The sequence below is a fragment of the Phascolarctos cinereus genome, unplaced genomic scaffold (genome assembly GCF_003287225.1).
Source record: "Phascolarctos cinereus isolate Bilbo 61053 unplaced genomic scaffold, phaCin_HiC Scaffold_2;HRSCAF=192, whole genome shotgun sequence".
Taxonomy (NCBI): Eukaryota; Metazoa; Chordata; class Mammalia; order Diprotodontia; family Phascolarctidae; genus Phascolarctos; species Phascolarctos cinereus.
Window position 1 is genome coordinate 188346237 of NW_027555625.1, and position 72089 is coordinate 188418325.

The 72089-nt window shown below is 35.8% G+C and overlaps 1 pseudogene; it reads left to right on the top strand.

Moving 5' to 3' along the window:
- The first annotated feature begins 12174 nt into the window (after positions 1–12174).
- Positions 12175–56858, top strand: LOC110193818 (GDP-mannose 4,6 dehydratase pseudogene; annotated as a pseudogene).
- The last annotated feature ends 15231 nt before the right edge of the window (positions 56859–72089 follow it).

The following is a 72089-nucleotide window of genomic DNA, read 5'->3' on the forward strand; positions in this document are numbered from 1 at the left end:
AGGTGTTAGCACATTATGACCCAATCTCAGCACCGAGTAAGATGCCAGACCCCTACAGCCTTCAGCAGTGCCACCTCACACACACACACCATCCCTTCATCATAGCACCAGACACAAGGGCCTCAAGAGGCCTCAAGGCAACATCAGTGCAATACCAGGTAAACATCCAGGGTCTGCAGCTACTGCCATAAGAAGCTTGAGACAATACCCTTTCCACCCCATGAGCAGAGCGCAAATTTAAAGGAAAGGACAAAGGCCAAAAAGAAAAAAAAAGATAAGCAAAACAACAACAATGGAAAAAAAGAATCTGACCATAAAAAGTTATTATGGTAAGAGGAAAGAACAAGACACATACTCAGAAGAGGACAAAAATATCAAAACACCTATGGCAAAACCTCAAAGAAAAACAGTAAGTGATCCTAAGCCCAGAAAGAAGTCATGGAAGAGGTCAAAAAGGAGCTTAAAACTCTTATAAGAAAAGTAGAAGAAAAAAATAGGAAAAGAAATGAAAATGAGGTAAGATAATTATGAAAAGGAAGTTAAAAACTTGGAAAATTGCCTTAAAAGTGGAATTGGCAAAATGGAAACAGAAATACAAAAATCCACTGAAGAAAATAACTCCTTAAAGACTACAATTGGCTGAATGGAAAAGAAAATGTTAAAAGGTAATTGAGGAAAACAATAACTTAAAAGTTGGAATTGGGCAAGTGGAAGCTAAGGACTCTATGAGATATCAAGAATTCAATTAAGCAAATTCCAAACAATGAAAAAACAGAAGGAAAAGTAAAATATTTCATAGGAAAAATCAATTAACCCATAAAATAGATCCAAGGGAGACAATATCAGAAGTGTTAGACTCCACGAAAACTATAATCAAAAGGCGTATCTGGACAGCGTCTTTCAAGAAATTATCAAGGGAAACTCCCCTGATATCCTGGAACCAACGGGCAAAATAGGCATAGAAAAAATTCACTAATCACCTCAGGAAAGATATCCCAAAATAAAAACTCCAAAGAACATTGCAGCAAAATTTCAGAACTCCCAGGCCAAGGAAAGAAATACTGCAAGTGGCTAGAAAGAAACAATTCACATATCAGAGAGCCATAATCACAATTACGCAGGACTTGGTAGCTGAAACATTAAAGGATCGGAGGTCATGGGATATGATATTTCAGAAGGCAAAAAAGCCATTATTACAACCAAGAATCACTTACTCAGCAAAATTAACCGTAATGATTCAAGGGAAAACTACTCATTCAGTGAAATAAAATGATTTCAAGCTTTCATAAGGAGAAGACCAGAACTAAACCAAAACTTTGACCTCCAATGTCAAGACCCAAGAAAAATATAAACAGGTAAAAAGAAAAAAGAAAACATGAGGGATTCAATAGAGCTAAACTATTTACATCCATACACAGGAAGATGATACTTGCAATTCTTAAAAACTGTATCACTAATACTACAGCTAGAAAGAATACACAGAGATGGTATGGGTATAAGGTGAATTGGAGAGAAATACATTAAAAAAATTAAGGAATGAGAAAGAGGAGCATAATGAATGCAGAAGGAAGGGAAAGGTAGATTGGGGGTAAATTACTTCACATAAAGAGGCATGAAAGCCTATTACAGTAGAGGGGAAGATGGAAGGGTGGGCAATGGGCATCACTTGAACCTCATCCTCATCAGTATTAGCTCAAAGAGGGAATCATATACATAATCAATTGAAAATAGAAATCTATCTTACTTGACAGGGAAGCAGGAGGGGAGGAGATCAAATAAAGAGGAGAGGGTGGAGACTGAAAGAAGGGAGGGCAGATCAGGGGAGGTGGTAGACAGAAAGAAAACAATGGTGAGGAAGGAAAGGGTAAAAAGAAAAAGAGGAAGAATAGGATGGAGGGAAATACACAGGCAGTAATTATAACTGTGACTGTAAATAGGATGAACTCTCCAATAAGCCACAAAGGGATAGCAAAGTGGATCAAAACCCAGAATCTATGATATGTTGCTTACAAGAAATACATTTGAAGAGAGACCCACACAGAGTGATGTACATAAGCTAGAATAAAATCTATTATGCTTTAACTGAAGTTAAAAAAAAAGCAGGGGTAGTAATTCTTGTCTCAAAGTAAGAGCAAAAATAGACTTAATTAAAAAAGATAAGGAATGAAATTACATCTTGTTAAAAGACATAGACAGGGACAGCTAGGTGGATAGAGCACTCGCCCTGAAGTCAGGAGGGCCTGAGTTCAAATCTGGCCTCAGACCAAACACTTGACACTTACCAGCTGTGTGACCCTGGGCAAGTCAGTTAGCCCCAATTGCCTAATAAAATAAATAAAATAAAAGGCATAGACAATGAAGCAATATAAATACTAAACATATATGCACCAAGTGGTATAGATTCCCAATTCTTAAAGAAGTTAAAGTGATTTACAGGAAGGAATAGCAGCAAAACTATACTAATGGGGGACCTCCACTGTCACCTCTCAGAACTCAATAAATCCAACCAAAAAAAAAACTGAGGAGATAAAGAGAACATTAGAATAATTAGATATGACAGACCTTTGACATGATTTAGACATGAGCAAATTAGAAGACCAAGGAATAGCCCATGTCAGATATCTAAGGAAGGAAAGAATTCATGACCAAACAAGAGATATAGAGCATTACAAAGTATAAAATAGGTAATTTTGATTATATTAAATTAAAAAGTTTTTGTGCAAACAAAACCATTGCAACCAAGATTAGAAGGAAAGCAGAAATATGGGAAACAATCTTTACAGCAAGTGTCTCTGATAAAGGCCTCATTTCTTAAATATATGAGAACTGAGTTAAATTTACAAGAATACAAGCCATTCCCCAATTGACAAATTATCAAAGGATATGAAGAACCAGTTTTTAGATGAAGAAATCAAAGCTATCTATAGGCATATGAAGTGCTCTAAATCACTTTTGATGAGAGATATGCAAATCAAAACAACTCTGAGGTACCGTCCCACATCTATCAGATTGGCTAACATGACAAAAAGGGAAAATGATAAATGTTAGAGAGGACTTGAGAATATTCATGGCTGTGAAGTTGTGAACTGTTTCAGCCACTCTGGACAACAATTTGGAACTATGCCCAAAGGGCAACCAAACTGTGCACTCCCTTTTCTCCAGCAATACCACAAGTAGGTCTATATCCCAAAGAGATAATAAAAAGGGGAAAGGACCTACATGCCCAAAAATATTTATGGCAGCCTTTTTCATAGTGGCAAAATATTGGAAATTAAGGGGAATGTCTATTAATTGGAGTATAGCTGAACAATCGATGATATATGACTATAATGGAACACTATTGTACAATAAGAAATGATGAACAGGCAAATTTCAGGAAAAAAAAGCTAGAGAGACTTGTATGAACTGATGCAAAGTGAAATAAACATAACTAGGAAAACATTGTACAAAGTCTCAAGAACAGTGTATGATGACCAACTATGAATGTCTCTGTTCTTCTCAGCAACACAATGATGCAAGACAAATGACTCACAAAGGAAAATGCTATCCACATCCAGATAAAGAACTGATGAACTCTGAATACAGATCAAAGTATATTTGTTCACCTACTTTATTTTTTCTCATTTTTATTATATATCTATGTATATATATACACATATACATATATATATACATAAATACGTATATCTATCTGTATATATGTATATATATATACATAAATACGTATATCTGTATATATATGTGTGTGTGTGTGTATATATATATATACGTATATATATATATGTATATATATATATATATATATATATATATATATATATATAGTGGCTAGGCAATGTAGTTAAGTGACTTGCCCAGGGTCACACAGCTAGTAAGTGTTATGTGTCTGAGGCCAGATTTGAACTCAGGTCCTCCTGAATCCAGGGCCGGTGCTCTATCCACTGCGCCACCTAGCTGCTGCTTTTCTCATGTTTTGTTTTGTTTTTTTACCTTTTGATCTATTTCTTCTTTCATAACTGTGAATAAAATACAAATATTTTTTACATGATAGCACATGTATAAACTATATTAAGCTGTCTATCATTTTCAGAAGAGGAGAGATGAGGGAAGGAGGGAAAAAAATTGGAGCTCAAAATCTTGCAAAAATGAATGTTTAAGTTTTTCTTGACGTTCACTGGAAAAAATAAAACACTATTAAAGAATAAAAATAAATAAGCAAATAAATACAGTATATAATCGAAAAAATAAATAAAAACTCTGACTCTTTCTTGTATTGGTGTCGGAGAACTAATATGTATCTTACAAAGAATTCTATTAAAGTGTGTAACTTTCCACTAGGTATATTTCAGGACCATCACTTCTGGTATGTTCAAATCCATTTATATAATTTAAGAATGGGAGAAAGCCTATATACAGTACTATTTCTGGTTCCTTCAAAGTTATGGTTACAAATTATAAGCTAGACATGTTCAACAATTAAGATTTAAATGCTTCTGGACTGGTTGATTCATTATCTTAAATTTCTATATTCATTCCATATTGAAATTTCCTATTAAAATCCAAATAAAAAAATTTGAGGGAGCAGGTAGTAAGAGCGAATGTCTGAAAGCCAAAAAACCTAAATTTACACATAAGATTCATTGATTTAGAAGAGGGACAGATCCTTTATACACACACACACACACACACACACACACACACACACATATATATATATACATATATTCATATATATACATATACATACATACACATATTCATTCATTCATTTCTTTCTTTCTTTCTTTATTTTTCTATTTATTTATTTATTTATCTGTTTTTAGTTTTTGAAGTTTATTTCCACAAGATTTTGAGTTCCAAATTTTTACCCCATATCGCCCTTCCCCCACCCCAACATGGCATGCATTCTGAATATCCCTTCCCCTAATCTATGCTCCCTTCTCTTCTCTTATCTCCTTTCCCTTCTATTTTCCTGTAGTGCAGGATAGATTTCTGTACCCTATTTCCTGTATTTCTCAGTTACATGTGAAGACATTTTTTTAAACATGTGTTTCTAAAACTTTGGGTTCTAAATTTTCTCCTTTCCTCACTCCCCAACCACCTTCATTGAAAAGGCAAGCAATTCAATAGAGGTTATACATGCGCAGTTATGCAAAACACTTCCATAGTAGACACTTTGTGAAAAACTAACTCTATTTCCCTTAATCCTACCTGACCCCCCATTTATTGTATTCTTTCTTTTCACTCTGTCCTGTCCCTCCTCAGAAGTTTTTTCTTCTAATTACCCCATTTCCCAATCTGCAGTCTTCTCTATCATTCCCTTGCTCCCTTCTCCCCTTACCCCCCTATTTTTCTGTAGGGTAAGATAGATTTTCATACCCAATTGAATGTGTATGTTATTCCCTCCTTAAGCCAAATCCTATGAGAAAAAGATTCACTCATTCCTTCTCACCATCCCCTGTTTCCCCCCAGTGTAAGAGCCTTTCCTTTTCTGTTTTATGTGAGATAATTTACCCTGTTCTACCTCTCCCTTCCTCCTTCTCCTAGTATAATCTTCTTTAACCCCTTAATAGTATTCTCCAGATATGATCCCTTCATCTTCAACTCACGTTGTGCCCTCTATCTATCCATCTATCTATCTATCTATCTATAGATCTACCTATCTACACACATATAATTTTCACCTCCAACTACCCTAATACTGACAAGGGTCTCATGAGTTATATATATCATCTTTCTATGCAGGAATGTAAACAGTTAAACCTTAATAAGTCTCTTAATAATTTCTCTTTCCTGTTTGCCTCTTCATGTTCCACGTGAGTCTTGTATTGGAAAGTCAAATTTTATATTCAGCTCTGGTCTTTTCATCAAGAATGCTTGAAAGTCCTCTATTTCACTGAATTACCATTTTTCCCCTGAAGGATTATACTCAGTTTTGCTGGGTCAGTGATTCTTGGTTGTAATACTATCTTGTTTGCCCTCTGAAATATTTTATTCCATGCTCTGCAGCCCCTTCATGTAGAAGCTGCTAAATCTTGTGTTATCCTGATTGTGTTTCCACAATACTTGAATTGTTTCTTTTTTTTTTTCTGGCTGCTTGTAATATTTTCTCCTTGACCTGGGAATTCTGGAATTTGGCTTTAATATGCCTAGGAATATTCCTTTGGAGATCTCTTACAGGAGGAGATCTGTGGATTCTTTCAATTTCTATTTTGCCCTCTGGTTCTAATATATCAGGGCAGTTTTGCTTGATAATTTCTTGAAAGATGATGTCTAGGCTCTTTTTCTGATCATGGCTTTCAGATAGCCCAATAATTTTAAAATTCTCTCTCCTGGATCTATTTTCCAGGTCAGTTGTTTTTCCAATGAGATATTTCACATTGTTTTCTGATTTTTCATTCTTTTGGATTTGTTTTACAGTGTCCTGATTTTTATAAAGTCACTAGCTTCCAATTGCTCTATTCTAATTTTTAAGGAAGTATTTTCTTCAGTAAGCTTTTGGACTTCCTTTTCCATTTGGACAATTTTGCTTTTTAGGGAATTCTTCTCTTCATTGCCATTTTGGACCTCTTTTGCCATTTGGATTAGGCTACTTTTTAAGGTGTTTTTTTCTTCAGTATATTTTTTGGATCTCCTTTAGAGAGCTGTTGACTTGTTTTTCACGATTTTCTTGCATCACTCTCATTTCTCTTCCCAGTTTTTCCTCTACTTTTCTTACTTGCTTCTCAAAATCCCTTTTGAGCTCTTCCACAGGCTGGGACTGATTCCTATTTTTCTTGGAGGCTTTGGATGTAAAAGCTTTGACTTTGTTGTCTTCTGGTTGTGTGTTTTGATCTTCTTTGTCACCAAAGTAAGATAATATAGTCTGAGTCCTTTTGCAAAGTTTGCTCATGATCTCAGCCAATTAAGTGAGTTTTAAACTCTTTGTTAAGGTAAGAGTCTTCTTCCAATGTGGAGAATGCACTGTTAGAAGCTTTGGGGGTTTGTACAGCTGTTTTCAGAGATACTTCTAGGGACTTCTAGATTTTCAGTTCCTCCAAGGTGGTATGATAAGGGGCAAAGTGTTACTCCTTTCCTGGCCTGTTCTCAGGTCTATGAGGGACCAGAAGCAGTCTTTTCTGTCTTGGAACTGTGAGGAGGATTTTCTCATCACCACCACTACAAGCTCCACCACACCAGCACTCCTCCTTGCCCCAGATTTGCCTCCCAGAACTGTGAGCCAGATCCAAGCACAGGCAAATCAAGAGATCCCTGCCTCAGCACTGGCAAAGAGATCTCTGCAATCCCCCTCTGATCAGCCACTCAGTTCCCCCTCAGCCCATAGGCCAGACACTCAGGAAGCAGCCACTGCCTCAGGGCTGCACTTGGGACTTGCGTGTGGGATATATCTTCTCTCTCTCACCACAGAAACAGACTTTTCCCACTGATTTTCTTAGTTGAATTTGGTGTTCCTGGGTTGAGAAGTCTGAAAACTGCCATAGCTGCCTGCAATTCATTCCTCTGAGAACTGCTCCAGGTTCACTGTGGCCCATGTGCCCAAGCCAAACTGCTTTCACTTGGCCATCTTGGCTCTGCCCCCAAAGAGGGACAGATCTTAAGGAAGCAGCCAGTGGCTCAGTGGGTAGAACACTGGGACTGGAGTCAGGAAGCTCAAATCAAGTCCAGCCTCAGACACTTCTAGCTGTGTTACCTTGGGCAAGTCACTTAACCTTTGGTTGTCTGACAAAATGGATACATTGGCTCCACTGGAGATGGAAATGGCAAACCACTCCAGTATCTTTGCCATGAAAACTCCAAATGGGGTCACTAAGGATCAGACAGGACTGAACAACAACACCAATGGATCTTAAAGGACTGGAGCCTTTAAGCGACCTTCTCATATTCTCATAAGTAGTATGTAGCAAAAGTGGGATTCAGACTCAAGTCCTCTCTCTCTACATTCATGGTGCTTTCCATTCAACTTTATAGAGCAACATATGTAGATACTGAAGCAATAGTGTTTTGTAGCAGAGCACACACTGACTTCAAAGCCAGAAGACATGACTTGAATCCTCTTCCCACTGTTCAATCACCATTTAACCTTAGGTGACAACTCAGTCTCTGGTTCCTAATTTTTAAAATGAAGATATTGTACTGCCTGATCTCTAAAGTTCCTTGTATGACTAAAATTGATTCTTGGATTCTTTAAATAATTAGTTTTAGGGCAGAAATACAAAAAAAAAAATCACAATTCTCTGTTTTCCCCAGTTCAGGGTTAGAGTTGGAAATCTTTAACAGGGTTCTCTATATGGTATTAGAGATGATTTAAAGCTTACAAACTGGAAACCAGGAAGGTTGGCATTTTTACATGGATGAAAAGTGAAGTCACTTATCTAGAGTTATGATAAGTTTCTAAGTTGTATCCCCTTTCACAAAACTGAATAATGATAATAATTCCTTCCAACTTTTGTAGACTTCAAGGTTTGCAAAGTAGTTTCCATGCAGCAATCTTGGAAGATAGAGAATGAAATTAGTATGATCCTTATTTTACAGAAGAGGACATTGAAGTGCTAAAAAAAATGACTTGGTCCTGGCCAAAATGAAAAACTATCTGAGACTAGATTAGAATTCATGTCTCCTGAGTCGCAAGTCCATCATGCTATTAACTTTGTAACAAGCCCTCTCAGTAAAAGATGAAATAGATTTAAACAGAACCTAAATGATTGAATAGAAGAAATAAGAATGACTTCTGGTTTTTGAAGATCCTATGGAAGGCCCATAGAAACAGGATGAATTCTCATTGGCCTGGAAAAACTCAGGAATATGACCTCAGGGGTAGCCAGGTTCTAGCTGGTGCAAAGATCATGAAATTATCCTTTCCCTCCCTCTGTCCCCCAATTTGAATTACACTAATTTACAACCTAGTATAAGGGATAGTTTGTTAGATGATTGTCTTTAAAAACTAATCAACAAAAAAAGACTGAGAAGGAAAAAAATTGAATAAATATTAATGACCCAAAAGTATTATTTCAGCTTAAGTTTTAGTAGCTTGAAACTGCCATTAAAACTATTAAAGCTTAAAAGTACATTAAGACCTTTGGGAAACTATGGCATGTGTGGTGTGAATGAATGAAAATATCACTAGCCAATGAAGTAGTAACATCAAATATTTATATAGTCTTTGAGATTTGTAATTTTTTTACATTCAATTATCCTTATAAATCTATGAGGTAGATACTACAGGATTAATATTCTCATTTTATAATTGGAAAAGTTAACTACTTGCCTGTGTTTATAAAATTAGTGTTAGAGTCATGATTCAAATCCAGGTCTACTGATTCTAAGTATTTCACATAAAACTGAGAGTTTGTAATTTTATAATAAAGTCTTATAAACTTTGTTCCATTAGTAGACATTTTTAATGACAAAACTTTATTCATTGTAGCAACTAAAGAAGTTGAGAAAAATAAGGACCTTTAGACTTAGAATTGGGAAATTTCATTTAGAATTATATAATCGGGCAGTTTGATGTCCTTTATTGCTCTGCATATTTCATCCCTTATTTGTGAGAAATCTATAAAGATTTGAATTTGTGGGTTTTTTTGATCCAGCAATAAATATTCACTGTTGCATACTTATCTCTAGATAAGGTCATTTGGACAGAATGTTCTATTAAAAATATCTTGACAAAGGCCATTTGTGACACCTGCAACTAACAGAAATGTATTCTTAATGAATTAACTGTCTGAATGACCTTATCTCAAGGAGGACGCATTTTTGTGAATATTTATCAATTTACTCAAACAATACAATAAACTTCAAAGGGAAATGTGGCATGATCTAGAAGTTTTTTTTTTTTATATAATCAGTATGAGTATATAAGCATTAGTAAAGCCTTAGAACTCTAGTTAAGTAGGCTGCTGGAGATTTGGCTTGAACAGAAGGAGAAAATGAGCCTCTTACAACTTATATCAATGATAGATTGTAAGGCAGAAATTCCAAGGAAATAGAGGATAAAAAAGGATTTGGACATTTGACAGGAGAAATCAATTTGGAACTGGATGATCAGTTGTCAGGGGGACAGACAAGGCGAGGAAGCATAAATTGTTGACAAACTAGATACAGACAGGCTCTGTTAGTTTGCCCAAAAGGTAGAAAGTATGTGACAATGATGGGAATAGAGATAGGACACGTGTCACTAAGTTTGTGGAAACACTAAAAATTTTGAAGTGAGTCATGTTTCATCATTGAATGATGATAGAGCTCAACTATCAAGACAAGACTTGTTCTTATTCTTGTTTTGTTTTGTTTTTGTTTGTTTTTGGTTAAGAAAAGTCATGAAAAGGAATTATTTAGTGAATTTCTCTTTGGAATAAATAGACATCAATGCTTCCTAATTTCCTATAAAACAAACATTCTGAAGGAACAAGAATATTACCTTTGGCCGTAGACCCACAGAGGTATGCTCTAATTGGTACATTTGGTTTGAAATATTGCAGAATATTATGCTTCTACCTATTTCATGTTTGAATAAATTCTAGCAAACATACACTCCAAAGCAAATTGAGATTGATATATTTGTCCAAGTGATACCTTCCTCCTTGTTTAGCAGACATTTTCATGGTTGTTGTGGGGAGGGGTGGTTTCTACAAGTAAATTTTTCCTGGCTACTAAGCATAGGGATAATCAAAGCAGTTAGGAACCCTGGCAAAACCTCTATGTTGAGTCATAATTAGCCAAAATTACATACATAGTCCAATAAGCTGGGGATGAAAAAAGGGTCTGCACTATCACAGAAAACATTCTACTAGGTAGAGAGAGGTAACAGTAGCTCCATGGGAAGGGGGTGATGAAGTGAAAGGATTGAAACCATGTGGAGGAGGTATAGTTTGGAAAGGATTTTTATAGGAAGGGAGACTGCCCCTTTCATGTTTGTATCCTCAGATAAATTCCCTTTTACCCTCTGCTGGAATCAGAGCAGGTAACCAGTGTTAGTACATGTTTAAACTTAAGTCCTTTTTTAATCTCAGCAAATAGAGTTGCTTATGCTTCTTCAATAATTGTGTCAAAATCTTCAGCATTCTTCCTAATTTGTTTGGCTATCAAAGCATCCCAACAAGGGAGAAGTAGAAAAACAGGTAAATGAATAGCCTATCTTGCATAATGATAAGGAGCATAGAATTGAAAAGAATAACTCACATTTCCACAGAATTTAAAGATTTACAAAGTGCTTTGTCCACAATGTCCCTGTGATCCAGGAATCACAGGTATTTTAATTCCCATTTTATAGATGTGGAAATTCAGGAACTAAGAAGTTAAGTGATTTGACTTATATCATATAAATATACCATTTTATAACATAATAGAATAATAGGGAGAAGCTTTGTCTGCAAAGTTAGCCTACTTTGAATTAAATTGAATATTGTGGGAGCTTTTGTATCTCATCCAAATGAGGTGCTGGCTACTTAGAGATTAATAAAAGACCACAGAATGGCTAAGATTCAAATTTGGAATTTCAGATAGTTTCTAAATGTCTGCTATATGAAGTGCTCTATAGAAAAAATGTATATTCATTTTCCTCTCTGGTGTTTACTTAAGTGAACTTTCCAGAAAGCAACCACCATACTTTAGCAAGCCATTTTTTTTAGTTGCCCAAAGAAACAATTTGTTTCCTTTTCCAGTTTTTTTTCATGCATTTGATACCCCTTCTCAGTTTGTTCATCCTTCTCTTCTTTATCAGTATCATCAGCCTAGAGGCTCTGAGTTCCAAGGGGAATTAGGTCTCTAACCATTTCTAACAATTCCTGTTGGTTAAAATATTTTTTAAATGTTTATTTATTTGTTTACTTATTTATTTATTTGGTCATTCAGCCATTTATTTATTATTTATTTATTCATTCATTCATTTGTTTGTTTGCTTATTTATTTATTTAAGGTATTAAGGAAAACCTAGTATCTTCTCTGAATTAAATTTCCATTATCATCTGATTTTTCTTTTTCCTTCTTTGTTTTTTTCCATTTTTATTGTCAGTCTCTCTGAGCCCTTAAGTTTCTAGGCTTATTTGTGATGAATTTTTGATCTCTTTTTTATTTATCATTAGAACCTAGAGAAGCTGAATACCCAAGCTTGGAGAGGCCTCGACAAGGCCCTTGAAAGATAGACAGTCATTTCACAAGGCCTTTTATTCAGATACCATGGCCTTTTGTCCTCCAGCAGAAAAAGGAGACTTTGCCAAAGTCCCAGGTCAAAGAGAGGAAACAGAGAATCTGACATATTGCAGCCAAACTGAAATTGCTTTCAAGGTTAGTAATGAATACATGTCTTTGCCACAGGCAAGTAAATTAGGCATACAAGATGGTCATTGGGGGTGTAGAAGACAGGATATAAGTAACTAGTGGTAATATGCTGGCATTTCAATGACCTGCATTTCCAAATTTTTTAGAATTGTATTGTTCTGTGATCCAATGCTATTCAGCATAATCAAGAAAATAGCGGTGTTTAAAAAATTAATTTGGACATTAGGATTCAGTAATATAGTCTATATGAAATATATTAATTCTATAAATATGACTACTGAGCACTCAGGTGCTCCTCAAAGGTTCTATATTATCACAAGTTTCATTGTCTGAAGCATGTCATTAAGAATTTTGAGGAGGAAGAACATTAATTCATGCAGTGTGACATGTTCACATTTAAGTTTATGTCCAGGAGCAGCCAGGGAGGTCAATCTCCCTAGAAAGGTTTGTGTGCCCTTGCAAAGAAATAAGAACAGGGAATTAGTGCAATAAATTTTAATCACATTGCTGAATATCAAACAATAGTCAAGGAAGGGGGAGCTGCTCTTCTTCAGGTTAAAAAGAATATTAATTTTTTTTATATGTTGATCATTGCCTGTTTGGTGAGGGCTCTAAGACCCAGAATGGAGTAGAGAAATCTACAGCTGTCACTACTGCTGCTAAATCAAAATCAATGACCACTACACTTCTACCTATCCTTTTTGCTTTAAAGTTTTCTATTGAAAATAACAGATTCCTTTTTTTGTCCTTAATTTTTTTTTGTAGCTGAGTTTCCTCTGTGAAAAATGAGTTCATTATTTTCTTTTATTTCTCATCATGTGTCCATCTGTGATTCTTTTCTTCCTTTCTAACTCTAAATGGAATCTTTGACATGGAAAGTGTGTAATCTCAGGGACCAACTCAGCATGGAATTTAAGACCTTCCAGAGTCTTATGCCTTCCTCTTCCTTATTTAAAAATCAAAAACTGAAGAATTGACAATCTTAAACATATACATATTTTGCTGATAATGTTCCTACTTCAACAACCTGTCCTAAAATTCAGTCACTTCACTCTTCTCACCCAGGAGACCTGAGACAAAGCAAGTATATTGTTGATGTTGACTAACATGTATTTATATCAGTTACTTTGAAAACACATATTAGTTGAATTATTTTTAATCATTCAGTTAGTTGTTTCCAACTGAATATAACATGGCTGACTGAATATAACATGACACTATGTGTAAATAGATAGATTTGGAATTAAAAAACAGCTTGGCTTCAAATTCTTCATGTGTCAGTTATTACCCATACAATCATGGACAAATCAATCAACTTCTCTGAGACTGTTTTCTTAACTGAAGAAAAACATATAATAATAAATCTATAACTTATCACACAGGCTTGTGTAGATCAAATGCTATAACATGTATAATTTGATTTTCAAGTTTTAAATCACGTTGTAAATGTCAACTATATTAATAATATTAAAAAAACATGCAAAGCGGTCAGTGAGGTGTGGACACAACCTAAGTGAGTGCCTTTTTCTTTGTTTATTTGTTTGATTTTTTTGAGGGGGGAGGGGAAGGAAGGGAAGATAGAAGAAATCAGAGGCAAACTCATCTTGACATATGATTTAAGATACTCCTTAACAAATCTATCCTGAAAATTTCTGTGTACTCCTTGTGTTCTTTACAAATACAATCCAGGAGAATTTTTTTTTATATTTGCAATTACAAAAATCAAGTGAGCTTAACATCTAGAGCAATTAATTCCAATCCTATGTAAATTATGTGTAAAAAGGAGTTTTATAAAATTCCTTCTATGACACAAATATACCTAAAATAGGGAGAACACACAGAAAAAATAACTAGGGAATAATTTCCCTAATGAATATTGATATAAAAAATTAAATAAAATACTAGCAAAAAGATCATAGCAATATATCACAAACATCATATATAATGAGAGATAGGATTGATACTAGGAATGCAGGGCTGACTCAATATTGGGAAAATTGTAAGCATAATTGACTATATTGATAACAAAGATAGCAAAAAATATATGATTATCTCAGGAGATGCAAAAAAAAGCTTTTGTCAAAATACAACACCCATTCCTATTAAAAACAACAAAAAGCATAAGAATAAATGTATCTTTTCCTAATATGATTAATACTTGCTACCTAAATCAAAGAGCAAGCAGTATCTGTAATGGAAATAAACTATTAACCTTCCTAATAAGGTCAGGTGTGAAGCAAGGATTTTCATTATCATCACTACTATTTAATGTACTAGATATGCTAGCTATATAACAACTAGACAAGGAAAAAAATTTAAGGAGTAAGAATATGCAATGAAGAAATAAAACTATCAATATTTGCAGATAATAAAATTGTATACTTAGAGAGCCCTAAAGAATCAATTAAGAAAGAACCAAGATGGTGGAGAAAAGGTAGGGACTTGCCTGAGCTCTCTGCCAAATCCCTCCAAACATCTTTAAATAATGAGATAAAAGAACACCTGACACAGTACAACTCACAAAAGGATGGGGTCAAATAATTTTCCAGCAGAAGACAACTTAGAAGTTCAGCAGAAAGATCTGTTGTACTTAGGTGAGAATGGAGCACAATCCAGTGCAGGCTGCACCAGCACAGACCCAGCCCTAGCAAAACAGGAGCAGGCCTTAAGAACCACTGAATGAGCAGTGGGAGCAGCTGCTTCCGGAGCTCTCTGCTCACAGTTTTTTAAAGGAGACACACACACACACACACACACACACACACACACACACACACACACACACACAAAACAATACTGAAGTAAATAACAACTCAAAAAAAAAAAGATTAGGCCAAATGGTAAAAGATGTACAAAAAGCCAATGAGGAAAAAAAATGCCTTAAAAAGCAGATTTGCCACATGGATAAAGAAGCACAAATATTCACTGAAGGAAAAAAAAACTCCTTAAAAAGTAGAATTAGTCAAATGAAAAAAGAGGTACAAAAGCTCACTGACTTAAAAAATTTCTTAAAAATCACAATTGAAAAGAAAATTCTAGGAAGATGGTGGAGTAGGTTAGAAACATTCAAGCTCTTGAGATTTCCTCCAGGAAAGAAACAAAATAGTGCACCTGAGTGAACATAGAGCCATAAAAATAAATAAGACCAGAGGCAGAAGAGGGGTCCTCCTGGGACAATTGGAGAAGATATGTAGATAAATCCTGGTTTAGATATCCTCCCTGTGAAGAGTAAAACACCTCCAGGCTAGAGTCCACATTGACAACAAGCAGCAAGCTACTTAAACAAAAAGAGACATGCCCTGGGTTTAGCTGGTTTGGGAGGCTGCCTCAGCCCCAACTACAATAACTATTACCCCCACAATAGTGAGCAGAGCTGGGCATCTGACCTGGGGAAGATCTGGGAAACCCCTGCTGACAAGGAATGCCAGACCCACCTATGCTGCTGAGATTTGATGGGGGCTAGGAAGAAGCATAACACACACCAAATGAGTGCAGAAGCAGTGGAGTGGAGCTGCCTCCACTGTAGGCACTTAGAGGAGACTGGAGGTCTGTTAAAGCATTTTTCATTTTGGACATCTCCAAAAGTCTCATGATAGAAAAAGCTATGCACATCCAGAGAAAGAACTGCAGAGTTTGAATACAGATTGAAGCACAGTATTTGCTCTTTTTTCTTCAGTTTTGTTTTGTTTCTTCTTTCTTGTGGTTCCTCCTATTGGTTCTAATTCTTCTTTACAACATGAATAATTTGAAAATATGTTTAATAGAAATGTATATATAAAGCCTATATCAGATAGCATGATGTCTTACAGAGGGAAGCAGGGAGAGAGAAGGAGAAAATTTAAAACCCAAAAGCTTGCAGAAGTGATTGTTAAAATTTTAAATAAATTATATTTTTAAAAGATAGCTTAGTTTCTTCTTTGCCTATTCTAATTGTTTTAATTTCTTTTTCTTCTCTTATTGCTAAAGCTAACATTTCCAGTACTTTATTGAATAACAAACAGCCTTGTTTCACCCTTGATCTTACTGAAAATGTTTCTAGCTCATTCCCGTTACATATAATGCTTGCTGATGATTTTAGGTAGATGCTACTTATCATTTTAAAGAAGGTTCCATTTATTCCTATGCTTTCTAGTGTTTTTAATAAGAATGGGTGTTGTATTTTGTTACAAGTTTTTTTTTCTGCATTTTTTGAGATAATCATATGATTTCTGTTAGTTTTGTGGTTAATATGATCAATTATACTGATAGTTTCCCTAATAGTGAACCAGCTTTGCTTTCCTGGTATAAATCCTACCTAGTCGTAGTTTATTATTCTCATGATAAATGGCTGTAATCTTTTTGCTAAAATTTTATTTAAGATTTTTGCATCAGTATTCATTAGGGAAATTGGTCTATAATTTTCTTTCTCTGTTTTGACTCTTCTCTATTAAGTGCCAGCACCATACCTGTATCATAAAAAGAATTTGGTAAGACTGCTTCTTCACCTATTTTCCCAAATAGTCTATATAGTATTGGAATTAATTGTTCTTTAAATGATTTATAGAATTCATTTGTAAATCCATCTGGCCCTGGAGATTTTTTTCCTAAGGAGTTCATTGATGGCTTGTTCAATTTATTTTTCTGTGATGGGGTTATTTGAGTATTTTACTTTCTCATCTGTTAATCTGGTCAATTCATTTTTTTTTTGTAAATATTCATCCATTTCACTAAGATTATCAAATTTATTGACTTAGGAAAAAAAGTTCCTAATTATTATCCTAATTTCTTCTCCATTGGTGGTGAATTCCCTCTTCATTTTTGATATGGGTAATTTGGTTTTCTTTCTTTTTTTTAATCACATTAACTAAAGGTTTGTCTATTGGCCTTTTTCATAAAATCAGCTCTTAGTTTTATTAGTTCAATAGTTTTCTTAATTTCAATTGTATTAATCTTTCTTTTGGTTTTCAGTATTTTTAATTTGGTATTTAATTGGGCATTTTTAATTTGTTCTTTTTCTAGCTTTTCTAGTTGCATGCCTAATTAATTGATCTCCTCTTTCTCTATTTTATTCATGTGAGCATTTAGATATATAAAACTTCCCCTAAGAGCTAAGGGATAAGTTTTGGGATGTTGTCTCATTATTGTCATTCTCTTGGATGGACTTATTGATTGTTTCTATGATTTGTTGTTTGATCCACTCATTCTTTAGGATTAGATTATTTAGTTTCCAATAAATTTTTAGTCTATCTTTCCATGGCCCTTTATTACATAATTTTTTATTGCATCATGATCTTAAAAGGATGCATTTAATATTTCTGCCTTTCCGCATTGGATTGTGAGGTTTTTATGCCCTAGTACATGGTCAGTTTTGTGTAGGTGTCATGTACTACTGAGGCAAAGGTATATCCTTTTCTATCCCCATTCAATTTTCTCCAGGGTTACCAAATATATTTTTTTTCTAAAATTCTTTTCACCTCCTTAACTTCTTTCATGTTTATTTTGTGATTAGATTTATGTAGTTCAGAGAGAGGGAAGTTAGAGTTCCCCTTTAGTATAGTTTTGTTGTCTATTTCTTCCTGTAACTCCCTTAACTTCCCCTCCAAGAATTAGTGCATAAATGTTTAGTAATGATATTGCTTCATTGTCTATGGGGCCTTTTAGCAGGATATACTTTCCTTCCTTATCTCTCTTAATTAGATCTATTTTTGCTTTTCCTTTGTCTGAGATCAGACATGTTACCCTTGCTTTTTTTTTTTACTTCAGCTGATGCATAATATATTCTACTCCAACATTTTCCTTTACCCTTTGTGTATCCTTCTGTTTCAAATGTGTTTCTTGTAACCAATATTTTGTAGATTATGGTTTTTATTACATTCTGCTATTCACTTTCATTTTATGGGAGAATTCATCCTATTCACATTCACAGTTATGATTGCTATCTGTGTCTTTGATAGTAAGACATCCTCCATCTCAATTCCACCTGTTTTTTTCTTTTTTCTCCTTTCTGCCTTTCCCTCTTCAAAAGAGTTTTGCTTTTGACCACCACCTCCCTCAATCTTCCCTCCCTTCTATCAGCTCTTTCCCTTTTCTTTCCCCTTTTCCTTACTACTTCTTCCCTCCCTTCTAGCCATATTCTCACTTATCTTTCCCTTTTCCCCTGCTACTGCCAGTAAGGTAATTTCAATTTTTATAACTGAATACGTTATTTCCTCCTTGAGCCAAATCTGATGAGAGTAAGTTTTAAATAGTGCTTATCTCTTTCCCTCTAAATGTTTTTGTGCTTCTTCATCTGATGTAATTTACCCTTTTCTGCCTCATCCTTTTCTCTTCTCTCATTACAATTCCTGTTTTTTTCTCATCATATCATATTCAATTTATAACCACACCCTCTGACTATGTATATCCCTACTAAATGTCATAATAAAGATACAGTTCACAAGAGTTACAAGTATCATCTTCTGGTGTAGACATGTAAATAGTTTAGTCTTATGGAATAATGTGTATTTTTCCTTCCTGTTTACCTTTTTATGCCTCTCTTGACTCTTGTGTTTGAAGATCAAATTTTCTGTTGAGCTCTGGTCTTTTCATCAGGAAAGTCTGGAAATCCCCTATTTCTTTGAATGTCCATGTCCTTGCCTGAAAGGTTATGCTCCATTTTGCTAGGTAGTTGATCCTTGGTTGTAATCCAAGCTCCTTTGCCTTAGGGAATATCATATTTCATGTCCTCTGATCTTTTAAAGTAGAACCTACAAAGTCCTGCATAATCCTTATGGTGGTTCCATGATATTAAATTGTTTATTCTGGCTACTTGCAATACTTTCTCCTTGACCTGATAATTCTGGAATTTGGCTATAATATTCCTTGATTTTTCAATTTGGTATCTCTTTCAGAAGGGGATCCGTGTATTCTTTTGATGACTGTTTTACCCTCTGGTTCTAGCCCCTCGAGGCAGTTTTCCTTGATGATTTCTTGGAAGATGATGTCCAGGTTCTTTTTTTCATCATGGCTTTCAGATAGACTAATAATTCTTAAGTTATCTCTCCTGTATCTATTTTCTAGGTCAGTTGTTTTTCCAATGAAATATTTTATGTTTTCTTAATTTTTTTTTCATTCTTTTCATTTTGTTTGACTGATTCTTGATATCTCATAGAGTCATTAGCTTCCACTTGCCCAATTCTAATTTTTAATGAATTGTTTTCTTCAGATAGCTTTAGCACCTCCTTTTGCATTTTGCCAATTCTTATTTTTAAGGAATTGTTTTCTTCAGTGCACTCTCTTTCCCCATTTGGCCAGTTGTATTTTTTAAGGACTAGTTTTCTACAGTCAGTTTTTGACTTTCCTTTTCTAAGCTATTGACTCTCTCTTGCACACCTCTCATTTCCTTTCCCAATTTTTCTTCTATCTCTCTTGTATGACTTTTAAAATCCTCCTTGAGCTCTTCCAAGAAGGCTTTTTGGGCTTGAGAGCAATTCATATTCACCTTTGAGGTTTCAAATGTGGATATATTGACAATATTGTCCTCTTCTGAATTTGTATTTTGATCTCCCCTGTCCTCATAAGTAAGAATCTATCTGTGCTGGTTTTTGCTCATGTTGTTTACCTTTTTCCTGGCTTTTAAAATGCCAATCATGATCCTGGTTATTGTTTCATAGTGAGAGATTACTCCATTTTTTTTTCTAACAGCCTTTAATAGGTTTTTTAAAAATGTTTGCAGTATAGGAGCTTCATTGTGATATACTTAAACATGTTAAACCTTGTTTCCTTCTTTCCTTAATGAGTTTTTGTAGATTATGTCTATTTATGTTTCATGACTTGTTCTTGCTTATTTTAGGAGATCATTTTTGCCAGTGTCTTGGAATATAGTGATCAGTTTTAATTTTCCAAATTTTTCTGGAATGAAAATAACCTTATTATTTCTGTAACATGGCCCAATTAGTCACTTCAGTCTGAATGCTTTTCAAAAATGTTATTAATTCATGTATTATTTAAGTTTGTATTTCTAGCTGCACTAAATGTATTTCACTTTTACACAGTCATGTCTGTTGGTTGCTTCTCTGGATTTTTTTTTAAGGTTTTCTATTATAAGTGCCAAACTCCTTTTGTTGATTTTTTCCCTCAGATTATCCTATTTGTTTGTTTGTTTGTGTGTTTTATTCTAGCTTGAGTTATTTCTGTGTCTTTTTTAAACTTTTTTTAATCTGTTGTTTTATCTCTCCTTTTCTTACCAGGACTAAGTCCTGGTTTTAACTGTCTTAGTTTATGTCTTGCAATATTTTTTATATTTTCTTTTTTCCAGCTCTGTTGACAACTTATCTGACTCAATTCCTCTGTAACAGTATGTATAATATGTGATATTACATGAAATGATAAAACATATATTCTTTGATTTGTTCCTTTTCGTCGTGTTTAATTTTTATTTCTTTATGTTTTAATGGTATACTTTGTTTGATCTCTTTGGGTATTCACCTAGTAGCATCATCACTGAGTCAAAGGCTGTGTGCAGTTAAGTAGTTTTGGGATAATAATCCTAAATGATTCTTCAGAATGGCTAGACAGGTTCACATCTCTACCAATGAAGAATCACCATGCCTATTTTCCCTCAGCCTCTCCCAGATTTGCCACTTTCTCTTTTTTTCTTAAACTTTGGAAATCTGATGAGTATTAGATAATAACTATAGAATTGTTCTAATTTGTATTTCTCTAATTGTCAGTGATTTAGATAATTTTGATATGGCTTTTTATCCTCTAATTTCTTCCTCTGAAAACTGCATATTCATGTCATTTGACTATCAATTATGAACTATTGAATTTTAATAAATATTTTTTGTTGTTTGTAACCATTTCTGGGTATGAATGTTAGTTCATGCCATTAGAATTTCATTTTATACATATTCCTGCCTCATAATTGCTTTAATTTTTTTAAAAATTAAAATATTATTTTCTGCGCTGAAATTACAGAGTAGCAGAGTTAAAGGGGATGTAAAAATAAAGAAAACAGAATGCTAAAGCTGAATAGAATCTCATATCCTGGAAAGAAAAATGTTGGAGCCAGAAACAAACAGTACAGAAGGTCCAAACCATAAAGGATCTTTAAAAAAGCTAATCCATCTGACTCATTTGATAAAGGAATGTACTAATGCCCTAAAATCACAGCAGTGCCCAAAGTCAGTCAGTTACTTAGGGCCCACACCAGGACTAGAATCCAAATTTCCTAACTCTCTTGTCAGTATTCTTTCCATTTTATCATGCTAGCTGAAGTTTTTCTTAAATTACATTTTTTTTTCTACAAACAGCAGGCATGTGTATTCACTTTCAGCTTCATTTTCTGGACTTAGGAGCAAATTTGGAATCCTTCAAATTATTGACTTTCTAAGATTTAATACTGCTACATATATATATATGTGGGAATAGGTGAATGGGTAAGTATATGTATACATATGTATGTATACACATATGTTTATGTATGTGTGTCTCTATGTGTGGGTGTGTGTTTCAAAATTTGACCACTAATTGCATTCAATACCCTCTCTGAAAAATCAATGGAGTGTTAAAGTCCCACAAAAACAGAAAATTGATTTTGAGGAATTGAGAGAAGAATCAAAAGATAGAAGTCTTGTAGTATATTAGAAAAAAAGTTCCTTTGTTTTCACACAATGCACTGGTACTCTGCAGGAAACCAAAATGGTCAAGGGCTGTATAGAAACCTACTAGTATGGGAGGCTTGTGTGAGCACCTTGCCTGTCCCTCCCATCCTCCTTAACCTTCCTCTCAAAACCACCACCTTGGGACCTCGGATTGTGTTTGCTTGTGTACAGCACAGTAAGGCAAGTGCACTATGAGGGCTTGGAGTCATGGGGTGGAAGGGGGAGGGGAGGGGATGAGGAGGAAGGCCCAAGGGAATGTTATTTTGTTTATTGTTTTCCCTCCAGAAAGTGGTTGACACCACTGAAGTGACTGAATAAGAGAATCTACAAGGGGTATGTAATTAATTGGTCTGTACATTTTGCCTTTACTGTGAAACCAAAATACCCTTTACCTATATCCTTGACCAAACTGTCTCTAGAGGATGAATGAAAAGTCCAAAGGCCAGCATATAAATTTGAAGGTCAGGATGAATAGATAAATAGATTTGCTTATTTTCTCTTGGAACTATACAGTACAATTAAAAAAATGATAATTTCTTAAAAATAAAACAATTAAGTAAATCAAAGCTAATGACACCATAAAACATCAAGTAACAATAAAAATGAAATCAAAAGAAGAAAATGTGGACTATCTCATTGGGAAAACAACTGACCTGTAAAATAGATCAGGAAAAGAAAACTAAGAATTATGGGATTACCTGAAAGCCAAGATCAAGATAAGAGCCTATATGTAATAGTTCAAGAAATTATAACAGTAAATATCTGACATCCTAGAATCAGCTGGCAAAATAGAAATTGAAATAATCAGCTCATCATCTCCTGAAAGAAATCACAAAATGAAAATTCCCATAAATATTATAGTCAAATCCACTCCCCCCAGTCAAAGAGAAAATATTGTATGCAGCCAGGAAAAAAACAATTTAAGTATCATGGAACCAACATTAGGAATACAGAAGATTGATTAGCTTCTATGTTAAGTGATTGGAGGGCTTGGAATGTGATATCCTAGAAGGCAAAGGAGCTAGGATTTCAGACAAAAAATCACTTTTGTTTAGCAAAACTGAGCATGATATTTCAAGGCAAAACATGGATATTTGATAATACAGAAGATTTTCAAGCATTCTTGATGAAAACACCAGAGCTGAATAGAAAATGTGACTTTCAAATATAAGACTAGAGATGCATAAAAAGGCAAAAAGGAAAGGTAACTCATAAAAGTACTTAATAAGGTTAAATTGTTTATATTCCTACATGGGAAGATGACACTTGTAACTCCTAAGAATGTTATTATCACTATTAAGGCAGTTAGAAAGACATAGACAGAGGCACATGTGTGAGATGACTGATTATTCTCAGCAATACAACAATCCAAGAAAATTCCAAAGGACTTAAGTTGAAGAATACAATCCACCTCCAGAGAAACAGCTGAGAGGATCTGAATATAATTCAAAACATACTTTTTGCACTTTGTTTTTTAGTCTGTATTTTCTTTCACAGCATAATTAATAAGGAAATAGGTTTTGTATAACTGCATATATATAACCTATATCAAATTGCTTGCTTTCTCAGTGAGAAGGGAGGGGAGAAAGGAAGGTACAGAATTTGGAACTTGATTTTCTTTAAAATGAGTGTTAAAAATTGCTCTTACATGCAATTGGAAAATACAATTTTTTAAAAAAATAAAAACACAAATTTGAAACGACTCAGTCTCTCACAAATGGGTAAATTTATTTGGACCAAATTCCCAAAACTTTCTGTCACCACAAGTGAAATATGCTATCTGTGTAAGGGGGTTGGGGGGAGAGTGGTTACTATCTTTGCCATCCTCTGGACTGCCTGAATAGGCTTTGCTCTAATTGAAAGTACTCTGTGATTGCTACATTTCATTTGGTTTAAGAAAGAAAGAAATATTTTTTTTTTCAAAGGCAAGATACAATCACTAACTCCCAAAGGTTAATCCTCATATTTTTTTTCACTTCCATCCTATTTTCCTCCTTTGAAGATATATGCTTTTCTATGCATAAAAAATCATTTTGTTTATTTTTCCCCTCCAAGTTTTGCTTAAGTGAGCCTTCATTTCAATAAATCCTGATAATCAAACACCGAGAGTGTGATTACTTTTGGCTTCATTTTAAAAACAATAATTGTTTTCCCTGTTTGTAAAGGAATGATTGCTTTCTTTGGCTTCATTTCAGCCTCTGATGTTTTCTGATCTGTCCAACTTTTAGGCTTTCAATTTCAAAAGATGGTTAATTTTAATGTACAAGGAGATCAGAGAAATGCAATGTAGACAAAGCAATTCATCTGAGGGTAAGATTTGTAGAGTTTAGCTTTCTCCCTTCCAGGCACCTTTCACTTCTTTTAAAAAAAATCATAATTACCTTTTTTTAGTCAGGAAAATAATAATTCACAATTTTCAAATGCAGTGCAGTTTTGAAAATGCTTGGCAAGTTACTAAAATATTCATACCTTTTGACTCAGAGATTCCACTATTAGATATATACCCCAAGGATATCAAAGATTCAAGAAATGGTCCCATATAGACCAAAATATTTAGAACAGTACTTTCTCTAGTAGAACAAAGTAATTGTTTATCAAATGTAGAATGGTTAAGTTGCTTGTGTTATGTGAATATAATTGAATATTGTTATACAACAAGAAGTAATGAATATGAAAATTCATAGAAGCGTTGGAATTGATGCGCAGTAAAGTAAGCAGAATCAGTAATAAGAATATTGAGAATTGCTACAACAATACGAAATCTATAGAATAACATTAACATTGAAATTGAATATTAAATGTGTATAATGGCCAAGGTTGGCATCAAAAAAAGAAATAGGAGAATGTATCTCTCTCTTCTTTTTTGCAATGATAGTGAGCTCTAAGTATAGAACACTGTGTATGCTGACATAATCAATTTATGTGTTAATTAATTCAACTCAAATATTCTCAATATTTTTTATGTCATGGAGATTTTTGCTATCCTGATAAAGCCTATTCACTCTTTTACAGAATTATGTTTTTATGCATAAAAGAAAACATATAAGATTGCAAATGAAACCAAATGTTTAAATCCAGTTATTAAAATATATTTATAAACTCACAGATGCCAGGATAAGAACTGCTGATATATCAGAACCATTTTTTTCTTCTTGTGTCTTTTTTTTATTGTTGCTATAAACAATGGTTTCTGGGAAATAGATTGATGGGCAATATAGAAAGGATGAAGAACAAATAAAATAAATATTTTAAATGTTTTACGTTGTCTGCCTCTTATGGGAGCAACTATGTGGTGTAGCAAATAGAGCACCAACCCTGGGGTCAAGAGGACTTGAGTTCAAATCCAGCCTCAGACAGTTACTAGCTGTGTGACCCTGGGCAAGTCATTTAACCCTGTTTACCTCATCTGTAAAATTAGCTGGAAAGAAATGGCAAACCACTCTAGTATCTTGGGCAAACCAAGAAAACCCCAACATGGGGTCACAGAGATTCAGAAAAATGCAACAAGAACTTCAAAGCCCCCTCCTGTTAGATAGGTGATGGCCTTAAATTGCAGAAGAAGACATGTCTTTTTGGACAATGTCAAAATGGACATTCCATTTTGCTAGACTATGCCTATCTGTTTTGAGGGATTTTTTTTCTTTTCTTTTCTTTTACTTTTTACTCAGTGAAGGGAGCAGGGACTGGGAAGGAGGGGAGATAAATGTTTATAAAATAAAAGTTAAAATATTTTGAATACATTGTCACTTTTGAATTTTGTGAAGAATGCAATTTAAATAAGTCCTGCTCAAAAGAATGAGAAAAGTAAGGCTCAGGGACATTAAGTTGCTCACAGTCATGCATCTAGTAAATGGCATAGGTATGATTATGATTCTAGATTATCATTCTCTTTTCAAGTGAAACTTCAGGCTCTTTGTGGCAGATCACAATACAAGTTCCATTTCAAATTTTCAAGGAAGGAAGGAAGGAAAGGAGGAAAGGAGAAAAATAAAGGAAGGAAAAACATACAGAAGAAAGAAAAGAAAAGAGGAAGGAAGGAAGGAAGGCAAGACATATAGCAGAAAGAGAAAGAAAAAAGAAGGAAGGAAAGAAAGGAAGATGATTAAATCATTAGTGTTACAGAAGGTATTATGGCAAAGATCAACAAAAAAATAATGAAAGCATTTTACAGTATCATAGATTTAAAGGAATAAGGGACCTTCAAACTATTTAGCACAAACCTTTATTTTTATGAATAAGGAAATTGAAGTGTAGCATCTGATTTGCTTGTAGAAGATGGAAAGAAGAGCAAGTAGCTGAGGGTAAATACAAAAGAATAGCATGGTGCTAAGTAAATAACATCTGGAGCTGAGGTTTCTTATAAAAGTTATGGACAACAAAATGGGGTTGTGGTTGGTGGTGTTAGGTTTAGCTCTGGAAGTGGGGATTTTTTTTTTTTTGTAGGATAGCTATGTGTATTGAATGGGATAAAGATAAGGGACAACAATAAGAAAGCTAAGTCATTCAATTTTAATTTTGCTTGTGTTTTCTTCTCCAAAGAGAAGAATATTTCAGCTGGGAAAGATAGAACAAAAATGTTTAACTATTAAGTTTAATAGGCAGTTAAAACTTATGAATGAGGAGATAATACAATATCCTGCACCTGAATTCACTAGGTCCAGGGGTACTGAAAAAAAAATGCTCAGATAGGATGGTTATGTTGTTGTAAGTGAGCTTTGAAATGTCTTAGAGAATAGAGAAGTTCATAGGACTGGAAAAGGAGGTGGGGGGATCTGAATTTTAAAAAGAGGGAGTAGACTTTATAAATTACAATCCAGTGAGTTTGTCTTATGTTTCTGACAAAAATCTAGAACACTTTACCACAAGGATGGTTTGTGAGCACTTTAAGAGGGAGGCAATGATCCCTAACAGCTAGCTAGCATAGCTTCATCAAGAACAGTACGTGCTGAATTAATTTTTTTTTGTTAGGATCATTTTTTTTTACACAGTAAAGAAGAGCAGGCTAATACAACAGATGCAGGATGCTTAGATTTCAGAAAAGGAGTTGATAAAATCTTTCATGTATACCATTGTGGACAAAATGGAGAGATAATCTCTTAGGTGGATTTGGAACAGTAGAATGTTCTGACTCAAAGGATATTTATTGATGAGTCAATATCAATTTGGTTCAAGTCTTCACATGGAGTGTCTCAGGGATTTGTCCTTACCATTTTCTATTCAACATTGTGATGAGTGACAAACACAGCCATAGATGGCACACTCACTAAACTTGCATGTGCTGTGAAGCTAGGAAGAATAACAAATATGTGTGGTAGGATTTCCCCAAAATCTTGTCAGACTATGATGATGTGACTCAAATAAAATGAATATTAGTTCAGATAAAACTAATATTCTTCAAAATTCAAAAACAACTTCACAGTCAAAGATTTGGAGAGTTGTGAACAGGCAAGAATTCATTTTTATTGCATTTGGGGATTATACTGAGATCAAAATGTCTCAGTGTGACTTGGCAGCCTCAAAAGGTAATGTTTCTTGTGCTTCATTCAGAGATATACAGCGTCTATAACACAGGAGACATTGGCTTTGTATTACTCTATTGCCTGGGTTAGGTGTCTCCTGGAACAGATTGGTTGGTTTGGGCCATCATATTTTAGGAATGTCACATGCCAGATGGAAATGTCCAAAACAAAGTGACCAGTATGGTAAGAAGACTGGGGAACTGGTTGTTTGAAAGAACTAGACTTTAAAGTTTATCATATCAAAGAACAGATATTGAAGAGAAACAGATTTAGGATTGATGTAAAAAAAAACTTCCTAACCATTAGAGATTCATCTAATTAGAATGAATTGCCTTGAAGGTAAGGCTACCCTTTGATTGGAGTTTTTCAAGCAGTGTCTGGATAACTATTTTTAGTAAGTTAAAAAAAATTTAGGTGAGATACTTTGGACTAGATAGATTCTGAGTTCCCTTCCAACTTAAAAATTCTCTGACTCTTATAATTAATGTTCCTTCCAAAATTATGTGTTGAATTAAATGATGCTTGAATTTTTTGTTTTCCATATCTAAAGTCTATCTGCCTAACTAACTTTTATATTGTTGTGTGTCACATTTTCATAGCCTATTTTACAACAACAAAATATATGTAAAATCACATTCCTCAGTAAATCAAATACAAGACACATGTTCTCTTCTGCTTTGACAACGTAGATACTATAGATATAATGGTAGTCTGGTGCATTGTAGACTCCATAAGTTTATTTAGATGGCATAATCCACTTGGAAGATGATAGGGAGATGCTTTGGGGAGAATCCTGATGACTGTTATCTATGGAGATATATGCATATACTGCAAGAACTTCTGGTTGACTCACCACAATTGGAAAAAGCCTTTTACTCTTAGTTGTATAGTATGAATTTTAAACACTTTCAAAACGGCCAAAGTCAGCACTGAACATGGCTTTATTGCATTTTCATCTGAAGGAGTGAGGATAACTCCTTCACACATGGCTTCCAGTGAAAGAACTATAGTGTAAAAGAAAAGGCAACAGAAGAAAACAATTCTATGGACAACAAAGACTCACACCCTCTAGATAGGCCATGTGCCTCCACCCTCCACCCCAAGAAATAGGATTGGGTTTTTGACTTTCCATTTGTTGTTTCATATTTTAGATACAAGGAGTAGACAATTCTATCTAGGCCAGGAATTTGAGCCATAGTGATTCAGTAATCCAGGCTGAGTTCTGAAGTCAGCATTGCAAAAACAACATGAGGAACAAGGATCCTGGATTTCTACCCAAAAGATGTTTGCATTAATGCTATAGAGAGAGATATAGAGAGACATAGATATACACATAAATATATACTTATATGTGTATATGTATGCATATGTATGTATAATCTACCTATTTTTAACTTTTTTTTTGTTTTGAAATTTTGAAATCCAAATTCTATCCCTCCTTTCTAATCTTCCCCTAACCACTGAGAAGGCAAGCAATGTGATATCAATTGTACATGTGAAATCAGGCAAGACATTAGACATGTTGCAAAAAAAAAAAAACACAAGAAAAATAAAGTGAAAGTTATACTTCAATTTATACTCAAAGTTCATCACTTCTCTCTGGAGATGGGTAGCAGTTTTTTTCACCTTGAGTTCTTTGGAATTGTCTTGGATCATTGTATTGGTCAGAGCAGCCAAGTCTTTCACAGTTGATCATCATTACACATTACTGTTACTGTGAACAATGAACTCCCAGTTCTTCTCACTTCACTTTGCATCAGCTTATATAGATCTTGCCGTGTTTTGTTGCTATTATTGTTGTTGTTTTCCTGAAACCACTCCCCTCATCATTTATTTTGGCACAATGATACTCCATCACAATCATATATGCTGCAAGTTGTTCATCCATTCCTCAGTTGGTGGGCATCCCTTAATTTCTAATTCTTTGCTAAAATATTTTGTACATGTATGTCCTTTCACTTTTTCTTAGACCTCTTTTGAGTACAGACCTAGTAGAGGGTGATTGCTGGGTAAAATGGTACACTCAATTTTATAACCCTTTGGGCATAGTTCCAAATTGTTCTCCAGAATGGTTGAACCAAGTCACAATTAATTTACCTATTTTCCCTAATCCCCTCTACCATTTGCCATTTCTGATAGATGTGAAGTGCTACCTTAGAGTTCTTTTAATTTGGATTTATCTAATCAATAGGAATTTAGAGGATTTTTTTCATATGACCATAGCTAGCTTTGATTTTTTTTTCTTCTGAAAAGTTCCTCTTCACGTCTTTTGACCATTTATCAAAAAATGGCTCTTTAAAAAAAGGACTCTGATGATACTCATATATTTTTGAGAAATGAGGCCTTTTATAGAGAAATTTCTTGTAATTTTTTTTAATATTACTTCATTGTCTATGGCACTTTTTAGCAAAATATAGTTTCCCTTATCTCTTTTAATTAGGTTTCTTTCTGCTTTCTTTTTGTCTCAGATTATGATTGCTATTTTGCTTTTTTTTTTTACTTCAGATTAAACATATTAGATTCTACTCCAGCCCTTTATTTTAACTCTCTGTGTCTTTCTGTTTCAACTGTGTCTATCATAAACACCATATTGTTGGATTCTGGTTGCAAATCCATCTTCTCTATGCTTACATTTTGTGGGTGACCTCATCTCATTCACATTCATAGTTATGATTACTAACTGTTGCATTTACTTACACAAAATTTTCTTATATTTCTTCTTCTCTTTCTCTTTGTATACTGTCCATCCTCAAAAGTCTATTTTGTTTCTAAGCAATACTTCCCTTAATTCTCCTTCCCTTTTATTATCCTCTTGCGTTTCTTCTCTTATCCTCTTCCTGTCCTATTTCCCCATAGGGTAAGATAAATTTATATACCCAACTGAGTGTGTTAAATACCCAACTGAGATATAAATTTAAATATTGATTGTATGTTAGTAGTCTTACCTCTTTAAAATAATTCTGATGAGAATGAGGTTCAGGCATCAGCCATCACCTCTGCCTACTCTCTTCTTCACTATAAAAGCTCTTCATTTCACATTTCTTTTATTTGAGAAATATTTCCCCATTCTACCTCTTCCCAGGACATTTCTTTTTTCCCAGTATATCTCTTTTTCTCATGTCTTAATTTTTTGGAGATCATTCCAAAATAATAAACTCATATTAATGCCTCTTTCCATGAAAACACTTTTGAAACGCCCTAATAATAATAAAGTTCTTAAGAGTTATCATTATCATCTTCCCATGTAGGAATCTAAACAGTTTAAATATTTGATCCCTCATGATTTTTTTTTCAGTTCATTTTATAATGCATATTTTCAGTTTTTTGTTTGAATGTCAAATTTCTCTTCAGATCTGATCTTTTCATCAGGAGTGCTTGATAATCTGCTATTTCATTACATTTCCATCTTTTCCCCAGAAGAATTATATTCAGTTTTTCTGGAAGGTTATTCTTTGTTATAATCCTAACTCCTTTGTCTTCTGGAATATCATATTCTAAATCCTCTCTTCCTTTAGCATGGAAGCTACTAAATCTTTTATTTTTTTAATATTAATTTACTTATTTATAGTTTTCAACATTCACTTCCACAAGTTTTTGAGTTCCAAATTTTTGCCCCATCTCACCCCTCCCCCCACCCAAGATGGCATGAATTCTGAAACCCTTCCCTAGTCTGCATTTTCTTCTATCTCTCCCCCCTTCTCTTATCTCCTTCCCCTTATATTTTCCCATAGAGCAGAATAGACTCCTGTACTCCATTTCCTGTATTTCTTATTTACGAGTTGCATGTGAAACATTTTTTTTAAAACATGTTTTTAAAACTTTGAGTTCCAAATTTTCTCCCTTCCTCCCTCCCCACCCACACTCATTGAAAAGGCAAGCAACTCAATATAGTTGTACATGTGCAGGTATGCAAAACAGTTCCATAGTGGACATGTTGTGAAAAACTAACTCTGTTTCCCTTAATCCTATCCTGCCCTCCCATTTATTCTATTCTTTCTTTTGACCCTGTCCCTCCTCAGAACTAATTACTTCTGATTACCCTCTTTCCCAATCTGCTCTCCTCTCTATCATCCCCCTGCTCTCTTGTCCCCTTCTCCCCCTATTTTTCTGTAGGGTAAGACATATTTCCATATCCAATTGAATATGTATGTTATTCTCTCCTTAAGCCAAATCCTATGAGAATAAGATTCCCTCATTTCCTCTCACCTTCCCCTGTTTCCTCTCCACTGTGAGAGACTTTTCTTTTTTGTTTTTTTTTGTGAGACAATTTACCCCATTCTACCTCTCCCTTTCTTCTTCTCCAAGTATCATCCTCTCTCATCCCTTAATTTTATTCTCCAGATATGACCCCTTAATCTTCAACTCACCCTGTGCCCTCTATCTATCTATCTATCTATCTATCTATCTATCTATCTATCTATATACACATATAATTTATTTCCTTCAACTACCCTAACACTGACAAATTTCTCATGAGTTACAAATATCATCTTTCCATGCTGTAATGTAAACATTTCAATCTTAATAAGTATATCATGATTTCTCTTTCCTGTTTACCTCTTCATGTTCCACTTGAGTCCTGTATTTGAAAGTCAAATTTTCTATTCAGCTCTGGTCTTTTCATCAGGAATGCTTGAAAGTCCTCTATTTCACTGAATGACCATTTTTTCCCCTGAAGGATTATACTCAGTTTTGCTGGGTAGGTGATTCTTGGTTGTAATCCTATCTCCTTTGTCCTCTGGAATATTATATTCCACATCCTGCGGTCCTTTAATGTAGAAGCTGCTAAATCTTGTGTTATCCTGATTGTGTTTCCACAGTACTTGAATTGTTTCTTTCTGGCAGCTTGTAATATTTTCTCCTTGACCTGGGAACTCTGGAATTTGGCTACAATATTCATAGGAGTTTTCCTTTGGGGACCTCTTTCAGGAGGAGATAGGTGGATTCTTTCAATTTCTATTCTGCCCTCTGGTTCTAATATATCAGGGCAGTTTTCCTTGATAATTTCTTGAAAGATGTGTCTAGGCTCTTTTTTTGATCATGGCTTTCAGATAGTCCAATAATTTTTAAATTCTCTCTCCTGGATCTATTTTCCAGGTCAGTTGTTTTTCCAATGAGATATTTCACATTGTTTTCTAATTTTTCATTCTTTTGGATTTGTTTTACAGTGTCTTGATTTCTCATAAAGTCACTAGCTTCCAATTGCTCTATTCTAATTTTTAAGGAAGTATTTTCTTCAGTAATCTTTTGGACTTCCTTTTCCATTTGGCCAATTTTTCTTTTTAGGCCATTTTTATTCTCATTGGCTTTTTGGACCTCTTTTGCCATTTGGGTTAGGCTTTTTAAGGTGTCATTTTCTTCAGTATTTTTTTGGGTCTCCTTTAGCAAGCTGTTGACTTGTTTTTCATGAATTTCTTGCATCACTCTCATTTCTCTTCCCAGTTTTTCCTCTACTTCCCTTACTTGCTTCTCAAAATCCCTTTTGAGTTCTTCCAAGGCCTGGGACTGATTCATATTTTTCTTGGAGGCTTTGGATGTAGGAGCTTTGACTTTGTTGTCTTCTTCTGGTTGTATATTTTGATCTTCTTTTTCACCAAAGTAAGATAATATAGTCTGACTCTTTTGTTGCTGCTTGCTCATGATCCTGGCCAATTACTTCAGTTTTAAACTCTTTGTTAAGGTAAGAGTCTGCTTCCAATGTGGAGAGTGTGTTGTCCTAAGATTCAGGGGTTTTGTAAGATTCAGCTGTTTTCAGAGATACTTGTAGGGACCTGTAAATTTTCAGTTCTTCCAAGGTGGTATGACAAGGGGCGAGGTGTTTACTCCTTTCCTGGCCTGTGACAAGTACTCCTTTCTGTACTGTAACTGTGAGGAGGGGTTTCTCTCCATAGCCACTACAAGCTCCACCATGCCAGCGCTCCTCCTCACCCCAGCACTGCCACCCAGAAGTGTGACCCAGATCCAAACATGGGCAAAGCAAGAGATTCCTGCCTCAGTACTAGCAAAGTGATCCCTGCTATCCCTCTCTGATCAACCACTGGTTTCCCCCTCAGTCTGTGGGCTGGAACCTCAGGAAGCAGCTGCCCCACCCCAGGGCCACACTCTTGGGGAATGGAGCTGAAACCCAGCTTTCCTCTCTGAGCACCGACAGAAACAGACTTTTCCCACTGACTTTCTAAGTTGTCTTTGGCATTCGTGGATTGAGGAGTCTGGAAACCTCCACAGCTGCCCACAATTCAGTGCTCTGAGGCCTGCTCCAGGTTTGCTGCGGCCTGCACACCCATGCTGCATTGCGCTGCACTCCCAGCCCAGCATGATACACCTTTCTGATCAATCATCCAGGTTGTCTTGGGCTGGAAATTTGTTTCACTCTGTCTTTTTGTGAGTTCTGATGCTTCAGAATTTGTTTAGAGCCATTTTTTATGAGTATTTGGAGGGGTTTGGGGGAGAGCTCAAGCAAGTCACTGCTTTCACTCTGCCATCTTGGCTCTACCCCCTACTAACTCTTTTATGAGCCCTACTCTGGCTCCATATGATTTGAATTGTTTCTTTCTGGCTTCTTGCAATATTATCTTCTTTATCTGAGAGTTCTGAACTCTTGAATGTATTCATAATATTCCTGGGAGTTTTCATTTTGAGATCTCTTTCAGGAGGTGATAAGTTGATTCTTTTACTTTCTATTTTACTCTCTCATTTTAGGATGTTGGGGAAGTTTTCCTTTATAGTTTCATGAAATATGATGTCTAGACTCTTCTATGATAATGGCTTTCAGATAGTCCAACAATTATTTATTTATCTCCCCTTTATCTATTTTCTAGATCAGTTAATTTTCCAATGAGGTATTTAAAATTTTCTTCTATTTTTTCATTCTTCTGATTTTTTCGATTGACTTTTGATGTGTCATAGAGTCATTAGCTTCCAATTGCTATTCTAATTTTTAAGGAATTATTGTCTTCCATTAGCTTTCGTACCTCTTTTTTCCATTTTGCCAATTTTGTTGTAAAACAATTGTTTTTTTTTCCCCAGTGTATTTTTGTACCTTTTTTTTTCCATTTAGGCTATTCTGCTTTTTAAAGATTTTTTTTTTCTCACTGAATATTTGTGCCTCTTTTACTATTTGGCCAGTTCTGTTTACTAAGATGTTATTTTCTTCAGTATTTTTGTGCCTCTCTCACCAAGTTGTTAATTCTCTTTTCATATTTTTTTTTTTGCAGCACTCTCATTTCTTTTCTAAAATTTTCTTCTTTATTTAAATCTTCTTTATTTAAACCTTCCATAAATTCTTGTTGGTCCTATGTCCAAATAACGTCTTTCACGAGGCTTTGCTTGCAGCTGTTTTCACATTATTGTCCTCTGAGTTTTCACCTTCAATTGTCCTTGACACTGCAGTAGCTTTTTATGATCAAGGTATTTTTATGTTTTTACTCATTTTTTTTCCAGTTCATTTCTTTAGTTGGACCTTATTTTAAAGTTTGGCTTTGCTTCTGTAGTGGTGGGGAGGCACTGTCCCAAGCTTCAAGCTTTTTCAGTCTACTGTTTTTAGAGCTAGTTCTAAAGATCTGAAAGTTTTTGGGGCTTATAAGGTTATATGATCAAGGGGTGTGGTGTGGTCACTGTTCTTCTGGTCTGTACTTTGATCTTTACCCAGGAATGGCCCCAGTACCCCTGCAGCAACAAGTGCTAGCACTCCTCTCTATCCTGGAATTCTAAGCAGGGGCTCTGATCCCTTGTTGATGACATTAACACTCTTCTCTACCCTGGAACTGAGACCCAAAACTGCATACTGGCAATAGAGTTGCCAATCAGTGTTAGTTGTACCCACTGTCAGAAAAGGTTCCCCTGTAAACACTTTGTGAGTTCAACTCCCTTACCATCTCTGGGCTGAGAGTTCCCAAACTCCAATAAGTGAACTTTGAGGGATCTATGCTATATAGGAAATGAGCTAAGTTGTGAACCTAATTATCCCCCTAAAGTCTGAAATAATATGTAATGGGTATTATATCTCCCAAATTAGGGGGGAAAGTGTGTATGTTCTTGTTGTATCTGTGCTTATAATAATACTTTGTAAAATCTGATCAATGCTAAGTGGAATTTCCTTGCTAGTCACTGAGCTCATAAAATTGGGGGAATGCAGCCACTGAGGACTTGAGTAGAAGACAGAAAAGAAATGCTCCAATCTCAGAATACTGAATAACCAGATGTAGTAAGCATGGTCCAGAGACCACGGAAGTAGAATCCATTGTATTGCATAGTGAATAAAGAGCAGCCTGAATCTGGTTTGTGGACTGAGGTCCTTGAAGTAGTATGTGGAAGAGATTCCTAGAAATCTAGTTCCTTAAGTCAATATCTGAAAGCAGTTTCTGATTTCTCCTTTATATTCATCCTTTCTTCCACTACTGAATACACAGAAATGACCCAGAACCAGAAAAGATATGTGGCCACAGAGACTACATGCATAGAAATCAGCATTAACCCAATGGAGATCAGCAAGAAAATATATATCCAAGATATACCATAAGATTATCAGGGACTATCAGAGCTCAGACAGAGCCCAGTAGAGCAATGTGTCTAACAAAGAATTAAAAAAGAATGGGTAGCACTCTGTAGGTGGAGTGTGATACCATCGAAGATGGGTAGTCCTATAATGTTGGAGGTGTAATATGACCATCCATAAGTATTGTTCATATAATAGCATTTCATATATTAACACCATGTATGCTCATTCTCTCCCCTGTATGTATGCATGTATGTATGTATGTATATATGTCTGTATGTATGTATGTATATGTATATGTGTGTATATCTATATCGATATAGATATGGATATAAAGATAAAGATATAGATATATGTATAGTTATTATGTAATGTGTATGCAGGTATGTGCAAATTCCAGGAAGAAGATCCAGAAAAGGAGATTGACAAAGAGCTATCAACTAGATATGAGGAGAACCATGAGAGAGTAGTGTCCTCAAAACCTTGAGAGAAGAGAGAATCAACTATAAGAATACGATTGACATTGTCAAAATCTGTAAGAGGTCAGGAATGCAGATTGAGAAAAAGCCATTTGATTTGGCAATTAGATGATTTTTAACTTTAGAGAGGGTAGTTTGGTTGAATGTTTTAAAGCCTGGATTGTAGGGAGGAAATGAAGTGGAGGCAGCTATTGTAAATAGTCTATAGGAATTTAGACACAAAGGACAGAAGAGATATAGAATGATAACAAACAGGGATCAAAACATCAATTGAGAGGGGTGCAGCCAAGATGGCAGAGTAAAAGCAGTGACTTCCTTGAGTTCTCCCCCAAACTTCTCCAAACACCTATAAAAATGGCTCTAAACAAATTCTAGAGCAGCAGAACCCACAAAATGACAGAGTGAAACAAGCTTCCAGCCCAAGACAACCTGGATGGTTGACTGGAAAGGTCTACTGTGCCAGGCTGGGTGAGGAACACAGTTCGGTGTGGGCACATAGAGAAAAACCAGGCCTTAGCAAACCTGGAGCAGGCCTTACGGTACTGAATCATGGGCAGCTATGGCAGATTTCAGACTTCTCAATCTACAAATGCCAAAGACAACTTAGAAGGTCAGTAGGAAAAATCTGTTACTGTGATGAGAGAGAAGCTCAGTCCCAGTTCCAGTCACTGCTTCCAGACCTTGGCCAACAGACTTAGGGGGAATTGAGTGGTTGATTTGAGGGGGATTGCAGGGATCTCTTTGCTGGTGCTGAGTCAGGAATTTCTTACTTTGCCCATGCCTGGATCTGGGTCACAGTTCTGGGTGGTGGTCCTGGGGTGAGAAGGAGCATTGGAATGGTGGCGCTTGTAGTGGCAGTAGAGAGAAAATCCTCCTCACAGATCCAGGGCAGAAAAGAGTTCTTATGGTAACTCATAGACCAGAGCACAGGTCAGGAAAGGAGTAAACACCTCACCCTTCATCATACCACCTTGGAAGAATTTAAATCTTACAGGTCCCCAGAAGTATATTTGAAAAGCACTGCACAAAACCCCTGAAGTTTGGGACAATATATTGTCCACACTGGAAACAGACCCCCACATTAACAAAGAGTTTATAACTCAAGTAATTGGCTGGGATAATGAGCAAACTGCACCAAAAAAAAGTAATACTATAGAATCTTTCTTTGGAGACAAAGAAGATCAAAATATACAACCAGAAGAAGAAAATCATGAAAAACAAGTCAACAGCTTGCTAAAGGAGACCCCAAAAATACTAAAGAAAATAACACCTTAAAAAGTACCCTAACCCAAATGGCAAAAAGGTCCAAAAAGTCAATAAAGAGAAGAATGCCTTAAAAAGCAAAATTGGCCAGATGGAAAAGGAAGTCTAAAGCTCACTGAAGAAAATATTTCCCTAAAAATTAGAATGGAGCAATTGGAAGCTAGCTACTTTATGAGAAATCAAGACTTTGTAAAACAAAACCAAAACAATGAAAAAATAGAAAACAATGTGAAATATCTCATTGGAAAAACAACTGACCTGGAAAATAGATCCAGGATAGTACAATTACTGTACTATCTGAAAGACATGATTAAAAAAAAGAGCCTAGATGTCATCTTTCAAGAAATTATCAAGGAAAGCTGCCCTGACATTTTAGAACAAGAGGGCAAAATACAAATGGAAAGAATCCACTGATCACTTCCTGAAAGATATCCCTCAAGGAAAACTCTAGGATTTTTATAGGCAAATTCCAGAGTTCCCAGTTCAAGGAGAAAATATTGCAAGCAGCCAGAAAGAAACAATTCAATTATTGTGGAAACGCAATCAGGATAACACATGATTTAGCAGCTTCTACATTAAGGGATCAGAGGACTTGGAATATAATATTCAGGAGGTCAAAGGAGATAGGATTTCAACCAAGACTCACCTATCCAGCAAAACTGAGTGTAAGCCTTCAGGGGAAGAAAAATAAACACTCAGTGAAATAGAGGACTTTCAAGTATTCTTAATGAAAAGACCAGAGTTGACTAGAAAATTTGACTTTCAAATATAAGACTCAAGAGAACCATGAAGAGGTAAAAAGGAAAGAGAAATCATAAGAGACTTATTAAGGTTGAATTGTTTATATTCATACATGGAAAGATGATATTTATAACTCATGAGACCTTTGTCAGTATTATGGTAGTTGGAAGGGGAAAAAATTAGATAGATAGATAGATAGATAGATAGATAGATAGATAGATAAATAGATAGATAGATAGGTGGCACACGATGAGTTGAGGATGAATGGGTGATATCTGGGGAATAAAATTAAGGGGTGAGAGGGGATTATCGTGGGAGAACAAGAAAGGAAAAGATAGAATGTGGTAAATTATCTCACATAAAACAGACAAGAAAAGGCTTTTACAGTGGATGGGGAAGTGGGGAAAGGTGACAGGGAATGAATGAATCTTATTCTTATCAGATTTAGCTTAAGGAAGGAATAACATATACACTCAATTGGGTATGGAAATCTATCTTACCCTACAGGCAAATAGGGAGGAAGGGGACAATACAGCAGGGGGATGATAAAGGGGAGGGCAGATTGAGGGAGGGAGTAATCAGAAGCAAACACTTCTGAGGAGGGACAGGGTCAAAAGGAAAAAAAATAGAATAAATGAGGGGCAGGATAGGATGATGGAAAATACAGTTAGTTTTCCACAGTATGGCACTATAGATGTGGTTTTCATGACTACACAACTATAACCTGTATCCAGTTGCTTGCCTTCTCAATGAGGGTGGGTGAGGAGGGAGGAAGGAAGAAAATTTGGAACCCAAAGTTTTAAAAACAAGTGTTAAAAATTGCCTTCACATGTAACTGGGAAATAAGATATGAAGACAATGGCATATAGAAATCTATCCTGCCCTACAGGCAAATAAAAAGAAATAGTTTAAGAGAAGGGGGCGTAGAAGGGATGGCAGATTAGGAGATGAGGTATTCAGAATGCACTCATTCTTGGGGTGGGTGGAAGGACAAGATGGGGAGAAATTTGTAACTCAAAATCTTGTAGAAGTGAATGTCGAAAACTAAACATAAATAAATTAATAAAACCTGAAAGAAAAATAAAAATCAGTGGAGTGTTTTTGAGGATAAGGGAGAAAAAAAATTGTAAATAGTAAGGAAGAAGCTAATAGGCATGAATTAGTGAGAGAATGAGAATGGCAGAACATTCAATCATTGGAGGAAAGAGATTGGAGTAGGATCACTCGTACATAGAGAGTGAGTTTGCTTTGGCAAGGAATAGGCTTACTTTTCATGGGAGAAAATAATAAAGGAGAAGGTACTGATAGAAAGTATCTGAGTGATATGAGATGAGGAAGAAGGGAGAAGAGGGAGATCTCAAGGAATATCCTCATTTTTTTTCTTCTGTAAAATAGGAGACAAGGTTCTCAGCTGAGAGAGTAGGGAGAGGGAGAGCCATGAAGTGTTTGAGGAAGGAGGAAAAGGTTTGGAAGAATGGCTGTGCAGAGTGGGATGTTGAGTTACTAAGGGAGATATAGAAGGACTGCCTAGGAACAGTGAGGGCCTAGCTATAGTAACATAACAAATTTGTAATGGACCTCATCAGAACAGTTGCTTGATATTCTCCAGCTTCATTCAGAAGCATGTGTATATGAAGGTAGTGAATAGTGTGAGTAACCCAAAGATGAGACTTGGCAGGGCTCAATCAGTGGTATGAAGAGGTAACTAGTTACTTAAAAAATTTGAATGGTTTTACCAAGGGGTCAAGATGGGGAAAAGAGGAAAAAATGACTAGTGCATGGGGTGATGACCTGGAAGAAATCTGAGAGCTTGAAGTATTAGAATTCATGGCATAGAAGAAGAATAGGGCTTGGTAAGAGAAAGCAGAGGGAAAGGATTTTGAAAGGATAAAGAAATCTCAGAGATCTTAAGGATGCAAGTGGTATATTTGTGAGTTAGGGTAATGGCAAGTATATGACCATTTTTGTGTGAGTCTGAGGTGGAGTAGAGGAATAGGTCATAGAAAGTGAGGAAGTTGCAAAACTGAGAGTTTTCTTGAGGGAGCTTCATATTTCCCAGATCATGTAGGCAAGGAGTTGGGGAGGACATAAAGATTCAGAGCCAGGTACTGAACTCATGAGGAAAGAAGACTGACCTGGATTTAGGTAGGCAGAATCTACCAAGACTTCAATTAATTGGAAGATGTGGATTGTATGGACCTCAAAGGAGAAGTTACTGAATGATAATAGTAAGGGGAGAATGTAGACATGGTAATGGGGAGCAAGAAGTTTTCTAACTCCTCTCCTTCAACCAGTGAGCCAAAGGCTGAAAGTGCAGCCAGTACTGGAAAGGGTAGCCAGAGAGACCATGTGGTAGTGAGGAGGAGGAGGAGCCAGTTCTTAGTGATTGCCAGAAAACAGGAGTGAGAGAGAAAAAAAATTAAAGATAAAAGTATGTTGGCTGACTATGGAGCAAGTATTCCCAAGGGTACAGTGGAAGGGATGAGTAGACTTTAGTTGGGATTTTAGAGTGGGTTTTGAGAAGAATGGGAATACAGAATAGAGTGCTGGGAGATGTGGATGACATTTGGATGATGGATTACATGGGTTCAGAAAAACTGGGATATGTGGAGTTTGACCAGGAATAAGTTAATCATCAAATAAAGGGCATCTCTCTGCCTCCCAGGGGAGACTAGGGATCAGGTAGATTTGTATAACAGGAAACAAAAGTCAGGCAGAAGACTCTCAACATGAAATACAACGTACATGATCACATGGAAGGACCCTGTTTTTCCTTTCCTCTTCCCTGTATAGACTGGAGATAAGACAGGAGACAGCTGAGCCAGAGACAGAAGTTACATCTGTACTGCTTGTTCACCTCTTCTCTCCTCTTCCCAATGGAGGCTAGATATCAGACAGGAGATCTGCACTAAAGGAAACAGAAGTCACACTCCCACAGCAGGAGATGAAAGTCTTGCCATGGCCCTGCCTTTCCTCCACCTTTTCTCATAGGAGACACATATAGCAGAATGGGTGATGAGGGCCTGGCTTTGGGTGTTGGTCATGTGAGTGTAGAGAAGAAAGGTAAAAGGAAACTAAGGTCTGGCAATATCAGCAAGAAAAAAAAAAGAAAGGAATAGTGAGACACTGAGGAGAGAATACCAGACTTGCTGACTCTGTTTGGTGAGGGATTGGAAAGAGCCAAAATAGAATCCAAGATTTTTACCTTTAGTTATGGTAGAATGGTGGTGCTCAGGATCATCATTCTCTCTTAAGTAGTAGCTTATCTTATTATAGGACCATAAGGTTTATTTAGAAAATTGTTTCTGTCCATTATCTCACATAATCCATCCTCACAATCCTGTGATATAGGTACAGACCATGTATTCTCTGGATCATCCTTTTCCCAACTTCCACTCTCTCTATATCTCGCCTCCTTCTCCCAGGATCTTAGTGGTATGGCAGGAGTCAAAGGTGGATTAATGCCAAGGTTTTTGTTTGTTTGTTTTGTTTTTTTGTTTGTTTTTGGAGTAAGTGATTAGAACTTGGGGATCCTGGAAGGCTGATGGCAGCCTTTATTTTATTTTTATTTTTATTTGCTTTTTGGTGAGACATTCAGGATTGAGTGACTCACCCAGGGTCACACAGCTGATAAATGTCAAGTGTCTGATGCTGAATTTGAACTCAGCTGATGGCAGTCTTTATATAAAAAATAGGGAAATTCAGAAGGGGAATTAAGTTGGAGTGAAACAAACAAACAAACAAAAAGCCCTCTATTTTAGACAAGTATTAGACAGGCTCCTGTTTGTCACTTGAAGCCTCATATGTTTTGTCCACTATCTGTATGGTATTGTATTAATAACTGAATGAATGATGGGTCAAGATACAGAGAAATTCTGGGTAGAAAGGAAGCAAGATAGATGAGATGTACCTTAACAAATTGTGATAAAGTTTTACTTTGCTCATCTGAAGGTTCACACAAGTCAAGGCTGATGAGGGAGGCCCCTGGGAATCTCAATGACATTGTTTTTTGGGTTTGTTTGTTTTTTTTGCATCCCTACCCCTGAATCAAGTATCTTTTAGGCTATAGGGAAGCAGGGCAGCAGGCAGACTGGCTAACATTTAATCTGGCCTCAACCATGATCACCAGACTTCTTCAAATCAGTAGCACTTTGAAAAGCCCCAAAGATGCAAGGAGAAAGAAGTTGTAGAAAACAATCAGGCCAGGTGTGGACTTCAGTGATTATGCTTGGACTGTTGGGGTCCCCTGATCCAGAGTACTGTTGTCATATGGGACATAACAAGTCCTCAGTCCTTTAAAATATGTAATTTAGGAGATAACAAAATTCTAAATTTGGAAAAACAAAAACACCGGTTCACCAATTAGTCTCCGTTTAGTTAAGAGAGGGGAAGGTTCTTGACAGGAGTCACTTCAAAATTGTTTCTCTCTTTAAATGTGCTTACCATTTCCACTTTCCATTGATGTACTAATCTGTCAGATATGATTAGTGAGGCGACAAAAATTAATCTCTTTTTCTTCCATTGAATGCTCTCCCTCCAGCAAGGAGGAACAAAGCGAGTTCTCTGAAGGATGTTCCTCTCTCTCTCCATTGCTGGCAGCTGCCATGAGGTATCTCATGTGATTCTCTTTGACTTCTTCTTACCTTTTCAGCATCTGAATTATCTTTTGAACTGAAATAAATAGCACATTAAGAAAAACTGATCCACTCAAAAGATCTGAGAGCACTTTAGTCAAAGCACTTTCTGGAAGTGACCTAGCTCTCGAGCTTTCTTTGCATCAGAATTCTCACTCTGCTGGTTTGGGGCTTGTGCTTCAGTATCCAGAGATAGCATCATCCTAGATGAAACAAGAATGATCTCTTAATTGAAAAATCTAATGGCCTTTTTCAATCCTCATCCTTCTTGACTTTTGTTTTTGTTTTTGTTTTTTTTTGGCAAGTTGACAGTGATAATTACCATCTTCTCCTGAATACTCTTTCCTCTTTGGGGTTTTATGACAGTTTTTCCACCTGTCTGACTAGACCTCAGTTTCTTTTGAATAGTTTTCATCATATCATCATGCTCATTATAGGTTTACCCGGTTTCTTTCCTGGGCTCTATTTTCTTTCTTCAGTATTTCTCAGTGAAATATTCAGTTTCTCGGGTTTTAATTTTCATCTCTATGCTGATACCTGTATCCAACCCTAGTTTCTTTATCTGGAGCTCTAGTCTGTTTACAAAATTTTTCAAATCAGTTTTCATATAAACATCTCAAATTTGGTATGTCTACAATAGAATTTGTCTTTCTTATTTTTTTATGTAGGTAGTAGATAGAACACTAGGAGTCAGGAAAAACTGAATTCATTCCTTTCTCAGTGGGGAAACCACTTACTCTCTCTCAGGCTCAGTTTTCTTATCTCCAAAATCTGGATAAGAATAGCACCTAACAAGGTTGGACTAGGTTGGATAGAGCACCGGCCCTGAAGTCAAAAGGACCAGAGTTCAAATCTGGCCTCAGACACATAATACTCACTAGCTGTGTGACTCTGGGCAAGTCACTCAACCCAACTGCCTCATCAAAAAATTTAAAAAAAAGATTGTTAAGACTATAAAATGAGATATTTTGTAAAGTGATTCACAAACCTTAAAGCACCAAATAAATAGCTATTGTCATCCTTGACATCTTACACTTGACTGCCTTACATATTAATAAATCCATTGCCATATTTTTCTTCCTTTTTACCTTCAAAACATCTCTTGTGTCTTCCTCTTTCCACTCACAAAACAACCTCCCCAGTTCATTCTCTTATTACCCCTTATCTGTACTATTATAATAGTTTCCTAAATGGTCTCATGTCCAGTCTTTTCTGATTCCAATCTGTTCTCCACACAGCTACCAAAGAGATTATCTTAAAGTATAGGTCTATGTCACTCCCATACTCAATAAACTCCAGTAGCCCCCTATTACTTATAGAATAATATATACTCTTCTGCTTCTAGCCTTCTTATATATGGTTCCCCTTCATGTGCAACCTGGTCTGGAAATATTGACTTTCTTGTCACACAGGACACTCCATGTACTATCTCTGTGCTTTTGCACTGACTAACCCCCTTGTCTGAGAAACTCTCCCTCCTCCCTCCACTTCTTGAAATCTCTAGCATACCCTAACATTCAATTTAAGCACTGCTTTTTTTGCATGAGGCTTTTTATGGTCCTTCAGATAGTAATGCTTTCCCTTCCAAGATTAACTTATATCTATTTGGGGTGTGTTTCTTACATGCTTTCATGTGTATGTGATGTTTCTCCTATTAAACTTTAATTTACTTGAGGGCAGCAATTCTTTTGTCCTTGTATCTTACATGCCTAATATAGGACTTGCAACATAGTAGGCAATAAGAAATGCTTACTGATTGGCTGAACAAACCTCACCAGTATGTGTCTTCAACATTTGTAAGCAGTTCCATAAGGATCTTTACAACTGACACTGATATGAGATTTTAATGTTTGCATATTCCTTTATATGTTTTATTTTGCTGGACCTGTATAACCTGTGAGGTAGGAATCATATGCAGTATTTTTTTCTCATTTTATAGAGGAGAAAACTAAGAGAAGGTACTTACACAGGGTCACACAGTTAGTATGTTTCAGAGGGAGGGTTTGAACCTCAGTCTTGTGGACCTCAGATCAAGTGTGCTATATAGTTTGCCACACTGTTAGTTGTAAGGAACACTGCTTTAGGAACACATAATGTTATGTCTTATTCCTGTATTTTCTTGAATTGAATACCAGTTATGAGTCACTAGGCAAGAAATAAACCTTCAAAAAGACCAAGGATTTTTTTAATCTCTGAATAACTTTTCTCTTTTCAGTTGGGTTTTTCACAACCTTCTAAGACTTATTATTTCTAAAAGAAAGTAAGAACAGAAGCTTTAGTGATTTTTTTGGGGAGTGGAGAGGATGGAGAAGAATAATTTATGTAGGTTCATTGACTGTGAATCAGGAGGTTGTGTTCCACTAGGTAGGTCTTTGATCTTGGTCAATCACTTAACATCTGTGGACCTGTGTCTTCAGAAATAAAATAAGGGAGCTAAACTAGGTGATTTCCATGGCCCTTTTGAGTTCTTACATCCTGCGGTTCTACTGATAAAATTAATAGATTTTATTTTTCTCTTTGCTTGCTTGGTTAGAGCATATTTCTAATGAAGCTCCAGCTATGAGTTTGATCTAGCAGTGATCTAGTCAGCTCTGAGATCCTCAGAGACTGCTTTCTTATACTTTGGTCTTAACCAAGAGGTCACAACAACAATCTTGCTTAGCAACCTTGCAAACATGTCTTTTGTCCCAAATAAGACTGGGTGAGAGAATTTGGATTGGTCAATAAATTACCAAATCATTACCTGAAGTGTTTCATAGAGTTACCAGCATTCCATGCCCAGCAAAAACGCTTTCCCCACCAGTCTTCACAGTGCTTACAATCTTCCCTCAGTAATCATTGCTGTGGCTTAAGGCCCTGAAGAGTCATTTTAAAATGCAAATATATTCTCTGGGAATGATGCAATGGAGGGAGCAGGAAGAATACTGAAATGTGACGCCAAAGATGAGCTGAGTAGTGGCTAGTACACCCACCAGCAAGCTACGTGACCTGGTAAATCATATTGCCTTGTAGACCAAATTTTTATCTCTGCTAGTTTTATCTATGCTATCACCTGTTTGTTATGTGTTTCAAATGAACGAGTAGATGTAAAGTACTCTATACATGTAAGACATTGTTATAATAGCAGAGTAGGCCATTGATGAGTCCTTGATGTCAAAAATCTCATTTTTTAAACACTGATTGTCTCTCAGTTATGCTACGAGTTATGCTACTGTGTGAAACATAGAACACCATAATCTGGCAATGGAAAAAATAGGCATAAGTAGACAATAGTATATTTATACTGATGACTTGTATATAAAAAGTCATATAAAGAATATTACGTGGTACTTCTGGGACCCAAGATGGTGGGGTAAGTAGTAGGTCTGAATATTTTACCTCCTGCTCAGTCAACTCCAGTAGCTCTTAATCACCTCTAGGATCAAATATAAAGTCTTCTGTTAAGCATTCAAAGCCTTCGTAACATGGCCATTCCCAGTATCTTATACCTGATGTCCCCCACCATGTATTTGAGTTACTGTTTCTTTTGTTTGTTTGTTTTTTTCTGTTTCTCAACAAGAAAGTCTATCTCTAGATTCCAAGAATTTTCACTGTACTTCACGCCACTATCCTTTAAGGTCAATTTTAATATTGAAAGTTCAATTTTCAACATGAATAAAAACATGAACAATTCTCCTACTCTCTATGAAGGTGAGAAGTTTAATTTACCAATTCAGCTCTAAAAATCATTATTCCTAAATTTTAAAAAAAGAACCCTGATAGGCCAGCTGAATGTATTCTTATAATACGGTTCACGCTAAGCCAAATATTAAATATCATAAACATGAGTACCTAAGACTCGTGTTAACATTGATACATATTGGTCAAAAAGTATTTTGTAAACATACATATTCAGAAGCATATACAGAAACTTCCCTGCAGATTGTAAGATAACTTAGGGCAAGCAGAGGTTTTCTATGTCCTTATTCCCTCCTCTTGTTCCTAGTAAATAAACTTACTGAACAGTATCAGTTCAGAAATGTGTTGTGAAGTAGAGTGTTGAACTTTGAGTTGTAAAACTTAGTTTTGATTACTGTCTCTGATACTGTTTCATATTAAATATTAGCAAGTCACTCTTTTTCAGAAGCTCAATTTTCTTATCTGTAAAATGGTGATAATATACAGTTTTACACAGTGGTTTGAAGAAAGGCCTTTATAAACCTTAAAATGTTATAGAAATGTGGTTTTAAAAAATTAATAATGGTAAGCCCCCAAAAGCAAATTCGGTTGCTTGATAATATGTAAAATTCTCAATCTTTTCTGTTCTCAAGATTACATGGGGGGAATCAGAGCTTCAGAAGCTGAAAAAACATACTCATGTAATCAGGCATAGGAACAGGTGATAGACCGCATCAGTTAGCCTAGGGTCAGAAGGTTCCACAAAGTAATTGGGTAACAGGTAGGAGAGAAAATCTGATGGTCAGCAAGGTTCAAATGAATAGATGGATGACTAGTCAACAAAGAAGGTTAGAGCAGACAAGTAATGAGGAAAAGACACTAGGTAAGTCCAGCGGGCTAGAGGCAAATCAGAAAGCTCATGCTTAGTCAAACACAGGACCATTAATAGTGACTTGTGTGTATGCATTTATTTTTCCTTCTTCTGCAGTGCTATAAAGCATCTAGGACTTTATTTTTTTTTCCTTTGCAGTTCACTCTTTGGGAATCATGTTTCACAGGGTCAATTCTTTGAATGCTAATGGGAATTCAACTGGTTAAAATGATTTCTGAACTGTTTGGAGAAAATGATTTTCTTTTCATCCTAACAGACACCTTTAATGTCAGTGTATGAAGACAGAGAAAAAGTCCTTTTGCCTGATGGGGTGCTTAGTGGGGTCTGTATACTTTGAAATGCCTTTGGGGTCAGGACGAGAACAATAAGCCCAGTCTTGTGACATCAGTCTCAAGGTTTGTTTGTTTGTTTTTTGTTTTTCAAAATTGTTCTTTTGTTAAAGAGCATCCTAAAGCAATGCTTGAATCAAAAAATTAAAACAAAATTTTATTGCCATTTTATACTTTTTCATTTAACAATATAATTCATTTTTCTTCAAACAAGCAAATGAATCTATATTGTTTTATGAAGGCTTATAGTAGGCAAATCATCTTTTTTTCTTTTTAACAGGGACAGCTAGGTGGCACAGTGGATAGTGTGCTAGGCCTAAAGTTAGGAAGATCTGAGTTCAAATCCAACCTCTGACACTTAATAGCTGTGTGACCCTAAGCAAGTCAATTATCCTGTTTGCCTCATTTTCCCTATCTAAAAAATGGAGATGATAATAATAGCATCTGCTTCCCAGGGCTGTTTTGAAGATTAAATGAGATAATTGCAAAGCACCTAGTACAAACCCTGGCACAAAAGTGCAATGTAGATGTCAGCTATTATGATGTAAAATATTTTATTGATGTCTTTTTGTTCTTACATCACAGCCATTTCTGAATAAATATCTTCCTCTTCAACCCAGTGAGAACCTCATCTTATAACAAAGAAAAAAATCATTTAGCAAAATTAACTGTTACCATTTCTGACACCATATGTAATATTCTAAAATCTCAGTCCCTCACCTCTATACCAAAAGGAGGAATGCATATTTTATTATCTGTTCATTGGGGCCATGATTGGTCACTATGATTACCAAAGGTTCAGATTTGTTTTAATATACTTTTCATTTGCTTTTTTGTGAAGTACATATATAAACTACAATGCATTTAGCTATTTTGGCACATAATTCATTTTCAGGTTTTTCATAACTCAAAAAAGTGCTGCTCTGTACACTTGTCTCTGACCACATTGTGATATGTGCCGAGTAATGGTGTGTCTGAGTTTTAAAAGCCTAAGACTGTTTAGTCACTTTTCTTGCAACACTTCAAAGTATTTCCCATAGTGGTGGGACCAATTCACATTTTCACAAGAATATCTCCTTTTGCCCATCTTCCTATATCCCTTCCAATATTTACTATTTCTATTTTTTGTCATCTTCCTCAATTTTCTGAGTATTAGGTAAGATCTAAGTACTATATTTGTAATAGTTATTACAACAAACATTCATATAATAATTGATAATTCTTCATTCTTTTGAGAAATGTTCATATTCTATAATCATTTATGCATGGGGAATGATTTGAATATATATACACAGATGTATATATGTGTGTATATATATGTATGTATGTATGTGTGTATATATATGTATGTGTGTATGTATGTGTGTATATGTATGTATGTATGTGTGTGTGTATATATATATATATATATATATATATATATATATACAGATATATATGTGTGGGTATATATGTATATATTTGTTGACTAAATATCTTTAATATAAGAATTATAAGATAATTATTTGATGGAGTTCTGAAGAGTGCTTTTTTGTATAGAAGCTAGCCTTTCAAAGTTGCCATTTCTCCCACTGAAACCATTATGAAAGCCTTGTCCCTCCTACACATGAGAAGATGCTTTGATGTCTTATTCTCCGTGGAGATTAGCCTCCTATCATCCGAACTCCACTTTTGTGCACCTCTATACTATTCTTGCCCTATACTTCTATAAACTCTCATGGTGATTAAGATATGGAAGAAATTGAATATTCTTTCTTTACTCCGAACCAAGCCAAGTAGGAGAGTGTCTGACTCTACTCTTTCTATTACCTCCACTCTTAACTTAATGACTTCCTTTTGTGTAATTGCTCACAATAATAATAATAACAACAAATATATCAATTCACATATAGAGCAACGTGGTTTTGGTTCATAGCTTAATACTGTGCTTCCTTTCAATTTTCTATTTCTTTTAGTCCTCATTAAATCTTTGGATCATTTTTACTAGCAATGATTTCTCTTTAGTCTCTATCACTCTTTTTTTTTTTAAATTTAAATAATACCCTTGGCTTAACCTATAAGCATGGGAAACATAATACCATTCCTTAAACAATTTTTGCCAAATATAAATAATTAACATTCTTATGTTTCTCTTTTTTAAAGGATTTTTTAAAATTTTTATTTATTAATTATGAATTTTTAGTCTTTAGCATTCAGTTCCATAAGATTTTGAGTTCTGAATTTTCTCCCCATCTCATCCCTCCCCCAACTACAAGAAGGAGTGCATTCTGAATATCCCTTCCCATAATCTGCCCTCCATTCTATCTCCCCCTCCTTCTCTTAGCCCCTTACCCTTCTATTTTACTGTAGGGCAGGATAGATTTCTATACCCCATTGCCTGTATATCTTATTTGCAGTTGCATGTGAAAACAATTATTAACATTTGTTTTTAAAACTTCGGGTTCCAAATTTTCTCCCTTCCTCTCTCCTTACCTGCTCTCAATGAGAAGGCAAGCAACACAATACAGGTTATACATGTGTAGTCATGCAAAACACTTCCATAGTAGTCATGCTGTGGAAAGCTAACTACATTTTCTTTCATCCTATAAGCCCCCCACCCATTTAGTTTATTGTCTTTTTTGACCCTGTTCCTTCTCTGAAGTGATTGCTTCTGATTAACTCCTCCCCCAATCTACATTCCCTTTTATCATCCCTCCACTCTTTTATCCCCTTCCCCCTATTTTCCTGTAGAGTAAGATAGATTTCCATACCCAATTGAGTATGCAGGTATTCCTATCTTAAGCTAAATCTGATGAGAATAAGATTCATTCATTTCCTCTCACCTTCACCCACTTCTCCTCCCCTGTAAAAGCCTTTTCTTGTCTGTTTTATGTGAGATAATTTACCCTATTCTACCTCTCCCATTCTCCTTCTCCCAGTATAACCCTCTCTCATCCCTTAATTTTATTCTTCAAATGTCACCCATCTTCAACTCACTCAGTACCCTCCATCTATCTATCTCTCTATCTGTCTATCCATATATTTTTTCCCTCCAACTACCCTAATACTGACAAAGGTCTGATGAGTTACAAGTATCATCTTTCCATGTAGAAATGTATACAGTTCAACCTTAATTAGTCCTTTATGATTTTTCTTTCTTGTTTACCTCTTCGTGCTTCTCTTGAGTCTTGTATTTCAAAGTCAAATTTTCTATTCAGCTCTGGTCTTTTCATCAAGAATGCTTGAAAGTCATCTATTTCACTGAATATCAATTTTTTCCCCTGAAGGATTATACTCAGTTTTGCTGGGTAGGTAATTCTTGGCTGTAATCCTATCTCCTTTGCCCTTCAGAATATCATATTCCAAGCCCCTCAATTACTTAAGGTAGAAGCTGCTAAATGTTCGGTTTTCTTGATTCTGTTTCCACAATACTTGTTTTTTTTTCCTGGCTACTTGCAATATTTTCTCCTTGACCTGGGAACTCTGGAGTTTGGCTACAATATTCCTAGAAGTTGTCTTTTAAGGATCTCTTTCAGGAGGTCATAGGTAGACTAAATTTTTATTTTACCTCTTGCTCTGGAATATAGGGCAGATTTTCTTGATAATTTCTTGAAAGATAATCTCTAGATTCTTTTTTTTTATCATGGTTTTCAGATAGTCCAATAATTTTTGAATTCTCTCCCCTGCATCTATTTTCCAAGTCAGTTATTTTTCCAATGACATATTTCACAGTCTTCTTTTTTTCATTCTTTTGTTTTTGTTTTACAGTGTCTTGATTTCTCATAAAGTGACTAGCTTTCAATTGCTCCATTCTAAGTTTTAAGGAGGTATTTTCTTCAGTGAGCTTTTGGACTTCCTTCTCCATCTGGTCAATTCTGCTTTTTCAAGGCATTCTTTTCCTCATTGGCTTTTTCAATCCCTTTTGCCATTTGGGATAGGCTACTTTTTAAGGTTTCATTTTCTTCAATTTTGGGGGGGTCTCCTTTAGCAAGCTATTGATTTGTTTTCATGATTTTTATTGCATCAGTCTCATTTCTCTTCCCAGTTTTTCCTCTACTTCTCTTACCTGCTTCTCAAAATCCCTTTTGAGCTCTTCCAAGGCCTGGGACTGATTCCTATTTTTCTTGGAGGCTTTGAATGTAGGAACTTTGACTTTGTTGTATTCTTCTGGTTCTATGTTTTGATCTTCTTTGTCACCAAAAAAAGATTCTATGGTATGACATTTTTTTTTGCATGGTTTGCTCATTATCCCAGCCAATTAGTTGAGTTTTAAACTCTTAGTTAAGGTAGAGGTCTGCTTCCAGTGTGGAGAACGTACAGTCCCGAGCTTTGGGCATTTAGTGAAGCTATTTTCAGAGACACTTCTAGGGACCCAAAAATTTTCAGTTCTTCCAAGGTGGTGTGATCAAGGGTGAGGTGTTTACTCCTTTTCTGGCCTGTACTCAGGTCTATGAGTGACCACAAGCACTCTTTTCTGCCTTGGAATTGTGACAAGTATTCCCTCTTATTGCTACCACAAGCTCCACCATGCCAGCTCCCCTTTGCCCTAGGACCACCACCCAGAACTGTGACCTACATCCAAGCACAGGTGAAGCAAGAGAATTCGCCTCAGCACCAGCAAAGGGTACCCTGCAATCCCTCCTTGATCAGCCATTTGATTCCCCTTCAGTCTGTGGGTTTGGAGCTCTGGAAACAGCCGCCACCCTGATGCTGTGCTAGGACTGGGGCTGGGACTGAGTTTCTCTATCACTACAGTCACAGACCTTTCCTACTGACCTTCTAAGTTGTCTTTGGTGTTTGTGGGTTGAGAAGTCTGGAAACTGCCACAGCTTAATATGATTCAGTCCTCTGAGGCTGGTCTTTGCCTGCGTGCCCATGCTGAACTGTGCTCATCTCCCCTGGTGCAATAGAGCTTTCTAATCAACCATCCAGGTTGTCTTAGGCTTGAAATTTGTTTCATTCTGTCTTTTTTATGGATTCTGCTGCTCTAGAATTTGTTTAGAGCCATTTTTCACAGGTATTTGGAGGGTCTGGGGGAAAGCTCAAGTAATTCACTGCTTTCCCTCCACCATCTTGACTCTGCCCCTGTCATGTTTCTCTTCTTTAGAGAATTTGACAATGGAATACTCTACTCATTTTTGATTCATATTCAGTTATATCTAAGTATCCTGTCTTTTTTTTATACCCCACCTTTCCTAGTGACAATTAAACTTATATTAATGAGATATATTATTTTAGAATTGATATAATATCCATTAATCTTATAAAATTGTATTCCAACTCTTCCTTGATTTCTCATAAATAATAAATAATCTTATGCTAAATAATTTCCCTTCATAGCTAAAGGCCTTTCTATTGACTGTTACCGATATTTGTTGTTTGTCACTGAAATGGTTAGACTCAATCACCACAACCCTTGGAATCTTAGTCTTGGGTTTTCTCTTCACCAAATATCTGTAGATTCTATTCATCATAATTTAGCTTTCTCTTTCTAATATTTATGTAAAATATGGTTTATTTTCCAACACTAAAATGGAAATATTTGAAGAGGGTTTTTTTGTTTGTTTTTTTTTTGGTAAATGATTCAGACATTATATTTTTCTAACTGATCTACAGTCTTTTAATTATGGCTGCACATCCTGTCTTCTAGGTCAGCTACCCTGAGGCTCCTACAGAATAGAAAAGTCTTTAAAAAAATTTTTTTTACCTCTATGCTGTCAAATTTTCTTTCACATATATTTTTCAATCCCACTATTGTCATTTACAGGGTTTCTAATATAGTGGATATATTCTTTGTCATTTCTACTAAGTTGTCTACTCTCTTGTTTGTCTTATTGGTTTCATTTAAGAGAATTCTTTCTGATAGTCTAATTTTCATACTAAATTTTGCTTTTAAAGGTTCTATTTCTCTTCTGAATCATTATGCAGTTTCTTATTTCTTTATTTTTTCTCTGAAGTTTCTGCACAATTTATTGTCTTGCTTTGTTTTTGTTTTATCACTCTCAATTGCCAGGTCAATTCTCTTATTTGTTTTTTACATGTTATACAACACCCAGGTGCTGGTACATTGGCTAATACCTATTGTATGAGATCAATTTACAGAGCTAATTCACAGACAGCCAATGGGATTTCACACACACACACACACACACACACACACACACACACACACACAAATACCTACTCTTGTCTAACTCAGTGTGGCTTTTAGCCACATTAAACTCATGATCCCAGCAACTCTGTACTATCAGCTTGCTCTTCAGAGATTCGATCAGCACCTCTCCTTGTTGTTAGCAGTATTATATCACCTCTTCATCCGCTTATATTTCTATCATTTTAATAAACTTATTTTCACTCCTAATTATGTAGGGGATCTCATTGCCTTAGTGTACTTCATAATCACCAAAATAGTATGATCCATAATCAATTGGTTTGTGCTTTTTTCTTTTCTTTTATAGTGTCTAGATCTGTCATTTCATTTGTGTCAGTTGTTCTCAGTTAGGAAGATACCAATAAAAATCAGCAAGTCTTCTGTCAATTACAATTTTGGACAATTCTGGAGAATGTTGAGAAATTTAGATATTTCCTATGATCATGTAGAGAAGAGTTCAGGATATCATAGTACTCCAACTTTGTGAACTTGGGTAATTTTAAGTGTAGCATTGTCTTCCAAAGAATAGGGAACTTTAGATAATGGGGAACAGATTTATGGAGAAAGATAGTGAGTTTATAATGAATTTGATTTTAGACATGTCAATATATGTCATAGATATGCCATATAAGTTATATGGGATATACACACACACACACACACACACACACACACACACACACACACATATATATATATGGCACACACACATATGACATATATTCATACAACTAGAAAGCATTTGTTATTGTAGGCTGGAATAGAACTCAGGATAGATATCTGGACTGTAAAAATTACTTGAGAGTTGTCTTCATAGAGATGATGTTTAACCCATGGCTTTTGATGTCTAAGAGAAGGTGAAGAGATAAAAGAGAGCTTTGGTTGAAGTTAAGGAATGAGAAATATATAATAATCCAACAAACGAGACTGATAAGGAGCAGTCAGGCAGGTAAGAAGAGAACCAGGAGAGAATAGTTCTGCCAATGTTAAGGGAATTGAGAATATCCAGGAAAAAGAGATAGTCAACTATGTCAAAAGCTGAAGGATAATGACCAAGAAGCCAGGTTTCAAAGAGTTGAAAAGTGACTGGGAAGTGAGAAAATCAATACAAAAGTATTGATGGCTTTTTATACAACCATCTATATTCACTTCACATTCATTTATTCCCTATAAAACACATACAGGAGAACAAGACCGAAACAGTGATAAGGAATAAATGGAAGAGAATTTGTGATTCATACCTTAGTATGGTTTGGGTTTTGTTTCAACCGAAATCTCAACTAACTCTGTGTGTGTGCCTGTGTGTATGTGTGTGTGCATGTGTGTGTGTGTGTGTGTCTGTCTGTCTGTCTATATGTCTCACTCTGTCTCTGTCTGTCTGTCTGTCTCTCTCTGTCATTATAGAGAAAATGGCAATGCAAAAATGTAAACAGGTTCTGATTCGCACCTTGGATGTCCCTATCTTAATGTTCCTTTCTTAAATTTTAATAGCATTATTCACTTTAATCATAGAATGATGGACTTCACATTTAAATATGCATTCCATTCTCTCCTCCAGGCTGCACCTGCACACACACACACACACACACACACACACACACACACACACACCCCACTCCACCCCCACAGGCACACACCTTCTTTCTTCTCTGCCTTCAGGCTTGCACTCCACTCCAACATTTGGGAAACATGGCATAGGATCAGGAACACTGCCCCTGCAACTGGGGTACTGAGGATAGCAAGATAGACAAGTCCAGAAAGGTGACTTTCATCACCAGACAAGATAGTTCATATTTGGCTGAATTTCTTCCAGAAAAAGATAATGAAGTCCATGGAATTGTATGTTGATTGAGTTCCTTCAACATAGGGCAGATGGAACATATCTATAAGGACACTCAGGCTCACACTGAAGGGAATATGAACTTGCGTTATGGAGATCTCACAGATAGTACCTGACTTGTAAAGATAATTAATGAACTGAAACTTATACAAATCTACAACTTAGGAGCCCACAGCCATGTCAAAATCTATTTTGATCTTGCTATATATACACTGCTGATGTTGATGGTGTTGTTAATCTATGGCTTCTTGAGGCAATTAAGACTTGTGGCCTTGTCAATTGTGTAAAATTTTACCAAGTCTCAACAAGTAAACTTTTTTTATGGAAAAGCACAAGAAACATCATAAAAAGAGACTACCCTCTTTTTATCCTCGGTCACCAAATCAAGTGGCAAAACTTGCTTTTTGGACTTTGGTTAACTTCTGTGAGGCCTACTACCTGTTTGCTGTGAATGGCATTCTTTTCCATCATGAGAGTCCCAGAAGATGGACTAATTTTATAATTAGCTTAGCTGTTCCATAGCTCAGATTCACCTTGGACAATTGGAGAGTTTCAATTTGGGAAATCTGGACGCCAAGTGAGATTAACGGCATGCCAAGGACTACACTGAGCCTATGTGGCCAATGTTACAATGAGTTAGAAGACTGTCATTGCTACTGGTGAAGTCCATAGTGTCTGTGAATTTGTGGAGAAATCTTTTTTTCTTAATTAGGAAAACTATTGTGTGGGAAGGAAAGAATGAGAATGAGGAGGGTTGGTGTAAGGAGACCCACAGGATCCCTCAAGAATTACTGACTAACTGAAGTGAATTTTCTGCAAGGACATTGTACAAAAGCAAAACTCAACTGGAAGACCCAGGTTGCTTTTGACAAACTGGTGAAAGAGATGGTTGAGGCTGATGTGCCTTTCATGAAGCACAAACCCATGGTGCCTATGCTGATTTCTGGTCACGGTCAAGGTAGTTCTCCTGAAAAGATATGATCTCCTTAGCCAATCCTCAGGAAGGTTAGGGTGGAGGATACATTTTCCCCTTGTAATCAATTGGTGGAAGGCATCTAACTGAGAAAGGGGACTGGCAATTGATGCGGTGCAGGAGAGAAAGATTTAGTCACATCTAACACTTATTTTTTTTTTCCAATTCTCTGATGCCATTGATTATCTTTCCTCGTCTGAAAAAAAAAAGGATCTTTCACTTCCAGAAAGACTGTAAAATTGAAACTTCAACCACTTCAATTCTTGATTTCACATTACCTCATTATATATGCTTCATTTGAAGGATTTTATGTAATTGATAAGATAGTTTTAATCACAAAACATTCATTTTACTTAAAATTATGTCATAAGACAATGAAATTGTAGGGCCTTTAAATTATCTTCTTTTTTATTATTAAACTGGTCATATTTCAAAAAAAATATGCATTTCATGCTCATCAGCGGAAAGATTTTTTTAAGTATTAAATATGGACACTTTTTTTAAATGAAATGTATTCTTTCTTGGGGGGTGGAGATTTTGATATCATTTTCCAAGAGGAAAAGATTAGAAAGATGTACAGGTTTAGGTACCTAAAATGTATTAGGTGTCATTCACAGATCGAGCTAAAACTCATTTCCTGCCATTAACTTGGTGGGCTTCACTGAGGATAATTATGCCCCAAATAGGTTATCTACTACCGACAGTGTTAATTTACTGCATGGCTTGGCATAGAAATTATTCAAGACCAATACGTATCCCAGAAACAATTGCTTAACAGGTGAACCATATGTCTCACTCACCCCAAGTAAAGAGGAAATTGGTCTCAGCTGAATCCCAAATTCAATATAGATGAGACCCTCCTCTGTGCCAACCAGTAGATAAGGGTGGGGACAATTACATATTTACATAAGGAAAGCATTTTCTCCACACAGGTAAACAGATATTCTTGTGACAAATAATGTGCCTTTCCTCTTTGCTTTAGAAAATGGAAATCTAAGGTATTGACTTTTTTTTTTCATTCCTGCTCCCTAATTAAGGCAGTGGATATACCAAATACTAACATTTCTTTCCTATAAGCAACACAATATTAATGCCAAGTCTTCTTTTCTCCATTTTAAAAATAGACTTTTTTTCTAAAACAGACAATACTAATACCTAACATTTATATACTATTCACCATGTGCCACAAATTTTGCTAAGAACTTTCCAATCATTATCTCATTTCATAAACATGACTACCTTAGGAAGTATGTACTTTTATTATCCTTATTTTATGGAAAAGGGAACTGAGGCAAGAGGGTAAGTGACTTACCCAAGATCATAGTGCTTGTATGTGTCTGAGACTGGATTTGAAACCAAGCTTTCCATCAAGAGTGGTAGGCACTCTAACTACTATACCACCTAACTTATGGATGATATTGAAATCATATAGAGAAATGAATAGTGATTGTAAGATTGTCCAAAGTCCAAAGATTTAAACAGGACTAAATACAAGTGAAGGCAGGTAGTTGGTGCAATGGATAGAGCACTGAGCCTGGAGTCAGAAAGATCTGAGTTCAAATCTGCCTCAGACACTCATTAGCTATGTGACCCTGGGTGAGTCATTTAACCCTCTTTACCTCAGTTTCATCATCTGTAAAATGAGCTGGACAAGGAAATGGCAAACCATTCCAGTATCTTTGCCAAGAAAACTCTAAATAAGATCATGGAGTCATGCAAAACTGAAACGACTGAACAACAACAACAAAATATAAGTAAAAATGAAGTAAACAAAGAAAGCACTCAGGGACTTTCTTTGATCTCCTGCCAGTCATCTTCCACTGAACCCCTTTTTCCAACTCAGTGAAGTGCCATCCCTCACCTCATTGCCCTCAAACTTTCATAGATTATTTCCCAATTATTCATTCCCTAGGTGAGATTCTTTCTGTTATTATTATTCATAAATTTATTCCTGTATACATTTAAAAAAAATAGGACTTAAGCCTAGAATAAGCCTTAGAGTTTATGCAGTCTTCATTTTGGGGATGAGGAAACTGAAGCATCTCTAATACAGGCCGTTGCATATTAGGGATGCTTCTTTTAATTGAATCAGGATAAAACCACTGGATTAGAGGAGATATACTGAGCTTCAAACCATGGTTGTGCTTCTTTACCTGTGTGTTTCTTGATACCATTTGTCTCTGAACATCAGTTTCCTCATCTGCAAAATGAAGACTGCATAAACTCTAAGTCAGATGGAAAGGCCCAGTGGCCCAAGAAGCAACAGCAAAGCACATGATAATTCATATTCTTTAATGTCATTTTGATTGTTAAAATAGTATCTGTTTCTGATAGAGAATATGAGAAATGAAAGAGGCCTTAGGCTTATATCTACATAACATGAATGGTTTTCACATAAGAGAGTCAGAAAATGATGGGAAAATATAAGAAATTAAATGTATGGGAAATGAGACTTTCTGATTGGGGATTGCAGAAGACTTAGCTCTCTGGGTACAGTCAGACCAATGAATAGTTTAGAGAAAAAGTCAAAACAAACATCAAATTAGAAGAAAATCAATCACTCAACTCTCTTTTATTAAGAGCCTACCATGTGTCAAGTAGTTATAATACAAATACCAAGAAAGATTAAATAACAGTAATGATAGCATAATAATAGCATTTAGCATTTATATAGTATCTACTATGTGGCAGGCACTGTGATAAGCACTTTACAAATATTTCATTTGATTTTCAGAACCCTGGGAATCAGGTACTATTATTTTCCACATTTTATAATTGAGGGAACTGAGGCAGATAAAAGTTAAATGATTTGATGCGGGTCACACAGCCTGTCTGAGATGAACTTTGAACTCATCTGTTTAATAACACTTTAAGTTCTGTAAATGTTATGTTGTTTGTTCCTCACTACAACCCTAAGAGGTATGTACTATTATCATCCTAATTTTACAAGTAAAGAAAGTGAAGTAGACAGAAATAAGAAATTTCCTCAGGTTAACACATCTAATAAGTGTCTATGGCTAGATCTGAACTCAAATTTTCTTGTTTCCAGGCCCAGTGCTCTATCCATTGCACCACCTAGATTCTTTGACAACCTAGAAGAGCTCCAAAAATGATAAAGTAAGTTAATAGTGAAAAAATAATGTGATAGAAGTGTATGAAAAAGAAAACATATTGATTTTAAGTATTACTGTTTTCAAGAACTTTACCCATTAATAAAGTCACCACAGTGAATAGACCAAAATATCCTATAAACTGCTTTAATCAACAAATGTTTGATCTCCTTGGTGAGCAGAAAGAAGTGGCAACCAAGGACAACAGTGATTTAGAAGATAACCTAATTTCTAAAACAGTATAGAGGAAGATAAAGACAAACCACTCCAGGGTCTTTGCAAAGAAAAACTTATCAACAGTTCGGTCCATAGGGTCACAAAGAGTCAGACATGACTGAAGGACTGAACAACAACAATGGAAGAGAATATCAAAATATTATAATTAGAATAGCCTCATAAAAAATGAGAAGTTTGGCAAAGGGGAAAAAAGTTAACAGAAAGCTTTATGTGAAGCCCAACTGAGGGGCATTATCTCCATAGATTCTTAAATATTATCTTTACTTAACAACTGTGACCAAAGCAAGTCACAGTCAGATAAAATGGTAAGGGCATTACTGATCTTCCTGGCTTCTCTCACTTCCTTTAACTCCCAGCTAAATCGTACCTTCTACAAGAAACTTTTCTGGATCCAGGTTAATGCAAATGTCTTCCTTCTATTGGTTATTTACAATTTATCCTGAATATATCTTGTTTGTACACAGTTATTTTCATGTTATCTACCTCATTATCCTGTTAGCTCTTTGAAAACAAGAACTGTATTTTAGCTTTTTATTTTAATCCTCAGTGTATTTTGTTTTTTGTTGTTCAGTCTTTTCAGTCATGTCTGACTCTTGGTGACCCCATTTGAGGTTTTCATGGCAAAGATATTGGAGGGGTTTGTAATTTCCTTTGCCTGGTTCACTTTACAGATGAAGAAACTGAGACAAACAGGGTGGAATGACTTGCCCAGAGTCACACAGATAGTAAGTGTCTGACTTCAGATTTGAACTCAAGAAGATACATTTTCCTCACTCCAGGCAGGCCTGGTATAACATTGTAAGTACTTTATGTTTAATGACTGATTGACTTATTAACTATATCCTGAGGATACAAAACAAAAAGGAAATAATCCCTCCTCTCAAGGAGTTTACTTTCAATCAAAGGAGACAAGAACATATATTAGCATGAACTTAATGAATTATAAGGTAATAAATAAAACAAATGAAAAATAACCTTGGAAGGAGAGGCACTAACAGCTTGGGTGGAAGTGGGGGAGAGAGAAGCCTTCCCAGGCCCACCCTGTAGTAGGTGGAATTTAAATTAAATCTTGAAGGAAACTAGGATTTCAAGTAGCAAAGATAAGAAGGGAAAATGAGGGGCAGCTAATGTAAAGCCTTTGAGATTGATGGAGTATTTTGTGTGAGGAAAAGTAGATTAGCTAGTATATCTTAACTGTAAAGAGTCTGAGGGAGCATAGTTGAAAAGCAGACTTGAAGGTAAGAAGGGACTAGTTTGTGACAAGTTTTAAATGCCAAGTAAAGCAGTTTATGTTAGCTGTAATTGGGAACCACTGGAGTTTATTGAGTGGGGGGGGCTATGTAGTCAAATCCGCACTTTAGGAAAATCACAGTGGCAGCCGTGTGGAAAATGAATCAGTAAGGGGAGAGAGATGACACATAGATATGAAATGGGAGGCTACTGAAACAGTCTAGGTGAGAGGTAGTGAGAGACTGAATTAGGATGGTGGTTTATGAATGGATAAAATAAGTTAGATTTCAGAGATATTTTGGATAGAAATAACAATATTTGGCAACCGATTGAATGTGTGGGGTCAGTTAGAGTGACAATTCACTGCAAAGGGTAACCACAAGGTCATGAATCTGGGTACCTGGAAGGATGGTGATAACATCAACAGTAATAGTGCAGTTCAGAAGACGAATGGGAGAAAGGGAGATTGTATTTGAATACGGTGAAATTAAAATGCCTATGGAAAATTCAGTTTGAAGTGTAGAGTAAGCAGTTGGTAATGTGGGACTAGAGTTTAGATGGGAGAACAGAGCTACATATCTCAATTTGGGAATTATTTGGATGATGGTGATAATTTAGTACATGGAGGCTAATAGCATACCAAGTGCCAGTATGTAGAAATAACAGAGAAAGGGCCTAAGAGAGAGTCTTGAAGTATATCCATAGTAAATATAGCATGGATATTGGACAAGCAAAGAAGCTGGTGATTGACCTGTCAGGTAGGAAAACAATCAAGAGAAAACAGTGTCATGAAATCTCAGAGGAAAGAATATTCTGGAAGAGAGGACAGTTGAGTGATGAGGAGGATGTTAAAGACACAAGTTAAGGTGACTTTCTATGAGTTTGGCTCAGAAAAAGACAAGAGATGTAGGACAATGGCTAATAGCATCAATAGGATTGAGTGAGATTATTTTATTTATTTGTTTTTGTAGGATATGGGAGTCTTGGGCAGGTTTGTAAACATTAGGGAAGGAACAAGTAGATAAGAAGAGATTAAGAGTGTGTGTGTGTGTGTGTGTGTGTGTGTGTGTGTGTGTGTGTGTGTTGTGAAAGAGAGAGAGAGAGAAAGAGAGAGAATGAGGCTACTTACTGGAGAAAATTGAGGTGATGGGATCAAGCACACATGTAAAATGCTGGATTTTGGCAAGCAGAAAGGCCATCTCTTCATCAATGATTAGATGTTTGGGGGTGAAGTCAAGGGGTTGTGAAATGAGGAATGGATAAGAGGAAGCTCACACCAAGTGGCTTTAATTTACTCTATTAAGCACTAGTTGAAATACGTAGTGCAGAGGGTAGGGAGGGGTGGTGGGGATAGAAGAGTTCTGGACCTCATTTTTTTTCATCTGAAGAAAAGCAATGATACTTTTCACGCTGAGGCATAAGTAGCTTGGGATGAATGGAATTTTATGTTTCTAGGCTAACATCTGGGGAAACCATACATTTCCTTCCCTGAAGAGTGTACTTCCATTATATAACAACTGCCATCTTTGCACACCGCTGTCCCAGGCTACTGTATAGTGCAACTGTCCCCAGGCTAACTAGAAGTGTTATTCTGAAAGAGGTGATGATCTAATTCTTCCTGGGAGTTTGGGGAGAAGGTTATGTGAGAGGGCTGACATCCAATGGTCCAATCATTATGATCCAATCACTCTGTAATTACTCTAGAGATCCAGTTTCCTTCTCAACTCAAGGTGGGGGTGGAGAAGGCAAAATACTCTTTCCTGACATTATCAATTTACAATCAGACTGTCCTCTATGACATTTTTTCCCTCCCAGGATCATCACCTTTTTTTTCCTTCTTTTTTTTCCCTCCTTCCTCCCTCCCTCTCTCTCCCTCTTATTCTCTCTCCAAAATCATTCTTATTTATGTTTCTACTTGCAGTACCCTAACTTGAATAGTAATGATGAGGAAAATTATTATGTATGTCATATGAATAATAAAAATAACAACATTAATAATAATTAGAGCTATATCTTTGCCCTGTTTGATCCTTGTTGATATGCAGAAACCCATAGAAGAGTTAATACTTTAAATTACTATCAGTCATTTACACCTTTGGATCATAATGACAGTTACAACCATAGCTTCATTAATACAAACCAAGCTAAAATAAATAATTACCAAAGAAGAAGGATCACAAAATTAAAGAATCTAAGACTTGAAATATAAATATGGAAGATGTCTTTTCTGTGGCATATCTGCTCTAAAGTTTTTTTTTTATTGTTTTGTTCAGTCCTTTCAGTCATGTCCAACTCTTTGTGACCCCATTTGGGGTTCTCTTGACAGAAATTCTGGAGTGGTTTTCCATCTCCTTGGTCAGCTCAGTTTACAGATGAGGAACTGAGGCAAATACAGGTTAAGTGACTTGCTCAGGGTTACATAGCTAGTAAGTGTCTACTGCCAGATTTGAACTCTGGAAGATGAGTCTTCCTGATTTCAGGCCCAGCACTCTATCTGCTATCACCTAGCTGCCCTGTCCTGTAAAGTACCAGTTCTGAATTAATGATAAGACCTTGTATTTATAAATTATACAGTAAGTCTAACAATAACTTGTAATATATCCCAAAAGGGCAGTTATATAGCATCTGTTTGAAGATTTCAGGGAGAGAAAAAATACTCTCTCACAGAAGTCTTTATTTACATTATACTCTCTTCAGCTTCCAACCATTACTTCAAGTTCTACCCTGTGAGCTAAGAGGAATTAGTCTAAACCACTTCCTTTTGATTGTCTTTTAAATATTTATTATAATAATAGCCAATATTTGGATCACACTTTAAGTAAGGTTTTTGAGGGGCTTTATACATACCTTGCATTTGAATCTCATAACCTTTTCAGGTTAATAATATGACACAGAGTAGTATTCTAATTTTACTGATAAGGAAACTGAGGCTCAAAAAGATTAAGTGTTGGGCTATAATCACGAAGCCAGCTAGAAGCTGGATTTGAACCTGGCTGCCTCACTCCAAGTCCAGCACTCTATTCACTCTACTATGCTACTTCTTCCTCTACTTCAAGATAACTAGCATTCCCTTTCAGTCTATTTTTCTCCAGCATAAATAGCCTTATCTTTGTGCTGGTGTTTCTGGATCTCTGTCTTCCAATTCAGTATATCATATTTAGAGGACAGGTTCTTACTGTCTTCACAGTCCTTCCCCATTGTTAAAAAAAAGTCAGCTTAACAACATGTCAATAATAATAATTAGTTAAAATAGGAAGCTACCAGATGGAGGGCTGGGATGAGCTCCTCTCTTGCCTTGTTTTTTGATCCCTCATCCACACCAAAACCAACTGTGTGGAAGCCTCTCCCCAAGTGTCCTTGCAACTTTTATCTCCCAATGTCTCTGTGTCTCAGCCTGTAGGCAATGGCATACCTTGTATTTACCTCCAGGTTGGTTTGAATTGTTCTGTAGGTGGTTTGTGATACTTTCCTTGGGCACAGAAATTCCCAATTATGACTCTGCCTGGCTTTAAGTCTAGGGCTCTTTTTCCTATACACCTTTGTCCTATATCATATCATACTGCTTTTAAATTTGTGGCATTATGTTTAGGATCAGTAGGGATGTCATCTAGTCTGAATTTCTCATTTTGCAGATCAGGAAATGGAGACCCAAAATACTTGTCTAAAACAACATAGTAAATGACAGAATTGAAATTTGAACCTAAGAGTTCTCTTCTGGTTCTAAATGCGTTCTTTCCTCTACAGTCTCCAATTTTGACTTTAATCTACTGAGAAAATAATATAATCTTCATGAGGAGTACATTTGCAGTAATGAACAAATATTCAAATAATGTGTCAGTCAACAAAAACCTGTGTAAAATAGGGGGAGGGAGTACCTTGAGTAAAGCCCTTGTCTTCAATTCAGGAGATCTGGTTTTGGTTTCCAGCTTTAAATCTGGGTCTAAGTACACTATGTAATGATCATTTAGCCTCTCTTTTCATTTTTCCTCAGTTACAAATGTGAATAAATTTTTCTGATATTATGAAAGAGGAAACCTGAGGCCAATGTGGTGAAATGACTTGCCTATGTTCATATGAAATCAAGAATATAAACAGAATTGGAATTCATGTGCTCTGACTTCAAACCATGGTGTTGCATTTTTTTAAAGACATCTGTTTGCAGAGTTTACAATTGCCCACATAAAACATCATTATCATCATCATTACTATTCCTATTATTTCATTCCCCATAGAATTCTAAAGTATACAAAGAGCTTCCTTCAAAGTTATGGCCTCGCTAATATCAGAACATTTTATTCACATTTGTAACTGAGCAAAAATGATCTTGAAATAAAAATGAAACAATAATGGCCAGAAAAGTAAGTATATATAGAGAAAAATGAATCATGGCAACTATCTCAAGGTAAGTCTTATGCTAATAGAAAGAAATATGTCATCCAAAACCATTTGTTATAAGCTTATCCATCTTTTGTTAACTAAAATGTTGTTTCTTCCATGAAGTCTTCTCAGGACCTCCTCTCTCCAACCAACTGGAAGTGTTGCTATTTTTTTATCCTCTAAACTCTTACAATGTGATAACTCTCCAAATAATTTATAATAATACATTTATTATTATGGTGACATGACCATGTGCCTTATGTTCTCTATAAGCTTATAGATACATTGATATTAAGAATTAGGCATTATTAATTATGCATATCCCTCCCCTTCCTCCAACCATCAACACCTATTACAATGCCTTGCTTATGGTCTTGCTCTGCTTCCCCCAGCCCCCTTCAACTCAGGATGGGCTTCATACAGCTTGCTTTAAATGTGGTTTGTGATATTTGTTAATTGTTTGTTGAATAAATATAGAGGAACTATCCCTTTAACATAATCCTGAAATATAGCTGACATCAATTCTTCCCCACAATCATCTAAAATATGGTTATGAATGTCTTTTCATGATTCTGCCACCTCCTAGCTGCTCTGACTTCCTTCAAGACTCAGCTCAAATCCTGTGTTCAGCAGGCCTTCTTCTCCCATCTCTCCCCTGTACTACTAGTGCCTTCCTTCTGAGATGAACTTATATTTTCTCTATTTATCTTATCTATAGAGATACTTGAAAATGTCCTTTTTCTTTGGATTATGCCCTCCTTGGGGATCAGGATGCATATATTTGGTGTTATTTGTATCCCTAACCCCACTTTTGCACTGGTAGAGATATTTCCTCATAAGGTACTCCCTACTCAAATGAAATTCCTGGTCCAATTTTTAAAATGGCTGAGAGGAGATGAGATATAGGATGACAACGTATAATAATAATATGTAGTCAAGGCTTTTATAAATGGGAAAGATAGGCATATTTTTTGCAGTAAGGGAAGAACCAATTGATATTGGAAATAATCTGCTGGAATATATAAGAAAAGTTAGGATCAGGAGGCATTGGCCTTGTTATAGATAAGGGGCACCTCTTGATTAGGGACTGTAGTAATGGGGTAAATAGTGATGGATGGGGTCAAGTGGTTGTGACTGAAGGAGTTGGAGTGAAGAGGAAGCTAATGGTGACTGGCAATAATAACAAATGTACTATTCAAATCACAGGCTATCATTGGAAACCAAAGAACTAATGTACATAAAGAGCTCTACAAACTTTAAAGTACTACAAAAATGTGAGTCATAATTTAAACAGAGCTTTGAAATGTCTTGGTAGATGAAGTATCCGTAATGATGAGAACATGGATCTTTGAAGCACTGAGGTTTGAAGATAACCATGTGTTTCCACAGGCCTATATCAGCAGAAACATGATTGGTTTTTGTTAGAACCACAAGGGGGAGCATATAAAGATAGATTTAAACCTGGAAAAGAGCTGAGGTCATCTAGTTTAATTCTGTCATTTTTACAGATCTAGAAATTATGGCTGAAGGACTTGTCCAACTGCATATGTAGTCTGTAAAAGACTCTAATTTCCAAATCTGGTCTGTGATGTAAGAGAAAGAGTGCTGTAGTAAAAGGAGACGTATAGGCCTGACCACTTAATACCTTACATGATCTCAAGGAAGTCATTTTATCACTCTGTGTCTCAGGCTTCTTATGTCTAAATGAGGGTTTGGACCAGAGGACCTCATAAATGACTACCAGCTCCAAATCTATGCCCTTCTTCCAGTGTATCAAGCTGCTAATAGCGCACATTTAAATAATCCAAAGCTCTTTGCATCCATTATCTAATTTGATTCTCACAATAAACCTTTGAAGTATTTCACAAAATTTTATTTTCATTTTACAGAAAACTAAGAACCAGAGAAATGAAGTGGCTTAATCTTTTGACCTTTTTTCTACCATACTTATTAAAGAAACTTACTTTTAATCTGTGTGTTTTTTTATCTAATTATATGTCTACTTATATGTTTTTCCCCCTCCAAATAGTATATAATCTCCTTGAGGGGCAGGGACTATTTCATCTTTGCCTTAGTATCTCTAGGGCTTGAGCCTTGTTCTGCTTACTAACTATTAAGTCTTATGATGAAACACTGTTCAAAGTATCACTAAAAATAAACACTAAAAGTAGGTTACTTAGTGGTGATTAATCATGCTGAGAATTCAATGTAAAGAGCATAAAGAGTGCCACCATTGCTAAAATGTCAGATGTAAAAGTAATAACCAGCAATATATGAATCTGAAAACATTTTTAGATAGTTGTATAAATGCCAAGATTTCTAATATAAAGATTCACAGGTACATGGTATGTATGTGGAATTTTCCAGACATAAAGAGTTTATTGTTTTTGTTATTTTTATTAACAAATAATCCCCTTTCCCATCTCCCAGTGCTAACATATCCAGTAATATGCATGTAGATCTTCCCCTAGTTGTTGCAAATGAAAGTTAAAGCACATTTAGGGATATAAATTATTAACATCGGCTTATTGATATATAGCAACTAATTTTCAAGGTACTAGCTACAAACAATAGTAATGGTGAATTAAATATTCATATTATCAATATGATAATTAACCCATAAAACAATTACAATTAAATTGAAAGCAGCTTGCTTTATAAATAACCAGAATGAAATTGAAGAACTTGAAATGATAGCAAAACATCACATTCAAATTTTTCCATGTAGCTTCAAAAGAAAGAGATGTTGTAGAATCTGTTTAAGAGTAGAAATAGTTAAATCTCATGAGCCTATTTTTATTTATTTCAAACTGAGGTACTATTTCTATGGATAAGTAAGATATTACTTTTATAGGAAGAAAGAAGTAATGTAACAGAGTAGAAAATACACTGGATTTCATGTCAAAAGAGGCACTATATAGAAGAGAAAGTGCCCTGGATTTGGAGTCAGAGGTTCAAATCTTAGATCCTCTATTTATTCCTGTCTAACTTTGGGCAGAACACTTAGTCTCTCCATATTGTCCTCAGTTTCCTCATTTGCAAAGTGAAGGGATTAGATTAGAGGATCTCTGACATTTCTCCTATCATTAAATCTATAATCTTATAACCCAAGTGACCCAGATTAAAAGAGTTCTATTTCCCAAGCCCATCTGTTTAAAGTAAAGACTAAAGGAAGAGTAAGAGTGTAAGAGAGAAATAACTTTTGTAGGAAGAAAAAAGTGATGTTGTGTGGCATGGTAAAAGAATACTGTGTGTGGAGTCAGAAGAGGCAGCAGGGTGGACAGGAAAGTCTGATGAATTTGGAATCAAAGGATCTCCTTCTGTGACTCTGGAAAAGTCCCTCAACATTTCTTGGCCTCAGTTCCTTCATCTGTAAAATGAAAGAACTAGACTAAATAACCTTCAAAATCACTTTATCTTCTCAAACAATGAATTTATGCTATGAATTTGAGCTGTGGCTCCATTAAATACTAGCTGTGTGACTTTGGCCTAGTTATTTCAGCTCTCTGAGGTCCTTGTTTCCTCATCTGTAAAATGGAAACAATTTTTATACAACCTACTTCAAGGACTATTGTGAGGAAAACATTTTATAAATTATAAAGTTCTATATACATATGAGCTAATTTGGCTACAATTTATAAATAAAATGTATATTTGTCATTAATATATGAGTAACATAGGTGATAATCCATGAAATCTGGGATTTTCCATTACCTCCATGAGGTTCATAAAATCAATTTGCCTTTTCCACCCAAAAATTTTCTTTTTTGCTTTGCACACTTTCTCAAGAATGTTTGGAAGACATAACTTGCTTTTTAATAAGCAGCTATAATGCCTGACCCTAAGTTCAGTGCTTTTTCTACTTTACTACATTTCCTACAATTTCTCAGGCTATTGGAAGTGCACAGGCAATGAAAGGATTAGAGATTGGGAAAGGTGTTGTTGTTATTGTTTTTACTGTTCAGTAGTGATTGACTCTTTGTGTAACATTTGGGGTTTTCTTGGCAAAGATACTGAAATGGTTTGCCTCTTTCTTCTCCAAATCGTTTTACAGTTGGGGAAACTGAGGTAAACAGGGTTAAGTGATTTGCCCAGAGATCTGACAGCTATTAAGTTCTGAGGCTGGATTTCAACTCAGCAAGATAAGTCTCTCTAACTCGTGGACCAGCACTCTATCCACTGTGCCACCTAAGTGCCCCAAAGAAAGGTACAACCTGAGTCCTAAGTAGGCAAATGATTTACATATTATGGCTAGCAAAGCCAAGAGATAGAAAGGGGACCACATTATTTGCTCCAAGGGCAGATCTGGAACTAGAATATGGGTCTTTTGACTCCCAGTTCAGCTTGCTTTCTATTATAACATCTTGACCTATAGCTTTTGCTTTAAGCAAAACCATGAGAAACAATGTTTGTGTTTGCATCTCCCATTCCTTCTGTGAATGTACTCCTTGAGTTCTAGTTTTACTATAAATTATCTGTGGGACCATGGACAAATCACTCAATCTTTCTGAACTTAAGTTTCCTCACCTGAAATATTGGTGGTTGAATTAGATCAGCGATTCTCATCCTGAGTTCCACTGATTCTCCTATGCATTTTTTAAAAACATTCTGTGGAATGTATAAGATACATCAGACTGCCAAAGGGGTCCATGATACATGCACACAAAAGTTTAGAACCTTTGGATTTCATTACCTATAAAATCTCTTGTAACAGATGAGGAACTGAGGTGAACAAGGTAAAGGGACTTGCCCACATCATACAGATAGTAAGTGTCTGAGGTCAGAGTAGAAATCAGGTCTTCTTGCACCTAGGTGGCACAGTGGATAGAGTACAGGGTCTGGAGTCAGGAAGATTCATCTTCCTGATTTAAAATCTTACCTCAGACACTTACTAGTCACTTGACCCTGTTTGCCTTAGTTTCTTCATCTGTTAAATAAGGTGGACAAGGAAATGGCAAAGCATTCCAGTATCTTTGCCAAGAAAATCCCAAATGAGGTCATGAAAAGTTGGACACAACTGAAAAAGACTAAACAACAATGAAGTAAAGTGATTTATTAAAGCCAAATAGTGAATTCTTGAGCCAATTCTAGAACCAGGTCCTCGTGACTCCTTATTCACTGTTCTTTCCACCAAAACATAATGCAGAAAAGAGTCATGGATGCAGGCATGCCATATGGTCATAGATTTAAAGATAGATGATCTAGTCTAATGCCCTCCTTTTACAAATGAGGTCATGAACAGTCATATAGCACTGAAACAAGTGAACAACAAAAAAGTTCCTGACTCCAAGCCCAGTGTTCCATTTACTGACCCACCAACTTCTCAGAGGCTCAACTCTTTATTTGTGAAGTAAGAGCTGTACTCTATGACTTCTATGGTTCCTTCCAATTCATTCTATTTCCTTTAGCTGTTCCCCATGCCTGGAATGTTTTCATCTCACCTAATGACTTCCTTTAAGTCTGAACTAAAATCCTGTCTTCTATGTGAAGTCTTTCCTAACCTGTCAATTCTAGTATAGTGACTTCCTTCTCTTATTTACTTCCTATTTATTCTGCATTTTACTTACTGTATTTGTATTCTTATATTATTACTTACTATTTATCCTGTAGTTTATTTGTTCACATGTATTGCGGTCTCCCCTATTGGACTGTGAAATCTTTGAGGGCAAGCACTGCCTCTTGCCTCTTTTTAAATCCCCAATGCTTAGCATAGTGCCTAAGACATAGAACTTAATGTTTATTGAATGACACCTATTTTAGGAGGCCAACCCAGGTATTGTCATGGAGTGTCACCCAGGGTATATTAGTTAAAAGCACTTTAGTGCTTACCTCTTTTTATTATGACCCAGGCTGTCTGAGTTTCTGGGATCTTCTAAACCAACCCACATCTGACCACAACTCTCAACATTTCAGAATCAATGGACATTTTCAATTTCTTAAGTCCCTAGTATTTGAATTGTCCAAGTTGACTGAAGAATTTACCACAACGGGCAGCTGCTGTCCTAGTACCATGTGGTCATGCATTTACTCATATCTCACTAATTAATTTAGATTAATCAAGGGAATGGTTTTGTTGCATGAATAGATTCTAATGAAAACAAAATTTCATTATTTTCAATGACGTATAGCATCTAAGAGAGGTCCTTGCATATAGTACGTGCTAAATCAACCAATTCATCAATAAGCATTAAACACCTACTGTGTGTTCAGAACTGTATTAGGAATGTGAAATACAAAAACAAAGATAGAAAAGTCCCTGACCTTAAAAAGCTTTCATTCTAGTTA